This window comes from Jatropha curcas, chromosome 11 (assembly GCF_041381405.1).
Source record: "Jatropha curcas cultivar XTBG-Jc1 chromosome 11, XTBG_Jcur_1.0, whole genome shotgun sequence".
NCBI lineage: Eukaryota > Viridiplantae > Streptophyta > Magnoliopsida > Malpighiales > Euphorbiaceae > Jatropha > Jatropha curcas.
The window spans coordinates 23,996,065-24,068,153 of record NC_143161.1 but is presented as its reverse complement, the minus strand read 5'-3'; the positions used below and the strand labels follow the sequence as shown (position 1 = coordinate 24,068,153).

The 72,089-nt window shown below is 33.9% G+C and overlaps 3 protein-coding genes, 1 long non-coding RNA gene, 2 other non-coding genes and 1 pseudogene across 6 annotated transcripts in view; 2 read left to right on the top strand and 5 right to left on the bottom strand.

The window, feature by feature from the left end:
- LOC105641173 (26S proteasome non-ATPase regulatory subunit 13 homolog B) overlaps positions 1-1,369 on the bottom strand; it is a 6,215-nt gene extending 4,846 nt beyond the window's left edge. The window contains exons 1-2 of the mRNA XM_012225658.3: positions 1,100-1,369; positions 104-550 (exon numbers count right to left, since the gene is read on the bottom strand). Of these exons, the coding sequence (XP_012081048.1) occupies positions 104-550; positions 1,100-1,249 (597 nt within the window). The 5' untranslated portion in view covers positions 1,250-1,369. The remainder of the gene's footprint in view (positions 1-103; positions 551-1,099) is intronic.
- Positions 1,370-14,393: 13,024 nt separating this feature from the next.
- LOC105641172 (uncharacterized) lies at positions 14,394-22,704 on the top strand. Its single transcript, XM_012225657.4, has 10 exons — positions 14,394-14,706; positions 14,810-14,875; positions 15,542-15,722; positions 16,616-16,812; positions 16,966-17,016; positions 18,065-18,156; positions 18,486-18,547; positions 20,370-20,482; positions 22,138-22,242; positions 22,341-22,704. The coding sequence occupies exons 1-10, from the start codon at positions 14,473-14,475 to the stop codon at positions 22,476-22,478; spliced, it is 1,239 nt and encodes a 412-aa protein (XP_012081047.1). The 5' UTR covers positions 14,394-14,472; the 3' UTR covers positions 22,479-22,704.
- A 4,961-nt stretch (positions 22,705-27,665) lies between these two features.
- LOC119370934 (small nucleolar RNA R71) lies at positions 27,666-27,772 on the bottom strand. The gene has a single exon (XR_005178493.1). It is a non-coding gene; the product is annotated as a small nucleolar RNA R71 (small nucleolar RNA).
- A 21,014-nt stretch (positions 27,773-48,786) lies between these two features.
- Positions 48,787-48,893, bottom strand: LOC149492782 (small nucleolar RNA R71). The gene has a single exon (XR_016319047.1). It is a non-coding gene; the product is annotated as a small nucleolar RNA R71 (small nucleolar RNA).
- A 710-nt stretch (positions 48,894-49,603) lies between these two features.
- Positions 49,604-50,748, bottom strand: LOC149492781 (uncharacterized; annotated as a pseudogene).
- Positions 50,749-54,197: 3,449 nt separating this feature from the next.
- LOC105641188 (Homeodomain-like superfamily protein) lies at positions 54,198-69,620 on the top strand. The gene is made up of 6 exons (XM_089715949.1): positions 54,198-54,404; positions 54,489-54,565; positions 54,864-54,930; positions 55,060-55,135; positions 60,288-60,351; positions 69,255-69,620. Exons 1-6 carry the CDS (start codon positions 54,278-54,280, stop codon positions 69,618-69,620), a joined length of 777 nt encoding a protein of 258 aa, XP_089572075.1. The 5' UTR covers positions 54,198-54,277.
- On the bottom strand, positions 58,026-58,954 carry LOC149492780 (uncharacterized). Its single transcript, XR_016318751.1, has 2 exons — positions 58,652-58,954; positions 58,026-58,539 (listed from the first exon to the last, which is right to left on the bottom strand). It is a non-coding gene; the product is annotated as an uncharacterized LOC149492780 (long non-coding RNA).
- Positions 69,621-72,089: the final 2,469 nt, after the last annotated feature.

Genomic DNA, 72,089 nt, shown 5'->3' with positions numbered 1-72,089 from the left:
AGATTGAAAAAGTCAACAAGGAAAGAAAAAACTGGGGCAAAAGAAGCAGACAGAGAAATATAATAGAAATCTTAGTCTTTGTAATACAGACTCAAATAAGTACCAGTCTGAATGATTCTGAAAGGGATTCCACTGATGTGTATGCTAGATAAAGAAGAGCACTTTTATAGAACTCTGCGAATTCTTGGCGATACTTATGGTACTGAGATGAAACCCAATAATACATGGCATAAACAGATGGATCAATATCAGTCATACTGTCTAGTGTGCTCTTTCCATCTTCTAAAAGCTTTTTGCACTCTTTTTTATCCCCTTGTTCAAGCTTGAATATAGCTAATTGCATCTTAATGTAAAGAATTGGCTCTTCATTGCGTTGTTCTCTTGTTGCTTGAAGTTTTTCAATCACCCCATCAAGATAGCTAATGGCAGCTTCTTTCTCTTTATACTGCCGAGAAACTATAACCGCGAAATGTGCAAGCTTGAGAAGATTAATTTTGGTCTCAAAATCACAGATAAAATTGTGATATAACTGTATCAAAGCATCACCAGCCTGAAATATAAATACAAATATATAATAAAAGTGTTAAGGCTGGAAATTGCACATGATGGCCTCAGTAAATGGATAAAAAAGATCTGCATGTTCGTTCTTTAACTAATAAACATATCTCATTTATTCATTCTGCGGGTAAGCAAAGCACCAAAATTGCTACAAGCTGCACCTATTACAAAAAGTTAATAGAACTAAATGTTGAATATAAAATTTCTCGCATCAGAAAGCAAGAGCTAGAGAACCGTACAAATACCCAGAAACCGAAAATACATCTAAAAACCCTAATTTGCCAATTTCAACCCTAGCAACCTCATTTAAAAATCTTTATTGCACAACTAAAGACATCAATTATCTCACAAGAACTAAATTCTCGTTTAATTTCAAAGAAACCCTAAATTCCAAAACTCTTCTCGACTAAAATCCCAGAAAAGGAAGAAAGAAAATCATCTGCAATCCATATATCTTTAGAAAAGAAAAAAATCTAACGTTAATCAAATTAAACTCACAAAAAGAAAAAAAAGGAACATAATGTTGAGAGTGGAGCTGGACCTTGAAGACGGCCTGTGCAACGAACTCCTCGAGCTTGAGAGTGAGCTGGTGCCAGAGTTTCTTCTGGTACAGATCCGCAAGGGAATTGCACCACTCAGCTTGATCAGGATGAGCATTGCGTAGAGACTCCAGATACTGTAGAGCGGCCATGGCTGATTTCACGAAGGGGGTTTTCAGCAGCCTTGGTTTTCCTTTTGTATCTGAAGGAGTTTTCTACGGTAATTCTGCAAACTACTAACTAGTGAAGGAAAGCAACAGGTAGAGAAGCGGTTGTTACTATTATTATTGGGAAAAAGTATCAACGTGTCTTTTATTATGTTAAAAACTATTATGTCTCATATTTTTTAAAATATATTACTTTATCTTTATATTTTAATAATGCTCAAATATTCTATCCTTCTATCAATATTTTTAATTTTTTCCATTAAAAGTAAAAAGGCACAAATATCCTTATCTCCCTATTAAATTTGCGGTTTCTATTATATATATCACTTGAGCCATCACCAGCCTATCAAAAATCCAAATTCAGCAGCAAAGTTTTTTTAAACTTAAATTTTAAATATCAAGTGTATAATAACTAACTCATTTGGCAAGTGAAATGGCGATCATATTGAAGTGGCAATTGATAGACAATTGATAGAAACATAAACGGAAGATTCATATTATTACAAAACACAGTCCCTAGACCTGTCCATCTAGAATCTTCATTAATCTATAAAAGAATTGATTACACCTTATTCAAAAATAGGAAAAAAAAATGCTTAGAATTGATTACACTTTATTAAAAAAAGAAGTGACTTGTCCATCTAACTTAGGGGCCGAGCTCCCTTAGGGCTTAAGGAGCCATGTAGGCATGAACAATTCAATGAACTACTGGTTTCGGTTCATTGAATTGTCAGTTCGAGATGTTTAAAATTTTAAACCGGAATCGACCCTTAAACCTCCGGTTTCGATCGGATTCCGGTTTCGATCGGATTCCAGTTCCGGTACGGTTCCGATGAACCGACAGTTCAAATTACGGTTCCGATGCGGTTCCAGTATTACACAATTTTTAAAAAAATAATAAAATTTTGATTCCAAACTCATAAATAAATAATAATTTTAAAATTTTTAGATTTTATTAACTAAATAAATTATTATAAAATTTTAAAAGAAGAACTTCTATTACCTTAGAACTGTTATTACATTAAATTTATAAATTTTGCTGACTCACTAATATAAAAAAATTATATTTTTTTATTTTGGGCTTAAATTAAATTAAAATTGAAAATTTTTAATTTAATTGCCTACTTATCCTCTTGGAAATTAGAGGAAATCAAAGCCTACGTAGTTCTTTTTTTTTATTACAATGAAAAATAACCTCCCAATTATTACAATTAATTTTAGTCATCGGTGCCACTAGTCCTCGTTAATGAGCCGGAATCATCGTCATCGATTGAGTTCGCAATGAAGTAAATTTGTGAATGAAAAAATTGAGATTAGAAGGAATTTAGAATTGGATGTATGAAAATAAAAAATAAACAAAAGATAATTCAAATATTAAGAAAAATAAAGCAATAGAAAAAATAATGAACATGTAAATTTGGGAGAATTTTGATTGAGAATGAAAAGAGAGTTAGGATATAATTAGTTGTGAAAAAAAATCATCAACTCATCATATTTATACATATTTTTCATTTTTTAGTTTTTCAAATTGTCCCTTACAACAGAAAAATAACAATTATATTTTTGAATAATTTAGTAAATTATAATAAATAAATAATTGATTAAAAATGAATAAAATTTATTTACCAAAAATAAAAAAATTAAAAGTCATTTCAAGTTCTCAACTAGCCGTTTGTACCTTTTTTTTTGTAGACATAAAATTTTTTTTTTTTTACAAATCAACTATTCATGTACCATTTTTTGTACAAATTAAATCAAATCATATGTACTTTTTTTTCACTACTTTTTATAAATTATGTACCATTATGTACTTCTGTTCACCATAAATCAAATCAACTACAATCAAATCAAGTGATATAAATTTTTTTTATAAAAATTTTAAGCTACAAATAATTTTGTTTGTGCATCCGGTTCGAACCGGACCAGAATCGCCAATTAACCGTCGATTCCGGACTGGTTCAGATTCATTTTTTAACATTCACATGAACTTTAATCGGCCCTTGAACCGTCGGTTCCAGTTCAAAATTTTAAACAGTCGATTTCAGTCCAGTCCGATTTGTATACAGTACGGTTCGATTCCGATTCGATTTTGATTAGAACCGAACCGGTGGCCATGCCTATGGCCATGCCCCCTCCCAAAAAAATTTTTTTCAAAAAAATTTTTCTATGAAAATGATATTTTAAACCTTTAAAATATAGAAAAGTTACATTTGGCCCATTAAAAATTTAAAAAAAAAAAATTCATTTGGCTCCCTAAAATAATTGTCCTAGCTCCGCCCCCGATCTAACTCGCTTCTCTTTAACCTAACAACTTCAACTTTCTCGTCACCATTATAACTAACTTCAACTCATTTTTGCTCTTGCTACAACTGTCCAGTTGAGTCAAAAAAACGACTTCATTTGCGCAGCCATAGAACCCATATCTCGTCGGAAACTCAAATAAAATCCCATCGGCAGTTGCCAATTCTGCCACCATTATATCCAGAATCTCAAGGTCGTTCGGTGACAGAGAGAGAAGAGGAGAGAGAACAAACAAGAAGGTGAAAGAAGACATGAGTATTTCAGTCTTTTCTTTTAAATTTAACAGCAAAAAATAAAAAATATTGATAAAAGAATAAAATAGTTGGACGAAATCAATATACAGGGACAAAGTAGTTTTCCCTTATTATTATTATTATTATTAAAATAGTTAATTTTGGCATAATACGAGGACACGTTTATAATTTTTCATTCTTCTTCTTCTTCTTCTTCTTCTTCTTCTTCTTATTATTATTATTATTATTATTACATTATAAGTATGCTCAAGCATCATATTATGTCATTCACGCAAACTAATATTTTGATTACTTGATTAATTCCCAAACCGTTGATTCATATGAAAGACGTCGAAAACCCAGTTTTTAAACCCAATGATTCGAGGCTAATGCTTTTATCGTAAAAATAAAATGGAGCCAATCACGAGATTTTTACCTTATATTTTCCGAAAAACAAAAACAAATTAAAGTGCGACTCTAAGCACATCACACACCGTCAAAGTACTCTAAAGTGCCAATCTGATCAATTAAGTGCTAAATCAAGCCATAACAAACAAAAGAAACCATAAGGAATTCCCGATATTTTGTGAGAAACCAACCAATGGACCTGTTTGGTTAGACTTCGTCCTTCGGATCTTTCCTATGGTGCTTGGAAGGGGACTCACAAGTTTACACAAAATAAATATTAAACCATATCAATCTTGCATAAATCATCATTATACATCACATAAACAAGATTAAACATTTATTTTAACACTCAAAACACAAAAACATAAAAATATACTCAAGGAAGTTCGGTCAAGGCTAGAAAATAGCTTAAATCATAACAAACTAAATACATAATATCTTTAACACTTATATTCAAGAAATATAACATTAGAACATAATTTTAAGGCATTTATTTTAGAGGGACAACAACTATAGCTACTGACCTTATATTAAGATGAATATTTATAGCATAAAATTCATCATAATGCATGAATATGACATCTTAGGCATAAAAACATGGATTTGATGCACATATAACACCTAATACACATTAATATATATATATATATATATATATATTTAGAAGATTTAGAAGATTTAGAAGATTCTCCTCCTAAATCAAGGAAAAGGAATATTTTTTTAACATCTAACCATGAACATAAATTTTTAATGCATGAATATAATATTTGTGACATAAAATTGTATAAATGAAACACCCTGAATTTTTATTTTCAAAACTTTTAAATTTTTATTAAATCAAAAATCGCAAATTTTGGCCGCGTGGGTTGCAATTGTAACATAGTCCCAATTCGAGCCCAAATTTTCGAATTGGGCCTAAGCCCAAAACAGTTCATTCGGGAATTTTCGATTTGATGACAGTTAAAAATTTTCGAGAATAACGTGAAACACCAGGATTAATCTATTATATATATATATATATATGAATTAATTATTCTAAATTTAAAATCATTACTATTAATACTTGTATTATTAAGTAAGTGGAGGAAAGGTTGCAAAACATAATAAAAATAATTAAAATAAATCAAACCGGACCTGGAAATTTAATCGATTTATCGAAAACCACACGAATAATAGGAAAAACTCGAAAACCGAACAAATGAGACCAGATCACTAATCGGACCGAACCGGTTCGAATCGAACCGGAATGGCCCAGCCCACTTTCCTTCCTTCCTTTTCTTTTTCCTTTCTTTTCTCTCCTTCCTTTTCCCTCCTCCCTCGCGCGCGACAGCCTCTCATCTTCCCCCTCCTCTCCGTCTCGTTTCCGGCCACCGTTCAGCGAGAACGAGGTGGTGGTCGACTCACCTGGCACTGCGGATCATCTTTCCTGCCTCCTCTCGCACGAACGGAGCTCCAGCGGCGCGGATCGAGCTCGTTTGCTCCGACAGCGCTACTCTTCGATTTTTCGGCGAATCCCGTTGATTCCGTCAACGTCAGGTGCTAGAGATGGTCTCGATCGACTCCTCTCCTCCACGTGAACAATTCCCCTCCATTGGTACGTGATTTTGCTTGAGTTTTGATGAACCACCATGGATGGCGGCTTGAAGGTGGCTGTGGAGGTCGATCCGGCCAAACGAGCCACTGCCTCATCAAACCGATGGTAGATTTGGACTCCTCGCGAAAATTGGAGTCAGGTGGTGGTGACCTTGCAATTTTCTGGGCGGTTTAGCTTTTCCGGCCACCGTGCACGGCGGCCGGCCGGCGGCGGTCCGGTGACCGGCCGGCGACACTCCGGCGAGGCCCGGGAGACAGAATTCTCTTTTCTTCGCGTTGAGCATGGAATCGTCACCCGATTCTCAATTGGTACGTTCCAAGACTCAATTCTCAAATTTTTTTTGCATATAAAGCATCAATTGATTATTAAATTTAATTGTGTTATAAATGTCAACATTTAAATTTATGGGACATTTTAGTTAACTTCGAATAGGTATTTAATCGAAGGACTTTGATATATTAGGTTGGAAGCTTGAGAATTTAATTGGGAAATTCATAAGAGAATTGGAACTTAGGATTTATTTGTTAGAAATTGTGATTATATTAAGTTAAGTACATAATTTAAAAATCACTATTCAACCTAATTAATATATTTAATGTTGAACTTCTAGGACATAAGTCATTGTGGAATAATTGTCGTAAGTCGAAACGTGAAGGACAAATTGGAAGTAATTAGTCAGATAATTAGATGATCGAAATTAAATAAACAGTAGTTACAAATAGTTATTGTTAAAAGTGAGTTTTAACAACTTAACAATTTAATTATCATAAGTTATTAGTTTGGTTAGCTTATGATTTAACAAATAATCTTGTATGAGTATTGTTGGAACAGGTTGAATTTCGCTATATTTATAAACCTGTGGTTGAGATAGTGGGGTGTTAATGTTGATGTTTAAGGAGGAAGGGAAATTCAACTGTTTGATCGCCCGACGGATGGGCTGTGTGCATTGAATGATAAATATATATAATATTGTGATATTTGAGCAGGTAGATAGTCCAATTTTTAGGGGAGGTGCTGCCGAAATTTCGATAAAACTTAGACTAGTTTTAATTAACAATATAATTAATAAGTTTATTTAGATTAATTCTATAACTTAATTCATAATAAATAAAGTGCTCTAATTATTTTATTATCATCATTATTTATTTAATTATACAATTACTTATTTATTGTTATTATTATTGATTATTATTATTATTATTATTATTATTATTATTATTATTATTATTTGCTCTATCGTTGCCGTTTATTGTTAATTTTATTTATTTATTTGCTTGCATTTGAGTATGAATGTCTAATCATGCATTGCATTCCAATATGTAACTGATCATATGTCTGCATTGAATTGCAATGTTTGATTAGATGTGTTGTGATAATGCTATGCTTTGTTTGTGTGGAGTTGGGATGAGGTGGGTCACCATGGGTTTGTGAGACCGTTACCGTTATGTGGATCCTGATTACCGTTACCGTTATATATACCGTTACCGTTTCATGGATCCATTACAGTTAGCCGGGTAAATGGGAGATCGGCGCCCCCGTGTGCACCTACCGTTACCGTTACCGTTAACCACAGGTTGGCTTCTCGTCGTTGCGCACCGGACAGTCTAGATTTGATCGCTGCCCGCAGGGTGGCCTCCTGTTGTGAGCGCTTGATGATCTAGATTGGATGGAGACCACCGGGTTGCTTCCTGTTGGTATGAAAAAGAAAAGAGAGGATAGAAAAACAATGAGAGGGCTGGTCAAGTGAGGATTAGACCGGTCGGCCAGTATGGGGGATCGGCTCCCTGGTGCACACGTGAGAGGATGAGCCATGTGGGAGGACGGCTCATCGGGGGTTACGGTGACTCCACTGACCAATTTCCACGTGATGTGATTATGTGAAGATGTTAATAATTGTGAGTGCTGGTGATATGCCAATTGTGTGACTGGCTGTGTGAACATATAACTAGTCGGATGACTAGATTGATATATTTATACATTTGTGTGAATGCGTGTGTTGTGCAATAATTATTATTCTTTAACAAACTCACATCTCTTTTGTTTAAATCTTTCAGGAAGTAGCTCTTTCTAAATCCCAGCTATAACTCTACTCTTTCACTGTTAGAAAAGAGTTCTCTAATTTTAGTATCGATCTATTAAATAGATAAATGTCCGAAGACTTATCTGTATTCATTTGTTAGTGAACTCCGCAGTTATAGGATTTGTATATTTTTAGTCGTATATTATTATAGATGAAATCATTCTGTGAGCATATATTATAAATATTGTATTGTAAGCAGGGTAATTTGTAAATGTTTAAGATGTTTTAAATTTGGGCCGAGGTTTAATAGAATCTTGCGGTTTATTTTCCAATCAGTATGGGCTGAATGTTAAAAAAATTATATTGAGATAGTAAATTTTTAGTGTTTCAGGCTTACTACGGGCCTCGGGGGCCTTAAGCTTACCTGGGCCCTAGTGCCGGTCCGGCCCATGGATTCGGGTCGTGACAATAAATAGCATATAAAATTTATTTTTCAAATAATATTTAATTATTTCTTTTAAGTTTCCATGAAAATGAAAGAGTCAGTGTATTTGTTAACTTAGAACACCAGATAATTTGTAAATAATTCAATCTAAGTCTAATTACTAATTTAGTCGAATTCCATCTAAAAAATCTCTGAAAAATTTTACTGTCTTTTGGTCTACTCATTTAACATTTCAAGGAAAAAGGGAAACAATATTGTTGTACCTGCTAATAGGATAGCAGTAGAATTTATTAGAATTTCTTGTACTCGCTATTTGCATTTTTTTATATATTTTAATCATTCTTTGTAATATCTTCCAAGTCAATTTTCTTTACAATTAAAAACATTTGAATCCATTTGGTCAAGTATAGCTCATAAATATTTAATATTATAAAATTATATAAAATAAATCAACCATCATTTTTTTTTCAAAATAAATGAACTATCATTGATATTATAATGTTATGCTCAGATTTTTGTGTGTCTATTGATTCTTGGACAATATATTATTTCAATAAACATTAGGGGTATTATTAATTTGGTAGTATAAATCAATCATCATTAATATTATAATGCAATTTATTATATTTATATCTATCTATGTATTCCTGTGAGGCCCCTCCTGAGCGCCATAGGAAAGATCCGAAGGACGAAGTCGATCCAAATGGGTCCATTAGTCGTTTCGACACAGAAACTGGGAGGAACTCCTTGCGGTTCCTTTTGTTTTGTTGGTCAAATTAACAAGTTATAGCTCAGTTTAGCGCTTGGAGCGCTTTGACAGGTGTGTGTTGTGTTAAAGTCGTCACCTTAATTTGTTTTTGTTTTCTGGGAAAATATTAAGGAAAAAACCCTATGATGGATCCATTTTCAGTTTACCTTAAGGATAAAAGCACTAGCCTCGAATCATTAAGTTCGGGGATTAGGTTTTCAGCTTTTTTAGAATGAATCAACGGTTTGGATCATAATTAAGAAATCAAAAGCATTGTTTTGCATGAATGTCAGTTTATCGATGCATGAACATACTTAAAATGCATGACAATATCAGGAATATAGTGCATTAAAAGTAATAAAAGCAATAAAGGGAATAAAGGGTGTAATTTGGAGGCGAGCCTGACTCTAGCCTCATTCATTGAGGATTCTAGGTCGTGCGACACATTCCCTTACGTCCCACCCGGTCAGTTTGGTTAGTGGCCCGCTACCTAGACTGAAATCCGTAGGTATGCCTTCATACCTCGTTTGTATAAGGATCAGGGCGCACGAAGTTCGACCGTCGATTAGGGTGATAGGATTTTGAAGGTGTCACTCAGGTAGTGGGCTTACAGGATGCCGGACGGACCGGGCCTTTTGGCTTGAAAATTAGTTTTGTCGATTTTACCGAACGGACCGAGCTTTAAAGCATGCAAAGTGTCAGATGGACCAAGCTTGACAGTTTATAAGGTGTCGGATGGACCGGGTTTAATTGACAAAGTTTTGAGTTTGAGTGATTAAGATTTATTTTTAAAAATTAATTTTTAAAATGGGTATAAAGATAATTAGACCATTGAAATTTTAATTTTTTTTTAACATTTTTTAAATAAATATTTATGACTTTGAAAATTTTGAATTTAATATCATATATATCTCTCTATAAATTTGAGAGATGATCTTTCATATCAATATTATTGTTTGTGCATTGATTTTTAAGTTACATATTAATATTTATTTATGTCATTTTTAAGTCTTTTTATTTTTAGCAAAGAAAAAATCTTGAAAGAGTTGTAATAAAAGTAGTTGTATGTTAAATATAAATTTCGATATTTCAAAATTTTTAGTTGCCTTTAAATTTATTTTTAATTTAACGATTAGTAATAGTTTTTTTTTTCAACGAGTTTGACCTTGTATCACCCTTATTGAAATTGTAGTCCTTTTATTTTTTATTTTATAAAGTATATATTAATTAAAAGGGAGAAAATTAAGTTATAGCATTAATTTTAAAATGAGTAACAATACATGTTAATTTTCTTTTCAATTTAATGTTAGAGCAAGACATGTAACAAAAAAATATTCATAATATAAATAAAGTGCGATATAGATTAATCATTATATTTATTCTAATCTATATTATATGTAAATATAGAAATAGGGGAGGAATAATGTGATTTTTGATAATGACCTTAATGAAATTTAGAATATGCTACAATAAACTTAGTGATAACCAATTAGAAAATTATATTTTGTTAGTTGATTATATATTGATAAAATTTTATTTTTATCTTTTATCTTATTTATATTTATTTTTAATAAATATATATGATAAAGAGATTTTTTAAAATTTTTATATTTTGTTTTTTAAATATTTGATTCTATTTTAATTATATTTTAAAATATCGTTTTATTAATATTTTCTGTTTCATTATATTTGTATGATTTGATTGGTTATATTTTTTAAAATATAAATTTTCAAATAGAATATACATAATATTTTATTTAGGAGAGAGATAAAAAAGAAAAAAAAATATTATTTTTTATTAACATTTTTCTTTATGTTTACATGATTTGATTAGATATTTTATAAAACATAAATTTTCAAATAGAATATATATAATTAAACCTTTTAAAATTTTAAATTTTTACTTTTCAAAACTTATTTTAAATAAAATGAACATATATGTGTCTGGGATTAGCAAATAATTTAAATTTTAAATTTTTTTTAAAATATATATATATATATATATTATTAAATAAGTATGATATTATCTGTTAGTTTGCAAAATCCATCCTCTATTTGATTTGGCATTTGGATATTGGCAATATATCTTATCTTACAAACATTTCTCATACATGTAATTGAAATAACCCGAATTTTTATTTTTAAAGATTTTCCATTTAAATTTAATAAACGGACAGCCTGGAAATGTATTTAATTATTTAAATGCAAATTAATAATTTGTACAGTGATAAACCGAATCGAAAACCAATTGAAAATCGGCAAATCAAAAGAAAACCAAGATTTGGGCTGAATCAAACCAGAATCAAACCGAATCAGCCCATACCACTTCTAGAAGCCTCTCCCCTCTATATCCAGCGCAAACTTCACCCTCCCCTCACCATTTTCTGCACCACCTCCTCTCCTCTCTTCTTCTTCTTCTTCTTCTTCTTTCTTTCTTTCCTTTTTCTTTCTTTCTTTCCCTTTCTTCTTCCCTGCAACTGTGCGTCACTGCCAGCAACTCCAGCAGCTCCAGCAGCTCCAGCAACGTCAGTCGATCACCACCGCGTGCCAGTTGCAGTCGCACCACCTCCATCGCGCGCCAGCACGTCCCGCAGCTCCTCCGCGCACCACAGTCAGCCCTCTGCCAGGCCTGTCGCGCCTACAACAGCAGCACCAGCTTCAAGCCTCGCTGCCAGCCGCTCCTCCGCCAGATCGTGTGCCACCGCCGCCGATCGCCACTGTCTCCGCCACTGTCAGTTGGATCTGGCCACTGGCAGTTACTGCCCTTTGATCCGGCACACATAAAAACTCTCGATCTAGCGAAAATTTGACAAAAGATTATATTTTGGGGTAATAAAATTAATGCTAATAATTTTAGTTACTTGAATTAATTTTATTATTGTAGTTAATTAATTTAGTTAATTTAATTTCGTAATTGTGAGTAGTTAAATTAAGTTAATTTAATTTTCAGTATTGATTTATAATATAAATGTTGATTCACTTAAAATCCTTCGATTAATTTATTGAGGAATTTTGATGATAATATCATGAATGGAATGAAATGAATAATCGAGAATTAAAGGTTATGTTGATATTGATATTCGGATGGAGGATGAGAAAATCGAATTGATTGATTGCCCGATGGATGGGCTGTGTGGTTTGGAGTTATTAGATAAATTGTTGATATTTTAACAGGTGGATAGTCCGATTTTTAGGGGAGATGCTACCGAAATTTCGGTAGAAAATAAAATGAATTTCGGTAGCAAATAAAATTCATTATAGAAATTTAATTATTTATAGAGAGTAGAAAATAATAGAAAATAAAATAGAGTTCGGTAGAGAAATAAAATTTATTATAGAAAAGAAATTAATATCGAGATTAGATTACATAGAAAAATTAAGAGTTTAAAATAAAATTCTAAGAGTGGTAAAGAAATGCTTTATCTGATATAGTTACTTTTGTTTTGTGTCATTCTTAAATTTCTTAGATCGCCCGGGTCCATCTAGTGCTCCTCCAGGACAGAGTCAAAGCTAGAACTTCGCTCTCCATCACTGTGAGTAATAATAAATAATGCATATCAACACTGCATTTGCATAACATTTATTTATAAACATTATATTTTTATTTATATAATTACAATATATTATACGTATTTTATCATATATATTATGTTACGATCACTATAATTATACTTATATATAATTGTGCATTTGGATGAAATTGGTGTTTATGATGAATGAATTGTCTGATTATTTGTGCTGTGGCTATGCTGTGATTTGTTTGTGTGGAATTGGGATGAAGTGGGTCACCATGGGTTTGTGAGAATGGTAAATGTGATATGGATCCTGAATATGATATGAAATTTGGCCGGGTAAACGGGAGATCGGCGCCCCCGTGTGCACCTACCGCTATGATTTGTGTGTTATGGAAAACCACAGGTTGGCTTCTTTATTGGGTGCACCTGATAATCTAGATCTGATCGCAGCCCGCAGGGTGGCCTCCTGTTGTGAGCGCCTGATGATCTAGATTTGATGGAGACGACCGGGTTGCCTCCTGTTGATAAAAAAAAAAAAAGAAGAAAAAAAAAAAAAGAAGAAAAAGAAAAAGAAAAGAAAGAAAAGAGAGACTAGAAAAAATAATAATAATAATAATGAGAGGACTGGTTGTGTGAGGATTAAACCGGTCGGCCAGAATGGGGGATTGGCTCCCTGGTGCACACGTGAGAGGATGGGCCATGTGGGAGGATGGCTCATCGGGGGTTTCGGTGACTCCACTGACTAATTTCCACGTGATGTGATTATTTGAAGGTGATATTGTTTGTGGGTGCTGATGTAATGTCATATGATTGACTGTTGTGTGTTCATTCAGTATACTAGGTTGCATTTTGCTTGACTGTATGTGGTGTGTATTATTTATTATTATTCACTGAGTTGCAAAACTCACCCCCTTCTCTCCAAACCTCCCAGGTACTAGGAAGCAGCTGATTCGACTGAAGCTCTGCAATCTACTTCGCAGAGTTATAAATGTAAACTTTATATTTCTGTTATTTAATTTTGGATGTATAAAATTATTCGATTATCAGATTATTATTGAACTCCGCAGTTATAGGGTTGTGTATTAATGTTGGACTTATTGTTAGCACTACACTATAAATTAAATATTATGTAATTAGCTGCAAGTGAACCAGTAAGCCCATAATGTGATTATAATTTATTGTGAATAGGCCCTAGTTATACATTATGTGTTATTTGAGATTGGGCCAGATGTTTGTATATGGGTTTACTGTTTTGATGAAATTGGAAAAGATAGGTAGACATATTGGATAATTTAGACTTACTACGGGCCTCGGGGGCCTTAAGCTTACCTGAGCTCTAGTGCCGGTCCGGTCCATGGAAACGGGTCGTGACAATAATATACTTAGCAATTGATATGTACTACAAATAAAATATTAATTAATTGATTTGTTATATATATCGAGTATATCCATTTATATTATGAGTTTAGTGTTGTTTACTTTTGTATAACTAACAATTAACTAAGAATAACATATTTAAAAATATTTATGATATTTTAAATAATATTATAATTTTGTTTGTTAAAAATTATTGAAGAATTAACTAAGAATAACATATTTAAAAATATTTATGATATTTCAAATAATATTATAATTTTGTTTGTTAAAAATTATTGATATTTACCGTTATTTATTTTTCTTCCTAAACATTTAATTATTCATAATAATTTATAAAAAATAATAACATAATTAACTACAATAATTATTAAAATAATATTTAAATATTCACGCGAATTCAAGACCTGCCATCTGTCATTTGAGGTCCAGTCCTACTCTTTGTGTAAATAAGATAAACCAACTAATTTACACAATAAAAAATTAAATCAGTTAAAACGTATAAAACGAAGACCAATTGAAATGCTCTCTCTTGCCTAACCCTCAGGGTTTAGGTTCGCGGGCAGAGGCATGCACTCTTCTCCGACACTCAAAATGGCCACCCGGTTTCTAATCTCAAGAACATCGCCCAGCAATCTCCACCGACTTCTGCGGCAGAGTCTCCTAAAATCTTCGCCGGTTTCCCAGTTCCTCAGAAGCATTCATTCTGTCGATTCCCGTATTCAAGAAGGTGGTCCCGCTGCTCTGGCTCTGGAAAATCGCGTACCAGCCACAGTAATCACTGGTTTTCTAGGCTCTGGAAAGGTGACTCATTTTATTTATGACGACTCTACACAGCCATATTTTACAAGCGAAGTTATTTGATTGATTTTAATTTTTCGTGGATTTTTTTAATTAAAAATTGCAGACCACTCTTCTGAATCATATTCTGACTGCTCAACATGGGAAGCGGATTGCAGTGATAGAGAATGAGGTCTAACATCTTAATCTCTTATGAATATATATTCTGTCCTCTCTATATCTAACTTCACGTAACAATCTTTTTGGGTTTTTCTTTTTGTTAGGATTTTTCATACCCACTTTATATTTGTAGACAAAGTACAATATACTTTGTTAAAACTTGCGAATTCTTCACATTACCACTCTTCTGCACCATACACATATACGTATGCATGGTTGCTTAATTGGTTTGCACCTATAAACAAAAACGTATGGTTATCACTAATGAAAAATGTGTAATAATTAAATTTTTGCATATAGAAAAATGCGAAAAGCATTTACAGTACCATGATAACCATTTCCATTTTATAGAAAGTTAAAATTGTTCCATTCTGACATTGAAAGCTTCCAGGCTGTGAAACCATATGAGGTTTATCAGATTGACATTCTTTGTTCCATAGCCATGGTTGTTTGGATGTCAAAATGCAGTCTGATGCATGATTCAGAATCCAGCCAGTGAAAGAATATAAGGGTTGTCAGATTAAAAATCTTTGTTCCATTGTCATGGGTGTTTGCATGTTAAGTTCAGTGATTGTCCATGATTCAGAATCCAGATTGGAAATTGCTAAGAGTGTAGTGATTTCTGCAAACTAGTGGGATTGATTTTATTTATTGCTCATTTTAATTAGTGCATTTGCAGTTTGGTGAAGTTGATATTGATGGATCATTGGTTGCTAGCCATTCGTCTGCAAGTGAAGATATAATTATGGTCAACAATGGTTGCCTGTGCTGTACTGTGAGGGGAGATCTAGTTAAAATGCTTTTGGAGTTGGTTAAGAAGAAAAGAGAGAAATTTGATCACATCATTATTGAAACCACAGGTAACTACAATCATAGTACTTGTTTATATTTTAGTCTTGAACCATAGTTATATGATTAAACCCCTCATCCCACATTTCGCCCACCCAAATCTTGAAACAGTTCTGCTTGAACGTTTGATGTTTTATTAACCTCTCATAGTCCAAATCTCAGCGTTAGTTTTCAAAAACTATGGTATCCCATTTCTTCCGAGAAAGCAAAAATGGTATGTTTATATGATTAACTACTTTTACTTGATAAAGGATCTATTTTTTCTCTTCTATGCTTAAATATTTGGGTCAATTTCTTGGAGCCTCATATCAGTTATGGCCTTCTCATCCTTGTTCCTGGAAGAGTTTTATAATAATCTTTTTAATTCTCCTATCGAATGTATGTTTCTTATGTTGGAATTAGTAGACTTGTTGAAGTAAAATTTCAAAATCAACATGTAAAAAATGCATTCAATATGGTACTAAGAGTATCTCGAATGCAAATGTGGGTTGCTCTTATTCCATTGCCACATCAGAAAAATGGAAAGACTTTTTGAAAAATGCTGTCCAATGCTAATGTCTATTTAGGATATCAAGCTGATGTGTAAAAAAAATCAATAGACATTATCTATTACACCTTCTATTTCTAGAGGGTCTTTTAGACAACGTTAACATTTATTGCTCTTTGGTGATTGGTTGCATATTAATTGTGAGACCAGAAAAGAGAGAAAAAAGAGAATGGAAGAAGATTCAAAACTAATACATTGGAGAGAGTTTTTAAAATTCATTGTTCATAAATAGACATTCAACCACATCATCGTTCACACCTCCTATTTCACATGACACATCAGCCACAATCCACATTAGCATTGGAGATGCTCTAAATAGTTCTGCCAGTTCGCTGGTTAATGGAATCCTTTCTGCAGGACTAGCTAAGCCTGGCCCTGTCATAGAAACATTCTGTTCTGATGAACTACTTTCGCGTCATGTGAAATTGGATGGAGTTGTTACTATGGTGGACTCCAAACATGCCATGCAACATTTAAATGAAGTTAAGCCCAGATTTGTGGTGAATGAGGCAGTAGAGCAAATTGCTTATGCTGACCGTATTATACTGAACAAGGTACTTAATTTCTTCCTTAATAGTGTTGGCCTCTATTGTTAGTTTACCACTTTGGCTTACTGTTCCAGTTCCTGATACTCAGTTACATGCTTTCAACATGTTTAGACATTATTAATTCTCATATTTAGCTGTTTGTTTTATTGTTCTTGACAGATAGATTTGGTGTCTGAGAGTGAATTACAGAGATTGACAAAGAGAATCAAGGTAAGGGTTAACCTGCACACTTTCGTGAGTTTGGCTTAAATGAAGAAAAAATGGGAGTAAAATGTTGAAGAGCGATATGAGAGGATGGGTTTACTAGTGATTGTTCTTTTTTCTTAATTATTATTTTCTTAGTCTTAAAAACGATAAATATTTTATCTCAAATCTGTTTACTAGTTGCATCAAATTAACTTGGGGTATTCTTTTCATGCAATCTCTTGTGAGGTATGTTAGCTTATAAACAGTTGCATCATGTAAAAGGACAAAGTGATTTGGTAGATATGTTAAAAGTCACATTTTCCTCTTGTCAATTAAGACACGTTGACAACTTGGACTCATTTCATTTCTTGTTGTGGTAAGAAGCAGCTGCATAGTAGCCTGAAGTTATTTGATTTCCAAGTAGTTATTGAACTCTGACCAGCATGAGAAATAAATATGCCCCTTCTTGCTTACCAAACACAGTCTTAAGTTACTATTCACTTAATAGCTTACATATTTTATTAAAATTCCTTTTTCTTTTGAACTTACAATTATTAAATTATTGTTAATTTGTGTGATTTTGCTAATGGCCTTAGAAAATTCAGGGCAATGGCGGCTAATTTGGACTGAATTTAGTCTGATTTGGGTCAATGACACCACGTGGTTTCTGTTTATTGTGTTTGTGTGGTGCCAAGAGATGTACTGCTGTAGAGCTTAATCCTTAAGCTAATCTAAGCGGCGGTGGAATTAACCGAATCTGATGCTTCAAGCGTCATCTACTTTCTCTTCGAATTATTTTGATCTTATGTTTCCTTTCCTGAACATAAGCATCCATTTTACTTGTGTGGCCAAAAACTATTACATTTGAAGTCTAAAAGTTCCCTATTTTAGTGAGATGCTAATTGCATATCACATAACTTTAGCCTTGACAATTTAACATGAAGCTATGAACAGAAATGTAGTGGTTTGACTCCCTAATACTAGTCCTTTTCATTTCTATTCGGACATTTGGTCTAATTCTCACAAAGGTATCATTAAATTTCTGGTTCCTTTTTTGAATTCTTTTTTTCAGCATATTAATGGGATGGCACCACTTTTGCTGTCTAAATATGGATCTGTTGACGTGGATTTTGTCTTGGGAGTATGTGGATATGATCTTGAAAGGTTGCTATCTGCTCTGCTTCACCTAGTAATCCCATCATATCTTTCTCTTGCAATCAGTTTATTTTTTCAATCATAATTTCTCATATGGTATTGTATTTCTTTTTATTTCCTTATCATATTTGTGTAACTTCATATGGATTTAGGACTGTATAATAAATTTGTAAGGCATAAACATGTTACATGCTGATTAATACTAATTTCACGTTTCATATGGATTTATATTTTTGGACTGTATAGTAAGTTTGTAAAGCATAAACATAACCTGCTGTGTAATGCTAATTTCATTCTTTTTTATTTTTATTTTATTTTTTATTTTTTGATTTCTGCAGGATTGATTCTGAAGTTCATATAGAAAATTCTTGCGGTGCAATACATCAACACACTGCACGAGGTTGTCTTTTCTTTTCTTTTTTTTTTCTTCTTTTTCGCTTCCCTCTTTTTTCTATATTATTTGTCTTTCTTTCTCAGATTAGGAAACTATTCTCCCCTTGTTGGTAGGTTAATATTAAAAGCTTGTAATTTATTGGTGGCAAACAAGGTGCTGAGAGAATTTTGTGAATTCAAATAAAAATGTTAGCTTCTAGTAATTTGATCTTCCCTAACTTTTTGTTGCATCGATTAGATTCTTTTGGGCTAAAAATTATGCTCTTTCAAGTTTTTGTTGCCTGGATTATGCACAAATATGTGCACATGCTCTATGGCTTTTGACTATCCATGATGCTGATATCTGTTTTATAATATATCATCTGTGTCATGATAGGATTTTAGCCTACTGTTATATCATTTTCATTTTTCCACAAATCAACTGGAAATGGTACATGAAACATGAAACATGAGAAATGACTGTTTTTGCCATTCCTCACCTTTTTTTTTTTTCCAAAAACATAAGTGCTGCCCTATTTTTAGTTCTCAAGCAAGCTTGTGACTCACTCCGCACCTTGGATAGCATAATCTTCAGTATTATACTAATTCTGATTTTCAAAGAATCATTTATTTATGAGATAAAAAGTGACCGTCAGCTTTTTCATGTGAGTCTTGTTTATTTTGTGAAGTTAATATGTTGTAAATTTAATTTTTTTTTCAACTTATGTTTATCAAGTATTGTTTATTGTTGATTTGATGGTTTTACTGATGGCCTTAAAAAGTTGGTGGAATGGCAGCTAATTATCCTATCCAAACCAATTCCACAACATTGTTTCTGTTTTCTTTGTAGTTTCCAGTCCTGTTATTTAATATGTTATTAGGTCCTTGTTTGGTTCATGGAACAACATGAATTCGAATAGTTAGGTTTTTAGTTCAAACTTTAGTTACGTGGAAAAACTATTTAATAACCTAGTTTTGGTTGAAATTATAAATGTGTCATAATTTGTAAAATGAACTAAATATTTTCTAAATTTCTTAAACACAAATTGTATATATGAGTGAAGAAAAGCTATTCTGTTCCATGGAATAACTATTGAATGATCTATTTGATTTTATGAACGAAATAAATCTTGGATTCTTTAGAACCCAATGTTTGCAGGACTGGTATTTGAAATGGCCTTAGAGTTTGTTAAATATTATTGAGTTGTTGAGAGAAATGATATATTGAAAGCGTTAATTTCATGTGTTCGAATCATAAAAAAGCTTCAAGAAAAAGCAAACAATCTTGAAACTGCTTTCAAAAACATTTAAAATTGTGTTCTCTCATAAAAGAAGCTTTGACCTTAAAGCCAAACAACTTAGCTGTTCAAACTTCTAAGAGTCAAGTTTATAATATTGCTCCCATCCCCTTTATGATTCAAAGGAACAGAAATTTTGTATAGGGACATGAGATTTATGCCAATGACTCTTCTGATGGAGCCTTTGTTTCCATTACTAGATTAAGGAAAATTAATTGGTTTTATTCTTTGCTTTTTTACATGAGTTCATATCCTCATTTTGTTTGGAAGGCAACTGTTTTGAACTTCTTCCCTTGAATGATTGGAAGGAGCCTTGGCAATGAGTTCTCTTGTGCCGATTTGTCATCTAGTATAGCCTTTGATTTCTGCTGCTGCCATTATTTTTAGCAAAACATTAATTGTTTTTCTGTTTCATTTTTTAATACACTAATGCTTCATATCTTCCATTTGTATAGAATATGTTTTGTTTTTTCATCACATTTTAAGTTTCCCTTACATGGGCGCATATGAAACAGTTCCTATGTATTGATTCCTCATAGTTTAATGTTACAGAGTATCACGAAGGGCATCATCATCAGGAATGTAAATCTCATCATGACCATGTGCATGATTCTACTGTCACTAGTGTCAGTATTGTCTCCGAGGGAAATTTGGACCTTGATGAGGTAAAGTACCAAGGAACTAGATGGCTTTCTAAATGAATTGATATTATAGCATGCATAGGGAGAGAGATATAACACAAACACACACATACTCTTGAGAAGTACAAAAGATTTTTGAGGGACTGAAATGTTTTAAAGTTTAATTATTTTATGAACTAAACCTGTAAAGGATTAAAATTTTTTATTTTGAAACAGTAAGGACTGAAATATATATTAAGACAAAGCTTAAAAAGCATTTTGTGATTCACGCTTTTACTTTTTAGAAGTTCTTTTAGGCCAATGACAATAGTTTAAAGTGTATTTTCAATTTTTAGCAATCCTTTAAATTTATCAGAACTAGTTTGGCAAAGAAACAAAGTAGAATAGAAACAAGTTTGACAAGAAACAAAGTAGAATAGATACAAAGGATTTTTGTAACTGACTCCAATTAGTTTGGGATAAGGCTTAGCAGTAGTAGCTTGACAAAGGAAAATTTTCCATAGTTTATTATTTTAATTAAACATGTCTATGTCCCTAGAAAGTATTTTCTGCAATATATAGAATTTCACAAGCTCTTTCAACAGATCTCATAGTTCCCAGATACGTCTAGGTCCTTCAAAGATGATTTTAGTTGATGAAAGAAAAAAGATCTTAAACAGTTTCCTCGAAGATCAGGGGGGCTCTTAAACAGTTTGTCAGAGAAGGGGAGATAAAACAAACAGAAAAACAAGAAAAAAGTGCTCAGAACATGAAAACGAAGAACACAATTTTTCTTTTTCTTCATTTCTAACAAAATTTTCTCGCAAGAATTTTCCTTCTGTCTCTCTCTCTCTCTCTCTCCCTCTCTTTTTTTCCAGACTTTCTTATTACCACAGCTTCCCTCTCATAGGGAGAGGAAATATTTCCTAGTCAACAACTAAACTACCAAATACTCGAGCAGCTCACAAGCGGCTTGGCTCATTTACAGCGCTACTTACTGTAGACCATGCCTTCACATGTTTCATTACAGTTAAATCAAAAAATTATCAAAATAATTTGCTAGTGTGATAACAAAAGTGTCACAGCTTTATAGTGATGATGAGGGAGAGTTAGGTTCCATAGGCTGGGTTTTTCAACAAAAATTCATATTTCTTGACATTTGATTATCAGTTAGATGTAATTCATGTCTTTGAAGACATTGGGCCTTCACAAATAGGATTTCTGGGGACTCTGGCTCCATCTATTTTTAGTGTAAAGGATGTTTTCTGTTGTGTTTTTAGAGAGACAATTGGTGACATATATATAAGGAAATAAACCATCTGTTTTTAAAGAGAGATTGGAAACTTGGAAGTGCTGGATGGGGTAAGAAGTATGTGGTGATGCTGGAGTTGATGTGGAAAGCGACTTAAGTTATTAGGTGGGGATTGTTATTTTTCAGTTGTAATATTTATTGATAGAGGAGAGGTGGTTAGCTTGATTCCAATAACCTTCACCTGCTCTTGCTGCTTCATTGCTTGATCTGATTTACTTTTTTGCTTTTACTAACAATTGCCATCCTCCTCATCAGTTTGAATATTCTTTCCGACTAATAAATTGTATTGTAGTGTGCGCTTCTATGTAATTGATGGACTTGTTGAAAAGAAATTTTAGATAGTGACATCAATGATTCTTTACATTAACTAGGGTTGTCAATTGATCAGGTTGATGATTGGCTTGAAAGGTTGATTGAAGAAAAAGGTGAGGACCTGTACAGAATGAAAGGGGTATTATCGGTGACTGATTCTGATCGACGTTATATTTTTCAGGTACTATTTTTTTTTTTTTTTTTGTGTTATTGTTTGGATTCCAATAATACATTAGTGGTTCTCTAAATTGATTTCTTTCCTAATGTTGTTTCTATCAGGGTGTGCATTCTATATTAGATGGCTGCCATGGCAAGCCATGGGGACTCAATGAGAAGAGAATAAACAAGCTTGTCTTCATAGGAAAGAATTTGAATGAAAGTGCTCTTAGAAGAGGGTTCAAAGGTTGTCTAGCTTGAAACACAACTTGAGGTTTGAGCATATTTAGTAGGTTGTAATGTAATGGAGAATTGCTGGAAATATCAGAGCAGAGAAAGCACTTGATGCTTCTGAAAATGGAACCTCTCGTACTTCATTGATAGCTAATATAGTTTATACACAACCCATACTTTGTTTTAGGTTTAATAGATTTATGTACTGGAAATTTTGAAATTTTGCGAGTTATAATTGCATCTTATTTTTAAATTTCTTAGTATTTTTATTCTAATTTGCAATTTTGGAAGTGATAATATTTTGAAATAGATTTTGAGAAAATTTTTTACTTTATGTTGGACCCTGATTTATTTCTATTGTGTTCAATCAAGTTCAATTTGAATTTAGGGTCAATTGAAAACTATATTTTTATTTTCGGTAATTAAATTTAATTTTTATTTAACAAAATAAAAAATATTTTCACATTTTAAAATATAAGTTTTTTGAACAGAATGTTCTAGTAACAAATTCAAAATTTAAAATATTGAAATAAATAAAAAATTAGAAAAATAATTTTCTACTTTTATCTAATTTCTTGACATTAACTTTGAATTTTTATATCTCAGTGGTTTTTTAATATTTATATTTTGTATTGATTATTTTCATTAAGATTAAGCAGTAAAAAGGAGAGAGAGAGAGAGAGAGAGAGAGAGAGAGAGAGAGAGAGAGAGATAATAAATGTTATTCCATTCAAGTTTATGTGTCTTGGAATTTGTGTCATTTATAATATTATATATCTCTATTCGTATAAATAGCGATGCTAAATAGTTCAAGTTGAACCTAACTCAACTAGAATATCTATAGATGAAATATTCATAATATCTTTCATGATTTTTAATTTATAGAGAGCAATATTGAATTTAAATTTGAAATTTATACTATCTTCTACTTTGATGATGGGAATTTGATAATAGACTTAAACCTATAATAGACTTAAGTTGGGTTTGAGGACCGTCTATGAAGTTTGCAAGTTCTCCGATGGTTAATCAGGCGTACTCCAAACCACATGTATTGCATCGGTGCCATCACAGGACGCGTAGTGAGCGACAGATTGCTTAAGAAGCAAATTTCCCTTCTAGGTGTTAATCAATACTGTGTAGCCTCCCCTGTCCACAAAAATAAAAATTTCGAAATTTAAATACGTAGCATGCAGTTTGATTTGAATAAATTAATGGAATCGTACACTTTTATGGAATAGGAGATACATAGAAGGAGAAAGGTCTTCAGGGATCCAGCCCATAAAAGAGATAGTCTATTAAATCATGAAAACGACGACACATAGGGCGTAGAGGCCCAGCACAAGCTTCCCCTAGCAGTGACCAATAGCTGGCGAGCTCGGTGCAATAGAGGCGCCCAACGGCTACCTAAGGAACCTTCGCCGGCAGTTTTTTCCTCCACCAGAGAATATATGTCATCAACGATAAAAGGCTTGCATGTGTTGGGGAAAAATATTTTGGAGGTTAGGCATCCGAGTGATGGGATTGTATTTGATCAAACTATATTGAAGTACTTTATTTGGGGCTGAGGTTTTGTCAGATTCCCATAATTAAAGCAGGAGAGAAAATGTAAGTTTTAAATTCAAATTCAGTATCATCTAACCATGAACATTCTATATATAGAGATTCATGTTGTGCCAGGCACAACTCCAGCTAAATATCTTTATTGTTATACAAATTTGATGACTGCACTCCAAGAAAAATAAATATTCTAGAATATTCACAGTTCTATGTCATATTTTATTTTATGCTTATACTGAATTGCTAGATATTAAAGCTGATGATCCAAAATTGCATGTTTTGATTATTCATGGAACTCCTGATTTTTTTTAGTAACTAATAATTAAATTTTGAGGATTGAGAGCTTAATTAGAATTGAATAATCATAAGCGTTATTGCATTCTATAAGGACTTTTTTGGGAAGCTTTGTATGAGTTGCTTGTATCCATAACAAGTAATTTCTCAATCTGATTCTTTGCTCTTTTTTTTTTTTTTTTTCCTTCTAATTTTACTTAAACTTAATTTTACCTTTGTGTTTATTAGCCATTGGACACATTTCTCATATAAAAAAGGTAACTTTTTTTTTTGTTTTTTCATATGTTATTCTAATCATTATATTCCTTTTTAATTATGAACTAATTTTTAGTATCGTCAATTTTTTGGTAGTAGGACTTTATTCCTATATATTTGTCTCATTCACTATGATGTTTGTTATTCTTAGAACAGGGAGAACATATGAAACTTTTTTATTCTAAACTTCATTTATTATTTAATCCCTAATATAGGTTTTCATTCTTTCATTTTTTACATATATGTATCTTACTACCTTTTCCTTTTCCATCTAATATCACTAATTTTACAAAGTATTTTTCATTTAATATAAGTAATTTTACAAATTATGAATCCCTTGAAAATGAGTATGAGAAAGAAATGATTCACTAATTATTCACTAGAAATATTAGTATTGAAAAGTAAGTAATTTTTTGTGCGTATAAATTTCAGTATCGTGCATTATTTTGCCGTTTCTTTCAATTACTTAATTCTGGTAGTCAAGAGGTTTCAATGAATAATGTTAATGATCGATTCATTATTTCAGTGTATTTGAGGATTAGTTTTAGCAATGTTCAAATTGAATGTTCTAGAATTACAAATTGTTTGAAATATTATAATGCAATATTAAGATGTCTATTTGCCCAAAATACAAATTTTTGTTTTCTTGTGGCATATGTTGTTTATCAATTGATTTTTATTAGGATATTTTAATGCGATGTAATAGGTGTTATTTTTATAGTTTTTTCTAATATAATTTTTATTACGATTTGTATGATTTTTTCATTATTTTATTTAATTTTTATTTTGATTTATTTATATTTTTAAAAAAAGCTTTCTTGATTTTTACTAAGCTTGATTTGAAGAGTTTGTTTTTATAAGTTTTTAGCAGGAAATTAGCAAAGATTTGCATCAAAGAAGGTTGGCGCTGAAAATAGAAAATAAGAGCTAAACATGGCCGTGTGACGTATCTCCAAGATAGTTGAAATTTCAAGTGGCCAAATTTAATTATTTAGCAAGTGTAAGAATTGAAGCCTGGGCATGTCTTGTGCATGGAGCTGCAAGGGAAATAGTAGAACACCTACCTTGTTTGAGTTTCAGCCCTATTTTATCAAAGGAGACTCATAATTGGGAAGAAATACTAGATTAAATCAGTTTTCTAATCAAATCATATTTCTTCCTAATGAGGCCAGCTAGTTTCCTACTTAGACTCAACGACACCCTATGAAGTATATATAAAGATAGATCACTACAACAATTTTCTTATCTTGGATTTTAAATTTTTTGCTCTATTATATAGTTTTCTTTCTTTTAAGACTTCGAACATTCAAGTTTGTGTAAAAATTCAAGGAAGCCATCCACGCTATTCGTTTACTAGTTTTTATTTCTAGATTCTTAATCTTGTTTTATTTTTCAATGTTCATGTTGACTATGGAATTATTTACAAGTTTATTTGAGTTTAATATAATTAGGAGTGTAAAATGATCTGAGTAGTTTGAGATCGGCTTGAGCTCGGCTCGGTTTTCGGCTCATTCAAATCCATTCATATTGTACATGAGCCAAGATTGATTAGAAACATAAGCTTGAACTACAAACGAGCCGAGCATGAAAAAATAAAAGCTCGACTTGGATGTTCACGAGTTTTATTGATTTTTTAAAAATAAATTATTTAAATATTACAACTAGTTGATGCATGGAATACAAGTAGCATAGTTTTTTTTTACCTGCTGTGCCTTTACCAATTATCTATGCAAAAGGAGATGTACGGTTAAAGAGAAATTAGGAGAAAAAAAAGTAAAGCAAACTACAACTCAAATGGAATTCTGATACTATCACATCATGTCAACTCAAACTACAACTGCACAATCACGTCACATATAAAGCCATTATCAAGTCATTCTTTAGAAGCTTCTTTATGACCAAGTTAGATGAGCCGAGCTCAATAATACTTATTGTAATTTGAGCTGAGCTTGATCAAACTTCTTTAAAAATGGCTTGAGCTTAAGCCAATCTCAAACAATACAATGTATTGGTCGAGCCACGCCAAAATAGTAGCATATTTGGCTCGGCTCGGCTCATTTTCACTCCTAAATTAAATTATTATGTTGATGCAGAAGCTATATGGTTTGACTCATAGGGGTTTTCATAAATTAACATTCTTAGATTATGAATTCATAAATAACCATAAAACTTAATGATTTAATTCATGTTTGATTGCGCTATTGGAAAATAGATAATTAGACCGGGTTAAAATAGCTAATAATACATTGGGAGAACTTGTTAGTGATTTTAGGGTTGTTTCCCCTTGAACAATTAAAAATTGATTATCAAACTAATAGGATAAACTGGATAGAATTAAGTGAAGTCAAAATCCCTAATAGTCTTTAATCCTTGATTTGTTATCATCAAATTATCTTGCTTGATTTCTTTTTATTCTCTTTCATTTTTTTTAAATTTATTTCTTAAAATTATTCTCCTTATTTTGTTTAAATAATAATAGGATAACATAATTTTGGTTCTCGTTCACAATTTTCGTGGGACAATACTCTACTCACACTTTATTATTTGTTTGTGATTTCGTACACTTGCAAAGAAGATCTTGTAGAGTTGAACTTCTAGGTTTTGATCCAGAAATCGAAAGAACTTGCCATAGAAATAATGCTATGAGAAGAGGTAGACAACGAGAACACACTTGGAGAATCCACTATTGGAAGAATAACCAAATCCGCAAAATAAATTCAATCAAGTGGTTCAACCTGCTGTTCGCACCTTGTGAGATTGCACAACCCCTTCTCTTAGTGGGGCCACTTCCAGTATCACCACGCCTAGGGTGGAAGCTATCAATTTTGAGATCAAGCCGACAATTATTCATTTGCTCTCCACCTTGATTTAGTATAGGGTTTGCCTAGTGAAGATCCTAATGCACACATCACAAATTTCATGGAGATTTGTGATACATTCTAGCAAAACAGAGTTTCTGAAGATGCCATACAATTGAAACTATTTCCTTTCACTTTAAGGGATAAAGGGTGTTCTTAGTTGCAATTATGCCCTACTGGAAGTTTTACTACTTGGGAAGAACTAGCTTGAAAATTTTTGGCGAAATTCTTTCCATCCTCCAAGATCATAAAGCTTCGAAATGAGATAATGACCTTTGCTCACCATGTTCAAGAGAGTTTGTTTAAAGCTTGAGAGAGGTACAAAGATTTGTTGAGGAAGTGTCCACACCATAACCTACCCAAGTGGTTACATGTTCAAACTTTCTATAATGCATTGTCTCGTAACACGAAGATAACTTTGGATGTTGTTGTTGGAGGTTCTTTTGAAAGAAAGGGGATTGACGAGGCCTATGCTTTGTTAGAAGAGATGGCAAGCAATAACCATTACCAAAATGCCTCCGAAAGAAAGAAGCCTGCAGGAATTTATAAGATTGATGCCATCATCGCATTAAATGCTAAAGTAGACAATATGGTAAAGAAATTAGATTTATTGACCATTAACTCTGTTAATTCTATTTTGCAAACATGTGACAGGTGTAATGGACAATATGGAGTTGGGAAGTGTGTGATGGACAATCTTAAGGCTCAAACTTTGGAGCAAGCAAACTACTTGTTGAATCAAGGAAGGAAAATTACCCATAATTTAACTCTTATGATCACAGGTTACAGAATCATCCTAATCTTTCTTATGAGAATCTGAACAATGCCTTGAAATGCACCACCAGGTTTTCCTTAAGAGAAAAAGACGCACGATCATCTTCTCAATGCTCTTTCTAAATCTCACATAGAATTCATAAATGAAACTCAAGAAATTCATGGAGTCCAACAAGCTGCGATAAGGAATTTGGAGATCCAAATGGGGTAATTTGCAAATATGATGGCTTCTAGACCTCAAGGTACATTACCTAGTAACATTGAGAAGTATCCTAAAGAATGGGTACAAGCTATCACTTTGAGGAATGGGAAGCAATTAGAGGATCCACTTAGAAAGGAATTAGACAAGCAAGAAGTGGAAAAGAAGAAGACTCCCATCATTGATCTTGAAGAGAAAGAGGAAGATAAGCCTTATGTTCCACCTATCCCTTTTTCACAAAGGCTCAAGCAAACAAAAGATGATAAAAGCTTCCTCAAATTTCTTGATGTCTTCAAAAAGCTTTAAATAAACAGTCCTTTTGCTGAAGCTCTTACTTAAATGCCCAGCCATATGAAGTTCTTAAAGGAGATCCTTTCTAAGAAGAGGAAGATTGATGATCAAGGAACAACAATGTTAATGGAGGAGTGTAGTGCATTCACTCAAAACAAATTACCTCCAAAGTTAAAAGATCCAGGAAGTTTTTCTATCCCTTGCAATATTGGAAATCTTGATTTTGAAAAAGGTTTAGTTGATTTAGGTGCAAGCATCAATCTTATGTCATATGAAGTTTTCAAGATGCTAAGAATGGGTGAGCAGAAACCTACAAGGATGTCTCTACAGCTAGTAGATCGATCAATCAAATATTCAAGAGGTATTATAGAAGATGTGCTTGTCAAGGTAGGTAATTTTATTTTTCCAGTTGATTTTGTTATACTTGATATAGATGAAGATAGAGAAGGATCACTCATCCTTGGTCAACCTTTCCTTATAACCAAGAGAGCTTTGTTTGATGTCCATGAGGGTAAGTTAACCTTAAGGGTAGGTTAAGAGGAGGTTGTTGTTAATGTTCTTAAATCTTGTAAATATCCCGTGGATTCTAATGATTGTTTTAGAGTTGATATTATTGATGGTTGTGTAAAAGACAACTCGCATGTTAAAGATAAATTGGCCATAGATAAAGGTGACATAAACATTAACATACAATGCATCAAAAGTGAGGAAAAAAGTGAACTACCTAAGTAAGAATTGAAATAATTTCCTTCACATTTAAAATATGCATATTTAGGTGAGAATAATTCTTTACATGTTATTATTTCTTCTCACTTATCACTTGATCAAGAGGAAAGTTGTTGCAGGTTTTAGGAAAGTATAAGAAAGCTTTAGGGTGGACTATTTCAGATTTAAAAGGGATCAATCCAAGTGTGTGCAAGCACAATATTTTGACGGAAGATAACTACAAGCCTTTAATCAAGCATGAAAGGAGATTAAATCCAAACATGAAGGAGGTAGTAAAAGCTGAAATCATTAAGCTCTTTGATGCAGGTATCATCTACTCAATCTCGGATATTAGTTGGGTAAGCCCCGCGTAAGCCGTTCCAAAGAAGGGAGGTATGATAGTTATTTCTAATAAAAATAATGAGTTGATTCCGACTGGAACTGTCACAGGTTGCGTGTGTGTATTGATCATCGAAAATTAAACAAAGCAACACGCAGACATCACTTCCCTTTGCCTTTTATTGACCAAATGCTTGAGAGACTTGTAGGGTATCCTTATTGTTGTTTCATAGATGGTTATTCAAGGTATTTCTGAATACCTATAGCTCCCAAGAATCAAGAGAAGACTATTTGGACTTGCCCTTATGGTACTTTTTCTTATAGGAGAATGCCTTTCGGGTTGTGCAATGCACTTGCGACTTTCAAAGGTGTATGATGTCCATATCCTCTGACATGGTTGCAAAATTCATTGATGTATTTATGGATGATTTTTCAATTTTCAATTCTTCCTTTGACACTTGTCTCTATAACCTCTCTCTAGTGATGCAACGATGTGAAGATACTAACCTTGTTCTCAATCGGAAAAATGTCATTTTATGGTTAGTGAATGTATTGTATTAGGGAATAAAATCTCCAAAGAGGGATTTGAGGTTGATAAAGCCAAGTTAGATGTAATTGAGAAACTACTCCCTCCAAATTCAGTAAAGGGGGTAAGAAGTTTTTTTTCCCATGCCAGTTTTTATAGGAGATTTATCAAAGACTTCTAAAAAATCACAAAATCTCTTTGTAATTTATTGGTTAAAGATGCTCATTTTGATTTTAACGAAAAGTGTTTAGTTGCTTTTAACAGTTTGAAGAAGAAATTGATATCAACTCCTATCATTGCAACAACGGATTGGAGCCTACCTTTTGAACTCATGTGTGATGTTAGTGATCATGCAATAAGAGTTGTTCTTAGGAAGAAAGGAAAAGAAGTTGCACGTCATCTATTATGTGAGTCATACATTGAATGATGCACAATTAAATTATACCACCACTGAGAAGGAGCTTCTAGCTTTGTTTTTGCTTTTGATAAATTTAGAGCATATTTAATTGGAGCTGAAACAATAGTTTATATTGATCATTCAACAATTAAATATTTATTAGAAAAGAAAAATGCAAAGCCTAGACTAATTTGTCGGGTTCCTTTTTTACAGGAGTTTGATTTGGAGATTTATGATAAGAAAGGAGCTGAGAATCTTGTAGCTGATCACTTGTCGAGGTTTGAGTTAGGGGAAGAAAAGCTTGAAGCGATACAAATTAATGAAGACTTCCCCATGAACATCTTCTTCTTCTAACAAGTATATAGGCCCCATGGTATGTGGATATAGTCAACTATCAAGATTATTCCTCCTAACCTTTCTTATCAATAAAAGACAAAAAATTCTTTTATGATCTTAAATGTTACTATTGGAGGATCCATTCTTGTTCAAGTATTATAGTGACTAACTCTTTCGATGATGTGCACTGGAAGAAGAGATGGAAAGTGTTCTTTGTTTTTGTCATTCAATGGAATATGGAGGACATTTTGGAGCAAGCAAAACAGTGACACGAGTATTAGAAAGCAATTTATATTGGCCTAACTTATATAAAAAAGCTTTTAACTTTATTCATCTTTGTGATCATTGCCAAAGGTGAGGGACTATCTCCAAGAGACATGAGATGCCATCAGACAACATTCTTGAAGTGGAGATCTTTGATGTGTGGGGTTTGGATTTCATGGGATCATTCCCATCTTCTTTTTCTAACTAATACATCTTAGTGGTAGTAGATTACGTCTCTAAATGGGCAGAGGCTGTTGCTCTTCCCAATAATGATGCCAAAAGTGTGATAAACTTCATCTAGAAATACATTTTTACACGCATAGCACCCCTAGGGCAATAATCATGGATGGAGATAAGCATTTTTGCAATAAGTACTTAGACTCTCTTCTTTTAAAATATGGTGTTACTCATCGTGTAGGTACCCTATATTATCCACAAATAAGTGAACAAGTAGAAGCGATAAATCGGGAGATCAAGAAAATATTAGAGACTACAGTTGGTTAATCAAGAAAGGAATGGTCCAAGAAAATCGATGATGCACTTTGGGCCTATAGAACTGCATTCAAAACGCCAATTGGTATGTCTCTGTATCGCATGATCTATGGTAAGGCATGTCATTTACTTGTCGAGATGGAACATAAGGCATATTAGGCAATTAAGTTTCTTAATTTTAATGCCAAAGAGTTAGGTGAGAAGAGGTTACTTTAGTTGAACATGATGGATGAAATGAGACTATATGCTTATGAAAATGCCAGGATTTATAAAGATCATAATAAAAAGTGGCATGATGAGCATATTATTTTGAGGAATCTGAAGGTCGGGCAATAGGTATTCCTCTATAACTCTAGACTCCATCTTTTTCCTGGGAAATTACGTTCTCGGTGGTCTGGACCGTTTACAATTAAAGAAATTGTCCCACATGGAGTGATTGAAATAGTTAGTGGAGATTGGAGTTTCAAAGTTAATGCTCAAAGGTGAAAAGCTTACCACGATGGAGGTTTTGATCCAGTCAAGACTGCTATAAGTCTTGCCTAAAAAGGCACCACTAAGTTGAGCTTAATGACGTTAAACAAAAGCACTTGTGGGAGACAACACATGTTTTCTTTTACTTCCTTACGTTTTTGTTTATTTTAATTTTGTTAATCAATATATTTTTGTTTTTATTTTTCTCTTTATTCCTCTAATTTCAAACTAAATTATATGTACTGCAGGAGCTCAAAGGTGATAGTCAAGAGACTACACGGCCTGGCCGTGCAAACGCCACCACCGTGTCACCGAGGCGCAATTCAAAAGGCAAGTCAGGGAAGAACACAGGCTAGTCATGTCACATGCCACGTATGTGTTCATACAATGCTACAAGATGGACACCTTCGTGCAAGTCAGACGAGTACACGGGTTGGCTGTGTTCAGCACCATGACCGTGTCCTTAGTACGCTCCATCGTGTATAAGTAAAGAGATTTAGCAGAGTCCACGCCAGGCCATGGCAAATGCCATGACCGTGGCCAACACAGCCCCTTTGAAGCAATACTCAGGTGAGTACACAGGTTGGCCATGTCACACACCATGCCCATGTTGTCACAAGCATTCGATGAGAGCAACCGCAAGAGAGTCAGACGACTCCACAGCCTGACCGTGTTCAGCGCCATGGTCGTGGCAATCTGGAGTTGTACATGATTCAACTTTCGTAGATAACACCAGCTGGTCGTGTCACACGCCATGCCCGTGTACCATGAAGATTCCAACCGACCCACTTTTTAAGGTGAGTTTTCTTCTCTTTTAAACGCTAAAATAACTTCTCTAATATGTCTCTCTCGTTTAGTTCTCTCTCTCTCTTATAAGAACTTCATAGCCACCTACAACCATCTCTTTCTCTATTCTCCCTCTTTCCTTCCTTCTCTCCCCCAACCACGGCACCAAAAAGAAGAACAACCTCTTCCTCAAGGGCACATTCAAACGTGCAAGTTCTGTTTTCAGCATCAAGGGATAACAGAGCACCTCTTGGATATGCAAACAACCATAGAAAATCGATAAGGCACAAGGAGAGCCACCACTACACCTCCATCAGAGATTCCACCACCACCATTCCCACTCTCTATGCTGGAACAATTCTCCAGGTATAATACTCTTTCTTTGAAGCCTATGCTACCAAATAGATTCATTGCTGAACAAACTGAGTATGATAGGGCTTAAAGATGCTGTAATTGAGCCTTTAAAAAGAATAGGGTGGGAGATTTTCATTAATATGAAAGATAATGTGTATGCTTCTTTAACTCTAAAATTTTTAATCACTTATTTTCTCACATATACCCTACTGTAGACCTATTCCGGTCTCATATTAAATTCCAAATGAGTGAGAGGAAACATAAGCTTAATATAGATGAATTGAGTCATACTTTTGGGTTCCCTACTAAGGATGCCAGTCAGTTTGTGCCCTCTAACTTTAATGAATCTGCATCATGGGAGGCTCTCACGGGCTTGTATTGGTATAATTCTAAGAGTTCTAAGGCCACTAGTCTTTGAAACCGGGCTTACCGTTATATTCATTGATTTTTGGCCTGAACTATTTTTGGGAGAAAGGAGAATGATGGTGTTGTGGAGGTTAATGAATTATATTCTATTAAGAATAAAATTAGGCTTAATGTTGGCTATTGATTTGGTTTGAGATGGAAGAAGGTAGCAAAAGGACACACAGATAGTATAGTGATGGAGAGTTTTGTCACTAGAATTTGGGCGGTATCTTTGTGTGTTTAACCTGGAAAGAATCCCTATGGTGGTGCTTTGGTAGCCTCGCAAAGCGAGCAAATTTTTTAAGTTATAATCGCATGATTTGCATAATTGCATGTTTGTTTTTATACATTTTACGTTTTCTTGTGTTGTTTTTGGTTTAAAGTTGTTTTAGGAATGAATTTGAACAAAGGATTGGAAAAGGCTTGTTTTTAGGAAGAAAAGGATAAAAAATTTGACTAAGTATGGGAAAGAAGTTTTCTGCCAAGAAAATTCACGACAGCGAATGAAGTCGCGCTACATGGGTGATTCGCGAACGCAACCTATATATATGCATGGACGTGATCTGTATGGCAGAAGGTTTAGAAAGCATCAGGTAGAACTCGCAAGTGCGACATTATATTTCGCGAGTGCGAGGAACACAACAAAAACGGTAGAAGAGTACCAGGTCAAACTCGTGGGCGTGACATTATATCTCGCTAGCGCGATGAACACTCCAGAAGAGGCACAAAGATCATAAGAAGTGATCGCGGGTGTGACCTTTAAACTCGCGAAGACTTCAACTGCTACCTTTTTACCAGAAAGTTGTGTCCTTCCGTGAACATATCATAATTTCTCCCATCAGAAGTCAGTTGAAGCACCCTTTGGCCAGCCAATCACCTTCATAACTAACATCCTCTTCCTCTTCTATAAATTGCAATCCAAATTAAGAGGAAAATATAGAAAAAAAGAGAGGAAAAGATAGAAGAAGATGCAGTATTAGAATACAACAGAAAAGTAATAAAGTAGTACTTAGAAATAAGTTGATGAGAATCACTTATTACTGTTTGTGCAAAGAACATCAAGAAGTTCCTCGAGGTGTGACGCCCTCCGGAGGCTTGAGTTTGATTACTTATATCTTTCTATTGTATTATTAAAGACTTTTTGTATGTTGTTCTTCATTATTTTCTATGCAAAGCAACAATATTATTTGGTTCCATTGAATAAAAGTTTCTTTAAGTTATTTTTTTGTCTTTATTTAATCAAGTTTACTTAATTATATTCTCAAAAAGAAATAATTCAGTAAAGATCAAAAAGATAGAATTTAGTTAGTTGGGTTTGCATATAAATCTTTAACTTGGTTTGTCAAAGTTAAGTCTATCTTATTGAAATAATCAAAGAATAAGAGCTAGGATTAATATTTGATAAAGTAAGGCATTTATTGTATGTAGAGATACATATAATAAATAGAGTAATTCTGTACCGAGAGGTTGAATTATACTTTACCACATGTGCTTAGAGAATCGTTTATTGCATGTCACATGTTTTGCTATAGAAAAAAGAAAATCGATTGCATAATCAATTCTTCTAAGTATTATACTATATCTTTATCAATAGAATTAAGTAGTATATTTAATTAAAGTTTGAATAGGATCATAATTTAATCATTTCATGCTTTATTGCTGTAAACATAAGTGTTAAGGATAAGAAGTAAAGTGGACATATTCTGTTCCTCATGGGTTCGATCTTTTTATTTCTACGTTGCGATTCGTATACTTGTGGGTAATCAAGAGGGGCAACAAGTTTTTGGCGCCGTTGCCGGGCAACGGTGTTTTGTCATTTAACAAAAAATTCTTATGTATGATTTGTAACACCCGCGCCCGATCCCGAAAGACCCGACGGTGGATGCCACATTCGGTGCTGGAGGCACCGTCCTAACCTACATATAAATCATACAATCATATTATGAATTAGAAGTGACTTATTATTTATAAGTTTAGCAAGTAATAATTTTTTGTTTTGAAAATGATTTGGGAGAGTCCTACAGAAAAACTGCAAGAGTTTCTCCTAAAAATAGAAGTTGCCAAACATATGAATACAAAGCACTCCCAAATCCAAACTCCAAACCCCATCAAACTCCAATAACAACACAATAGCACTTCTATCATTTCATATCCTCAATAACATTATAATATTCAACAATTAAATACATGCATTTAAACATATCAACTTCTAATATTCTAACCATTAAATAAGTTCCAAGTTTATCTCCCAATATATACACCAAAATAATTTACGACAATATGCTTAAGTTATAAATTAAATAATATAGTCTCCAAAAAAATGTAATACTTATACATGCCATAATTCTTAGTTACATAAAATACTAATTAACTACCAAAATATCTCTTCAGCTCTGATGCTACTCTTCAGGTCTTTAAGCAGCAAGCACAATCTCCAACCTGCGCGTGATAAAATCAACGCGCTGAGTATAAAACTCAGTGGTGCTCATAAAACCTAACAAACCAATGTTGTGATGACAACATACTTAAAAATCATTTATATACATAAAATCCTTAAATTTAAATATGCAGTACATATGTACACCAACACATCGTGCTTTAGAAACTCATTGGATATCATAAATAAGTTATGGTAAACTAAGAGTTATTAACATAATGTGATCTCATTTATTTCACTTCCTTAAAAATATTTTATAAGGGCTCACATACACTTAGGAGAAAAGAAGCAGATAAGTTTTCATAGCTTATTCATAATGGCCTTAGGTTACCAATCTTATCATAACATATAGAGCGCGTCCATCCTAACATAAGACACTCACGTGCCTAGCATATGATCATAGCTTCTTATCATAATGGTGTGAATACTCAAATTTTGAGGCTTCTAATGTTGCTGGTGGCATGTGAAACTCTTTAAATGGAGGAAAGCACGCCTGCTACAGTGCCGTGCCAATTAATTTGACTTTGCTAAAAAGCCAGTTTTCCCGGCCGCGGCGGTGGCGGCCGCCCCTAAGGGCGGCAGTAGCCGCTATCGCCGGCGGCTGCAGTCGCCTGTGAATACTCATTTTTTTGAGGCTCAAAGAGCCTGTTTTCCGGGACTGCAAACAGTCCGGCCGGACCGAAGGTCATTTTGGAAGTTCGCCGGAAGTATGCCAATATGGTACTTGAAATGTCCGAAAAATTACGAGAATCACGGAACTAGTCTCGGAATATTTTTTGGAGGTCCGGAACTCCCGAAAAAGCCTCCGGAACGAAAAAAGAAAAAAGAGAGGGGAAAAGGCACACATGCCCGCCCGCGGGGGTGGGCAGGCCCGCCCAGGCCAGGCGGGCACGCCCGCCCAGAATGGGCGGGCGCCAGGCGGGCACGCCCGCCCAGAATGGGCGGGCACTAGGCGGGCATGCCCGCCCTCGAAGGCGGGCTGGGGCGCCCGGGGTCACGTTTTTTTCCTATAAAAAATAGCTCTGGGGCTCCGTTTTGAGACACTCAGTCTATGTTGACGGACGCTCCTTCTCCCTACGCTCTTTGCGATTCTTTACTGCTTTCTTGCATTTTTTAATTTTAGTTTTATTTTATTGTTGTGATACTTGGTCACTTAAAATTAAATTAAAATTAATTCCCTTAATGAGGAGCTTAACCTGGAGTTAAGAAGCGGTCGACGATTAAATCAGGTACGTAAGTTAAACTCTGCCTATTTAATTTTTGCACTTCATGCATGCTTCTTTTCTACTCCTAAATAACTCTACCACTGCATAAATGCATCCACATCATAATTAGGCAAATAAATTGCCTCAATTAAATAAATTTAGGCTAAATGCCCGGTTAATTAATAATCGTGGTATTAAAGCCTAAATCCGACAATATTGGCTTAAAGCCTAGTTAATCAATAACTATGGTATGATTGCCTTTATTTCAAACAGTTTCGGCTTAAGTCCAATTAATCAATAGTTGTGACTAAAAAGCTTTAACAAAACATGTTTTTCTTGGCAATAAATGGCCTACATTACAATTTAATTGATCACTTTTGGCAAACAAATTGCCTATAAGTGAGATTAATCCTTTTCTTAGCGACAAATCGCTTAAATCACAATTTTTGGCTAAAAGCCTTAAAATCAATCATTTTGGCGACAATCGCTTAAAATCAATCATTTTGGCAATCAAATTGCCTAAATCACTCTTTTTGGCTAAAAGCCTTAAAATCAATCATTTTGGCGACAATCGCCTAAAATCAATCATTTTGGCAATCAAATTGCCTAAATCACTCTTTTTGGCTAAAAGCCTTAAAATCAATCATTTTGGCGACAATCGCCTAAAATTAATCTAGTAACTAGGTTAATTAAAATTGGAGTCACTTAGGGTTTTTCCTAGTTTACCCTAAAATAATTAAACAAGGTGGTGACTCACACATCACGTGCATTTCTTCCTTAGTCACATGCATCATATGCATTTGATATTTTGGGGAGGGGTCCACAGTTTGGCGACTCTGCTGGGGACGATATTATAATCTTTTTGCATAAAAAGTGGACTACAATTGTTGAATAAACTAACCTGCCCTTCTTTAGGGCATTACTTTATTATGCTTTGTTTTACAGGGTACCTTGACATAAATCGAGTGTTCTTTCTTTAAGAATACTCGATGAGAGGAAATTTGAACTTAAGTGACAAATTTGATTAAGACATTTAAATTTGTTGATTTATTTGCACGATTGAGAATCTTTTTCTCCATTGCATAAAAAAATGAATTTCAAATGAATTTATTCTCTCTCTGTTCAAACTTCTGAGTCTGGATAGCAAGTAGCGCTGATCGGCAGGTCTCTTTGATTATGTCGACGGACAGCCAAAGCGTCCTCCCTGGTACCGCAAACCGTCCCTAATCCTTTTGGGGATGGCCCATGAGTATGCGTACCGTTGGACCCACGCAAAACTCCTTGTTTCACATGTGGTTAGGTATATCCATACTCAAGGTTCAAGGGTCCCTTATAAGCCTATTTTCTATTTGTGTCATAGCCTATAGAAACTATCCTTTAGGACTGTATGCACCCAATGATGCTGAATCATTCCATTAAAAATGAATTATGTTGTGATATTGTGCGCATTCACGCATTCATCCCATACTTCACAAAAAAAAAACATTCCATTTCAAAGCTGAAAAATCACATTTTGGCCCCTAAGGCCCAAAAATTTCCAATTTGGCCCCTAAGGCCCAAAAATTCTTAATTTGGCCCTAAAGGCCCCAAAATGCCCAATTTGGCCACAAAGGCCCAGAAGTTCACATTTTGGCCCCTAAGGCCCAAAAATTTCCAATTTGGCCACAGAGGCCCAAAAATTTTCAATTTGGCCCCAAAGGCCCAAAAATGCCCAATTTGGCCCCTAAAGGCCCAGAAGTTCACATTTTGGCCCCAGAGGCCCAAAAATTTTCAATTTGGCCACAGAGGCCCAAAAATTCTCAATTTGGCCCCTAAGGCCCAGAAGTTCACAATTTGGCCACTAAGGCCCAAAAGTTCACGTTCTTGGCCACAGAGGCCCAAAAATTCCCAATTTGGCCCCAAGGGCCCAAAAATTGCCAATTTGGCCTAAGGCCCAAAAATTCACATTTTGGCCCCTAAGGCTTAAAAAAAAAAATTCTTTGAGAACTTAGGGCCTTTCGAAAAGTCAAGGTGTCCAGCCTTAAAGCACTCTACCTTACATATCATATCCCATTGGGTCCTATCCTAGGTGTCCTAGCCTACCAACGCTACCCTACCTCACACTATCTCACATACCCTATGAAAAAACCTTATATAGGATAGTCTAATCATTTTGACTATGTCCTTTTACAGGTACCCCTCCAAAGATCACCTGTACCCGAAACTGAGCTCTCACCCACAAGTCCAACAACCCCGACTAGACCAATGGCATCGCTTGCTGATATCCAAACCCTCATTGAACAACTGGAGGCCAGAATGGAGGCCAGAATGAATGAGGCACTAGCTGCCCAGAGGACCGCCCTGATAGCTGAATTGGGCAATGGGAATGGAAATGGAAATGGAAATGGGGCTTCTGCCGGGGGAAGTGGACCTGCTACCTCCAATCAAGGACCTGGTGCTGAACTGACAAACCCTACCCTTAACCTGGATGACATGCCCTCTAGAACTGCTTCTGAGCTGGAAGCTCAGAAAATGAGAGAGAGACTAGAACTCTTGGAAAGATCTATTACTGCCCTCAAGACACACAAAGAAGTCGTGGACATGGACTCCTTGTCTTTGTTCCCCGAAGTAAGACTGCCGACAAAGTTCAAGATGCCCAACATGGACAAGTTTGATGGAACCACTTGTCCCAAAACGCACCTGAAAATGTATGTGGGTGCCCTCAACCCGTTTGGCCTGAACAGCGAGCTCCTTGCTCAGTTGTTTCAGTAATCTTTGACTGGTGCTGCATTAAGATGGTTTGTAAGCTTGGATCGTTCCAAAATGAAGAATTGGGAGGACATATGCAATGCTTTCAACACGCAGTACCATTATAATATCGAAGTGGATGTTAGCCGGAGGGAGCTAGAAACCACTAAACAAAAGAACAATGAGTCTTTCTCCTCGTTCCTTTCGAGGTGGAGAGCCAAAGCTGCTCAAATGATCAACCGACCTTCTGAACAGGAACAAGTTGACATAATAATCAAGAATTTACTGCCTGTCTACCAGTCACAGCTTCAAACACAGTACTTGCCTACGTTCCAGTCGCTCATTGCGACTGCAACTAAGGTGGAAGACTTAATCCAGTTGGGTCAACTCAAAGAAGACTCGTACAAGAAGCAGAACCATGCTGGACTTTGAAAAACCGTCTACAAGACCTGGTTGACAATGGGTCCATCATCCCCAAGAGCAAGCTGAACATCAACCAATCCCTTGCCTAACCATGGGATTAATGCAAAAAAAATTTGCTGAACAAGAATCGTTCGATCCTTTCGAACTTTTCTTAGAAATGAATGAAGTTCGTGTCTGAGAAGGTTGAGATCAAGCCTCCAAAAAGAACAAAGGAATTGTTCAAGACCAACAACAACCTGTCTGATCGATTTAAGCATCGAGAGGAATAAAGTCACTACAGTCAATCCAATCCTAGTCCATCACAGTCCGCCTAGAGTCTATCTTTTAGGGTCTAGCTTTTCTTTTCATTTTCATTTCCATTCAAGTTTTTTTTTCATTCAATTCAAATTTGTAAATCTAAGTGTCTTTTGTACACAAATTTTGTCTTATCAATAAAAAGGGATCAGTTTACGTTCCCATAATGTTTATACTCTTTCCCTATCCTTTCCTGTGAAAGCACAAAAAAAGATAGTAAAAATTGGCAAAGAAAAATGCATTCATCCTTTCATTTGCTCTGCATCAATCAAAGCTGGGGGCATCCTAAGAAGCACCATCAAAGGGGAAGTTTTGAAGGGTAATCATGGAAAGGATCCAGCAAAGGGTGCGCAAGACTTCAAACAGTACCTAGGCAAAGCCGATTGAAGGGGTTAAGGCCAGAATGGTTTCTCCGAAAACCCAGGAATGGAAGATGCTCCGACAGAGAGGTGTCTGAATTTTGAGCTTAAAAGCGACAAAATAAAGAAGTTATGTTTGGAATTGGGTTGGGTCTGCACGAAGTTGCCATGCTATCCATACACTACTCAAGTCATCTCAGAATCAAGTTGCCTCGAAATTCTTTATGGAGAGGCTGCTTCTAAACAAAGTAAAAGAAAAAAAATGGGTCAGAAGGAACTTCTGCATAAAAGAAAGAAATCAAGGACAAAGCTACAGGAAATCAAGCTCTCCGTTAAATTCAAGCCCATCAAGGGTAGATGACAAATCATTTCAGCCATAAGGACAAAGACCAAGCGGCTGCTCATATTTTAAAAAAAAAAAGAGCAAGTTAAAAGAAGCAGTCATTTCCACAAATTGGATGACAACAAACACCTTGAAAAATCAAGCGCCAAGCATGGCACAAGTACAAGTGTCCTTATAAACAAGGACCATTTCTCAAAACAAGGAAAAGGAAGAGTCTCCTCAAAATTCCTTATGGAGAGGAGAACCATTGAGAAAATAAGTTTCAAATTCAGAGGAAGATAAAGTTCAAGAAAAGGAATCAAATTAACCTCAAGAATTCAAACATGGCAAAGCCACAAACTCAAAGCATAAAAGCTTCTTCAACACTCAAGCCACTCAAGTTACCACCACAATCTGGGTATTCAAAACTCTTTGTGATGAATACAAGGCATATTTCAGTCAACCAGTGGTAAAACCACAACAACAACAAAGTCAGATTCGCCTAGGGTCATCACTATCATACGAGCTCGAGTCAATAAGTTGATTCAACATCATCAAAGTCGGGAATGAATCCCGTAAAGACATCCAGTCGGGAAGGAATCTCGCAAAGACATCAAGCCGGGAAGGAATCCTGCGAAGAAATCAAGTCAGAAATGAATTCTGTATTAATATCAAGTCGGGAAGGAATCCCGAAGAAATCAAATCGGAAATGAATTCCACAATCAGCATTAAGGCGAAATTGAATTTTGCCCCAACAGCAAGTCGGAAATAAATTTCGCACCAAAACGGAAAGGAATTCCGCGCTAACATCAAGTCGGAGATGAATTCCGCACCAGCCGAGCACGAAGTTCGCATCCCTGAAGGAACTACGAAAAGACCTGATTCTCCCCATCCCCCGAAGAGTTCTTGGAGATACGTAGGCAGCCGCAAAGGCACGGTCACAAACATAAGTCTGCATCATAAAAAGCATTTTCTCTTTGCCAATATATAAAAAAAAATAATAAAAATAATAAAAAAAGAGAAGAAAAGAAAAATAAAAGCTGGAGTTGAAAACCCGAAAGGGCGGCTTCAAGCAAGAATTGAGCCCGCTAGGCTGAAAACCCGAAAGGGCGGTCTAGGCAAAAGTTAGGGCAAAGAGCCTGCTAGAGTTGAAAACCCGAAAGGGCGGCTACTAGGCAAAAGTTAAGGCAAAAAGAAAAAAAGTGCTTTCAAAGGTCTTCTCGGGAGTATATAAATCATTTTTTCCAGGAATCACTGAGTTCCTTCGAGTCAAAATTCACTACAAGAAAAATGTGAGTCTCTAAATCGAGTCTCCAATGAGTCTCTAAAATCAAGTCTCCATCACCAGTGGTCATTCCACAACGAGTCACAAAAATCGAGTCATTCTCAAAAGTTCGTTTTGAAAGCGTCACTCTTTGAGTCATTCCTCGAAAAAAGAGAGAGAGGAAAATGTCAATTCAATACCCGGGGTTTCCAAAACAACCCTAAAAAATGTCAAGCATAATCGTTGAGAGGTAATTCTTTAATACCTCGTCTCCACTCGGACCATCGTTTCTTCGATCCTTTCAGACGAGCGATGTCATCCACATTGTCCGTTTCCTCGAGTCATATAAGTGACTTTGTTCTCTTTGATTCCTCAATCGATTGGACAAGTACAACACCAATGTTTTGAAGTATTCCATGGGCAGCACCATTCTGGGGGCAAGAAGTGATAAGAACCTTCACCATTCTCCCATCACAGAAGTAATCACGAAATTTTTAGTCTTTCATTAAGAAGAAATTCTATTTCAGCTAATAAGGGCATCAACTCTCTCAAGCAGGGGGCAAAATCCTCCAAGTCGGATTCAGAGGCAAGTGTTAAAAAAAAAACATACACAACCCAGGGTGGAACCCAACCATCGTCAATCTCTTTTACACAAACCCAGGGTAGAACCCAGTTAATGGTTAACCTTTTTTCTACATAAAACCTAGGGTGAAACCCTAACCAATAGCCAACCTTTCCTTTTCATCCAAAACCAAGCCATTTGATCATTTCGACTTTAGGTGGACCCTTGGTTCTCAAAGGAAAAAAAACAAAAATAAAACAAATCTCTTTTCAAGCCCTCATTAAGAGGCAAAACATCTTTTCAAGCCCTCATTAAGAGGCAAAACATCTTTTCAAGTCCTCTAAGAGGCAAAATCTCTTTTCAAGCCCTCATTAAGAGGCAAAACATCTTTTTAAGCCCTCATTAAGAGGCAAAATCTCTTTTCAAGCCCTCATTAAGAGGCAAAACATCTTTTTAAGCCCTCATTAAGAGGCAAAACATCTTTTCAAGTCCTCTAAGAGGCAAAACATCTTTTTAAGCCCTCATTAAGAGGCAAAATCTCTTTTCAAGCCCTCATTAAGAGGCAAAATCTCTTTTCAAGCCCTCATTAAGAGGCAAAACATCTTTTTAAGCCCTCATTAAGAGGCAAAATCTCTTTCCAAGTCCTCTAAGAGGCAAAATCTCTTTTCAAGCCCTCTTTAAGGGGAAAACCTCTTTTTCAAGTCCTCTAAGAGGCAAAATTTCTTTTTAAATCCTCAAAGAGGCAAAGACATCTTTAAGTAACAAACATAAATCCATGCATTTGATCATTTCATTTCATAGAAAAAAGCAACGGCAGGGTTTCCTCCTCTGCCCATCCTCAAAATTTGCTCCTTCAGACAGCCACTTGCTTTCATAAATCATTTTTATGATAGCCAGTGGGGGGCAACTGTGAATACTCAAATTTTAAGGCTTCTAATATTGCTGGTGGCATGTGAAACTCTTTAAATGGAGGAAAGCACGCCTGCTACAGTGCTGTGCCAATTAATTTGACTTTGCTAAAAAGCCAGTTTTTCCGGCCGCGGCGGTGGCGGCCGCTATCACCGGCGGCGGCAGCCGCCGGCGACAGCCGCCGGCGACAGCGGCTGCAATCGCCTGTGAATACTCATTTTTTTGAGGCTCAAAGAGCTTGTTTTCCGGGACTGCAAACAGTCCGGCCGGACCCAAGGCCATTTTGGAAGTTCCCCGGAAGTATGCCAATATGGTACTTGAAATGTCTGAAAAATTACGAGGATCACGGAACTGCTCTCGGAATATTTTTTGGAGGTCCGGAACTCCCGGAAAAGCCTCCGGAACGAAAAAAGAAAAAAGAGAGGGGAAAAGGCACACATGCCCGCCCGCGGGGGTGGGCAGGCCCGCCCAGGCCAGGTGGGCACGCCCGCCCAAGCCAGGCGGGCACACCTGCCCAAGCCTGGCGGGCGCGCCCGCCCAGCCCAGGCGCCCTCCTGGGCGGGCATGCCCGTCCTCAAAGGCGGGCTGGGGCGCCCTCCTGGGCGGGCATGCCCGCCCTCAAAGGCGGGCTGGGGCGCCCGGGGTCACGTTTTTTTCCTATAAAAAACAGCTCTGGGGCTCCGTTTTGAGACACTCAGTCTGTGTTGATGGACGCTCCTTCTCCCTACGCTCTTTGCGATTCTTTACTGCTTTCTTGCATTTTTTAATTTTAGTTTTATTTTATTGTTGTGATACTTGGTCACTTAAAATTAATTCCCTTAACGAGGAGCTTAACCTGGAGTTAAGAAGCGGTCGACGATTAAATCAGGTACGTAAGTTAAACTCTGCCTATTTAATTTTTGCACTTCATGCATGCTTCTTTTCTACTCCTAAATAACTCTACCACTGCATAAATGCATCCACATCATAATTAGGCAAATAAATTGCCTCAATTAAATAAATTTAGGCTAAATGCCCGGTTAATTAATAATCGTGGTATTAAAGCCTAAATCCGACAATATTGGCTTAAAGCCTAGTTAATCAATAACTATGGTATGATTGCCTTTATTTCAAACAGTTTCGGCTTAAGTCCAATTAATCAATAGTTGTGACTAAAAAGCTTTAACAAAACATGTTTTTCTTGGCAATAAATGGCCTACATTACAATTTAATTGATCACTTTTGGCAAACAAATTGCCTATAAGTGAGATTAATCCTTTTCTTAGCGACAAATCGCTTAAATCACAATTTTTGGCTAAAAGCCTTAAAATCAATCATTTTGGCGACAATCGCTTAAAATCAATCATTTTGGCAATCAAATTGCCTAAATCACTCTTTTTGGCTAAAAGCCTTAAAATCAATCATTTTGGCGACAATCGCCTAAAATCAATCATTTTGGCAATCAAATTGCCTAAATCACTCTTTTTGGCTAAAAGCCTTAAAATCAATCATTTTGGCGACAATCGCCTAAAATTAATCATTTTGGCAATCAAATTGCCTAAATCAATCTTTTTGGCTGAAAGCCTTAAATCAATCAATTTTTGGCAATAAAATTGCCCAATCAACATTTTGGCATCAAATGCCTAAAACAATCAATTTTCAGGCAAAATGCCTAAACAAAATGCACAAAGCATACACACACTCATGCATTAAGCATACCCATTCAAAGCCCTTCAAAGAAGGCCCATCGAACTACGTTGACTTTGATCTTCCATTCAAACGGAAGTACGTAGGCACGTTTGGGATTTAACCTCGAACGGCAAATCGAAATCACATAAACATTTTTCATTGGGTCAATTATTTCTTTCACCCTGCAAAGCATTCATTCATGGTTAGTTCATCAGCATGACATAGTCTCGGGATCCACCTCGGGTTCGCAGACCATGCCTTAACCATTTGGGATAATTAATCTAGTAACTAGGTTAATTAAAATTGGAGTCACTTAGGGTTTTTCCTAGTTTACCCTAAAATAATTAAACAAGGTGGCGACTCACACATCACGTGCATTTCTTCCTTAGTCACATGCATCATATGCATTTGATATTTTGGGGAGGGGTCCACAAATGGCATCAAATGCCGAGCATGCTCATCATAAATAATAAAATCAAATCATGCATCAAATCCACACCAAGTATATTAGAGCCCAAAAACATTTCTCATAAAATTCGTTTTCTTTAGTCTTCTCATACTAAAAACTTAATTTAAACTTAAGTAATTCATAAAAATTCTCATACTTAAACAAAATGACTTAATATAGAAAATTTCCAGCATAAAAGTAACATTGACCTTTGCTGTGTTTTTAAAACATAATTTGAGTTATGGGTCTCCAAATTAAATGAAATCAGAGTCTTTAGAAAGATAAGACAAAATTCTACAAATGTTATGAAGGGATCATAGCCCAGAGCAATATGGAAGATAACAAAACAAAGCTAGGAACATAGACTAACATACCAGACCTGATTTAGCAGAACCAAGTCCATTGTTTATTGAATTCCTACTAAACCAAACACTCAAATTAAACCAATCTAGAATGAGAGAAGTCTCAAGACACAGGGAAACAACTTTTATGAAGAACTCAGAACCTAATCTTGTCATTATAGTGGTCAAAATGGGCACTCAATTCAGTGATGCATGTGGCCCGACATAAACAGAGTCAGTTTGGGTGTTTCAGCCATAAGTTGAGTTATATATCTCCAAATTGGACACAAGAGGATGGGTTGGAAAGCTAAGAGGTAGACCTACAACTTTTATGAAGGATTCAGACACAAATGGAAATTATAAAGGATCGAAAAATGGTCCTTAATCTCACTCAAAAACACATTTTTCCCAAATTCAGCTTACTTTAACCATGAAAGGAACATGAACAACAAAGATACAAGAGAGAAATGTCTACCACAACATAAATACTCATCAAACATCACCCAAGAGCATGTTATTGCAACCAAAATTCAACAAATCAATCATTTCACACAAAATCCCAAAATATCCACATAATAGCATAAAGGCACAAAATAAAAAATTTGAGTAAGGTAAGTGTGTTTATGAACACTAACCTTCAAAACAAGCTTTAACAAGCTTTAATCAAAGCTTCTCAAGCTTTGGTCTTGCCCTTATCTTTGTTAGAAGGCTCTCCACCCTCTACATGTAAGAAACTCAAAATCAAACAAAGAAAACAAATAAAAGAAGTAATTGGAGCATGATTAAGCATGTATATACTAAAAGAAAACTGTAAACCCAAAAATAATTAACTTATCATAAAAACACTTACTTGACCAAAGTAGGAAAATCACCAAATTCCTTGAAATTAGTCACCAAATATTACTTCTCTAGCTTCACTCTCTAAGATTTATTACTTAAATCAAGTTGGATGGGTGAATTTGATGTGTTTTCTAAGTGTTTACTAAGTAAGAATTGAAGAAACGGAAGAAGAAGAAGAAGAAGAAGACGAAGAAGAAGAAGGAGGAAGAGGAGATGTGTAGGAAAAGAAGAAGAAAGGAAAATTTTGTTGCTCAATAATTGATGGTTGCCTTTAATAAAGCAACTAAGGGGTATTTTGGTCTTTTCTCCAAATTGGAGGGTGTTTTGGTCTTTTCTCCAAATATTCTCCAATTAAATTCCTTCAAAATATTATTTATCTCCACAAAACTCTCTAATTTATTCCATAAAAATAATTCCTCAATTTCCTCCATAAAAAAATAATTGCTCAAATTTCCTTACTTAATATAACACCATAATTCACTATTCACTAATTATCTAAATTCTCCAAAAATATTCCTTACTTACTTTCTACCCATAAAAACCATGCATACATGCTCCAAAAATGTTAAATAAAATATAAACCATAAATAGTAATTTTTTCGGACCAAAAATAATACCGACTTCCGGACCGGTGGTACTATTCATAGACCGGTAAACTACTATTGAAACACAGGAAAAACGGGGTGTTACATGATTTACATCATTTTTTATTAGGTATCAACTTACTTTTGATTCAAATTTTTGCAGGAGCACATATTGAATAACTTATATGCCAAGTACTAGATCTTCGACTAGTAAATTAGAAGATTATCAGTCTGAGATTGAACAGTTTTTTTTTTTTAAGACAGAAAAGGAAAAAGAAAAGAAGAAATTCAGGAATTATGGCTAAGCAAAATCTACCACAGTAAAGGTTGATGGATTACGTCACTCCAAGCCTAAATGGTTCATAGAAAGGAGTAGTACGTCCACCAGTAAATGCTAACCAATAGTGTTCAATTTTACGGATTACCAAATGAGGATCCAAACTCTCATATAGCCAGTTTTCTTGAGATATATGATACATTTAAAATGAATTCAGTGCCAGCGGATGCCATCAAGCTACGTCTTTTTCCATTCACTTTGAAGGATAAAGCAAAAGCTTGGTTGAATTCATTGCCACAAAATTCTATCACTACTTGGGAACAACTAGCCCAAATTTTCTTGTCTAAATACTTTCTATTAGCAAAGACTGCTAGGCTTATTAAAGAAATAACATCATTCACCCAACATGAAAATGAATCCCTATATGAGGCATGGGATCGTTATAAAGAACTTCAACGAGTTTGCCCACACCATGGCCTTCCCCAACATATATTGATTCAAACCTTTTACAATGAATTTAATCCTTCTACAAGAGGTACTATAGATGTTATGGCAGAAGGATCATTAATGAAGAAAACTACTAATGATGCCATTGAGTTGTTGGAGGAAATGGCTAACAACAACAGTATATGGCCAACCGAAAGGGCTCAAGTAAGTTGTTCCAATGTTAATTATGATCCTTCTCCTTCTTCAAAAAATTCAGTTAAGAAAGTACATGAGTTAGATCCATTAACTATGATGCAAACACAAATTTCTGCTTTAGCATATAAAATTGATAACTTGAATGTGAGTAAGTCAACATCTCTTACTTGTGAAAATTGTGGTCAAAATGGACATGTATCAAAAGAGTGTAATTATAATCATCCGATTATAGAGGAACAAGTGAACTATGTTCAAGGACAAGTTCGCGATCCATATTCGAATAATTATAATGCTGAATATCGTAATTATCCTAACACTTTTTGGAGAAACAATGATAATCAAGATAGAGGAAATTAAGTTAATCAATCTCAAGATAAAATAGGACAATTGACAAGTAAAATTGACAAGTTGTTGGATGGAATAAATCAGAAAATGAGCAGTCAAGATGATAATTTTAAATGGTTAGAGACTAAGTTTGACAAACTTTTCAAGAATCATTCTTCATCTATACATAACTTAGAGGTGCAAGTAGGGCAACTTGCCAATGCTATTTCAAAGTTGTTCCCTCATCAATCATATTAAGTAGAACTGCACAAGTTGCACTAAACATTTTTATCAAGCTACAAATAGATTTCAAATGTGAACCCCAATGAGTATCTCCAGGCCACTGTAAAGTACCAATTTGATTTAACCCTCTCCATGTATCTAACTCATCAATAGCAAGCACATTAGCTAACTCAAATGCTTGAGCTTTTGGTAACTCATCACGACATTTACATAAAGCACTGACAATATTAATAACTGTAGACAACTTGGTAAAAAATTGATAAATTATAATAACTTCTTTGGATGATGCAACTAGGGCCAGTTATAAACGGTGAGCAAAACAATGAACATAAATAGGCATAAGGACATTCAATCAAGATTAAAGCTTGTAATCCCTTCCATTCACCACGCATATTGCTTGCATTATCATAACCTTGCCCGCGAATATTTTAAACATCAAGATTATTATTAGAAAGAACATGAAATAACTCTTGCTTTAAAGTTAATGCTGTAGTGTCTGAAACATGAACTAGCCCAAAAAATCTTTCACAAACAAGACCATCTTTGTTAACAAACCTCAATATAATATCCATTTGTTCCTTTTGTGCCTCGTCTCTAGCTTCATCAATAATTATACAAAATTTTGCATGACCAATTTCTTCTCGAATTGCCTTCTTTATTTTAACTGCTATAACATGAAAGATTTCTTTTTGAATCTGTGGTGAGGTATAACTAGCATTTCGAGGAGCATTATCAAGTACAACTTCAGCAACTTTTTCATTATGACAGGCCACAAATTATTTGAGTATCTAGATTCATCATACCTCTAAAAGCACACCCTTGAAAAGTCAACCATTAAATTACTTCAATTGAGGATTTAAGTCTCAAACGATTATTAGCAATTTCTTGAGAAGTAAACTTTTCAAATGCTCTTGATATATGTTGAACTTGATTCATTAAATCATCGCATGATCTTTCAGCTATTTCATGAGGAGAGTTTGGAACTTTCCCCACATGTTTTGCAAAGGCACAATTCTTACTCCTTACTTTCTTCCATTTATGTAATCCAGTGATAGAAAATGTAGTTTGTCGCAGATGCCTAGATGGTTCATTAAAATATATAGCATGGCAAACAAAAAGCAGCATCTTTTGCTACAAAATATTCTAACCATGAAGGAAACAAATCAAACCATGAAGATTGAAAGCTATGAAGATGAGTTATTTCACTAGATTTTGGATAATTTGAGTGAACGGGTTGAAACGGACCAAAAGTAATATATGCTCGACGAACTTTATCTTGTTGATTAACTGGATAAGTAAAAATTTATGGTCATAATCTAGGATCATGTTCTAAAGAAGCAATATCAAATTCTTTAGTTTCAATTCTCAAAGATTTTGTAGGGAAATTCTCTCCAATTTGAGTATCAAAACCAGAGTTAGGCAATAAAACATTTTCTTCTACAGATGCACTTGATTTTAGAGACACACTTGTTTCTGAACTCTCACTATATTTTCTTTTAAAATATTTATCAATTGTATTTTTTTCCATCTACAATTCAATATATGGACATTGGTCATTATCTAACATATTGGACCCAAACAAACAACTAATTAAATAGTTTAACAAAAATAAAATAAAGGAATTAAAAAAACTAAAATAGTGCTTATTATTTATTGCAATTGAGGTCCTTAACTAACAATCACTGCTAGGATACAAGTTCAAGAGTTATGCACAGAACATTTAAGTTATGTTATTTATGTAAAGTTCATTTTCGTTTCATATAGGTACTTAACTAGCATCTTTCTTTCTTTTTCTTTCTTGCTTTAAACTTTTCAAATTTCTTCACCAAACCTACGTGTATGGTTGCGGTAGAAATTGCTCTTACACCTGTATATCAATGTCATTATATGTGCTATGATTGAAAATAGGTGAATAGTAAAATTTGATAGTTTTAAAAAAAAAACTTTGAATTAAGGACTCAATAAACATAAAAAATTAAACTTTAAATTTAGTTTAGTTATTTAGATTTCATAATTAAGCAATCTAAAATTAAATAGCAATTCAAAAATTAAAAAAATATAAAATTACAAAAATTAGAGTGAAGATTATACATGTTGAATGAGAGTAAAACTAGTTTTTCTATTTATCAAGTCTTGAGTTAAGCTCCACAAATTTTCAAACAAATTCAATTTTGCCGTGTAAATTGAAAACAAGAGGAGCAGAAATGTTAAATGACTTGTCTTTTTATAAGTTTATAATAGTTAAATTAAATAGGAAACATGTGGAGAAGACTAAATAGGAAACATGTAGAGAAATACTAATTGGTGAACCTAAAAGAGAAAAATTAAGAGTTCAATTAAATAGAAAATTTAAACTTTTCATGTTTATCACCTTCACTTATCCAAAAAAAAAAAAAAAAAAAAAAAAAAAAAAAAAAAAAAAAGAAAGAATAGGAAAAATTTTTATTTGCTGAGCCTAGGGTGGCCATGGCCCTTTCGGCCCCTACATTGCTCCGCCTTGGGTGATCGGACAAGAAGGTGGTATTGTAAAATTGTACATATATAACTACGATGAATTTTAGATATATGACAATAAAAATTGAACTGAAGTGTATGCATTATACACATTACTGTTTTATTAATTGATCGTTATGTTCACTAATCTCATAGAAAAATTATTTTAACATTATAAAAAACTAAAATATTCTAATCAATATTTAATATTAAAAATAAAAATGAGTATCAAGTAGCTTCTAGAGCAAAGTGTAATATAAATTAACTATTATATTTTTTTTTAATTTAAATAAGAATTTATGCTTTAGTAATTTTTTTTATCAACAATATATATTTATTGTATTAATTTATATTGAGGGAAAACTTATACTTTAATATTATATGCATAAAAAAATCAAACAAGTACTAAAAGCGAGTATATTCAATGTACGTTATAAAAAGACAAATTACTATAAAAAGGGAAGAAAAAGGAAACAAATTTAAATCATTTAAAATTTCAATTAATTAATTATATTGAGGTTTATTTATTTTTAATCCTCTGGGGTTAGATTTTAGACCTTAAAATTACTAAGATTTTGTTAAAATAGCCAAAGTTTTAATCATTATAAAATTAAAATATTTAGGAGTTATAACCTATCTATCTATATTTAATCTAATGTTCTATAAAGTTGAAGCAAAATCATAACATTTGTTTTGATGATAATAATTGTTAAAACCATAATTTTTTTTTTGTTTATAATTGGCATTTATTTATTTGTTTTGATGCAATCCGCATAATACCTATAATATCAATTTGACTTAACCCTTCTACAGGTTGGACGGCCGATGGATATTGGTTGTGTTGAACAATAAATTTTTAAGTAACTTTTAGCGTTTTGATCAATCAAAATGCTAAACGCTATAACATTTGAACTAGTTTTTAAAGATTAAGGTAGTATTTTTATAAAATGTTAACTCTTATAACGTTTAGTTTTTAGTGTTTTATGAAAAATTAATCAAATAGTTACAACTATTCAAATAGCTAAACAGCTATCAAAACAGTTAATTTTGCCTAACAGACCCATTAACTTTTCTCGAAATGATGAAAATTAACATTAAAAAACCTATCCATGCCCGACTCATGAATATATATCTACCTAGTGTGAGTTTGGGCTGAATCGGACTAAAAAGGAGGATAAAAAAAAGGACTTGTCTGAAGTCGAATCCGATCAAATAATTGGGCTCACCAAACTGATAATGAAGGAAATGGAAGTAAGGCAGGAAGGAAGGAATATATTATGAATAAGAAAATGAGGAAAGAGAAAAGGAATGAAGGATAGATTCATTGGACAGATTTTCACGGACTCAACAAAAACAAAAACATTTGTATATGACAGAAAATGGAATATTCTTAAATTAAAAGTCAGCTTGTAGTTGTAGCCTCTCCGTTTGCTGCGGAGAGTTGGAAACGTGTTCCGCTGTGTTCCTGTCTGGTTATTGCGCCCTTTTGCCCTCATCCCACATGCTTCTTTCATTAAATATTATTATTCGAACCCTTCTTTCTAATAGATGGATCATCCATCCATCCATCCATCCATTCATCAGGACAATCATAGTAATACTATCCTACGGTTGTCAAGATTAGAAATATAATATAATAATTATTCAATTTGCCCCTTTAAATTTTCACTAGATAATCATTGTGGCTCAATATTAACTTTTAAATTGATTTAAGACATTAGTTTTAAGTTTATGTTCAATTTACCCCTTGCTATTGCACAATAATAAAATATTAAATTTTCCATTTTTAAATAAATTTTAAGAAATAACAATAAAAATAGAGAAAACTTAATGTTTTATAATTTTTCTAAAAAATGGAGTAAATTGATCACAAAAAATAGTTTTGATCCAAATTAAACATTTAGCAAAAATATAGGGATCAAATAGAGAGCTTACCTTTTTGTATTTAAAGTCTAAAACTTTGTATTAGCATTTGGCAATCATGTTCCCTTTTAGATTCGGCGCCGAGGTTTCCTCCTAATGTTCATCCCCCTTTATTAATTTTAATATACAATTAAAATTAAAAATATATATAAAATTGCAGAAACTGCCACAGTGCTATTTATAAAGTTTTAGGTCCGTTTGATTGGTGATTAGAAGTTAAAAAGCTTGATTTTAAGAAATGGAGAGAATGTACGAAAACATTGGAGGAGTGGTAATGACGAGAGACCCAAAGCCGAGGCTTCGATGGACTTCTGATCTTCATCACCGATTTGTTGATGCTGTCACCAAGCTTGGCGGTCCTCACAGTAATTAACTCTCTCTTATAACTCCTTTTCCGTAATTTCATTCTAATCTATCATCAAATGCTAATTCTATTTGCTTTCCTGTAGAAGCAACTCCAAAATCAGTGCTGAGGTTGATGGGGTTGAAGGGTTTGACATTATACCATTTAAAGAGCCATTTACAGGTACTACTATTTATTTATTTTTTTAATTATTTTAAATTACTAATTATGTACCTATAAAGACTGTTTCAAGTTTTTAATTATGGTGCTATCATGGGAATAACTATAAATCCTGAAATGTTATTAATCTTACATCCATCCAACAGAGAGTATGAGACTATGAGGATATCGATGGAAAAGCAATATATATATATATATATATATATATATATATATATATTAACAAGAGAATAAAAATAAATTTGGAGAAAATAATATATTTTTAACACGAATTATTTATTTATTTGTTGGTGATGGTCAGAAATACAGACTTGGACAACAACAAGCTCGAAAACAAAATACTAAACAACATAGTCAGGAGAATACCGGTTAGATAGTAACTACTCTATTTATTATTTCTGAAAATAAACTATTGATTAATGTTTTATAATTAATTTTTTATTATTTATATTGGTTATACTGATAATCTTATTCATACACTTTGTTTAAAATATCAGGGATGTCTTATGTAAATTTCGGCAATAATTCTTCAGGATTAGCTACAGCTTCATCTCCAGTTAATGACCAACCAAGGTATGCATTAATTAAGTTCGCTAAATATATAATTTAACCCTGAAACTTTCATAAGATTTTATTTTTTAACTTTATAACTCCCTAAACTTTATTTTTTTACCCTGTGGTCCATGAATTTCATTTTTTTTATTTCTAACCTCATGAAACTGAATTTCCTAGGAGATTATTAAAAAATAAAATAAAATTCAGAGTGCCTAAAGTCATTTTTAGAGTTCAGGAGACCATAAAGTATTTTTTTTTTTTTATGAAAGTTCAATGATTAAATTATTTATTTGGCCTAAATAAATTAATTTGAAATTATTTCATTGCAAACAAATTAAATTAAAATGCAAGTTTTAGGTATGAATTTTTTAATTTAGTTTAATTATTTAATTCATTTTTAGTATGTAATTTTATTATACTATTTAAAAAATAGGCTAATTTTTATCTTTTATTAAATTTAGAATCTATTTGTAAATTTTATTAATTGTAGCATAAGCATAATTAATTTTATAAAGATCATTTGCATCCTTGCCTCTGTTAAATTTTGGATAACAGTCAATTTTCCCTTTGAACTTATTTATGATATGCATTTTACTAGGAATAACTTTTTGGATCAAATTACAAATTTCGGCTATTGATAAATTTATTTCAATAAGTGAGAAAAATAAAATAATATTTCTCACATTTTTAACTGATAAAAACTAATTAAGAAATTCAAACATTAAGGGAAAATAGGAGGTCCATTGCCATTTTCTTATAAGGGTTGTTCGACAAATTTAGTTCTTCTAGTAGCTGTTAACTGTTTTAATAGCTGTCAGCTATTTTACTAATGGTTAGCTGCTAAATATTAGCTGTTAGTGGTTAACGATTATATAGCAATTTAATATAAAATGATAAAAAAGGTATGAAAGCGAGGAACAAGGTAAAGACAAATGATGGGTATAGGTGTCATAAAAAAAATTATAAAACGCTAAAACTTAATGAAGATAAGGTTTCATAAAACATTGTGTCAAACTCTAAATGTAAGGGTAGATATTATATTACCGAACTCCATAATTAATTAAGATAATATTTCAATTCTATCAAAACACTAAACACCGTTTAAAACCCTGCTGCCAAATAGGCCTAAGTGTTCAATTATTAGTTTAATTAGCGTCTATGGCAAAGGGAAAACAAAAGAGAAAAAGGTGGTAAGTGCTTAAAGAGAGGCAAGAGAAGTAGACTTCTTGTGGCTTTGTAGAATGTAAAATAGGAACGACAAAAAGAGGCAGGGTGGAGTAGGCATGGCCACCGGTTCGGTTCTAACCGGAACCGAACCGTACTGTAGACGAACCGGAACCGGACTGAAACCGGCGGTTCATAATTTTGAACCGGAACCGGCAGTTCAAGGGCCGGTTAAGGTTCATGTGGATGTTAAAATATGAACCGGAACCGGCCCGGAACCGGCGGTGAACCGGCGGTTCCGGTCCGGTTCGAACCGGATACACAAAAAATTGTAGCTTAAAATTTTTATAAAAAAAATTTATATCAATTGATTTGATTGTAGTTGATTTGATTTATGGTGAAGAGAAGTAAAATGGTATATGAGTTATAAAAAATTGTGAAAAAAATACACATTTTTTGACTTAATTTATATAAAAAATGGTACATGAATAGTTGATTTATATAAAAAAAATACTTTCAAGTATACAAAAAAAGAGTGTAACGGATAGTTTTTGATATGATAGGTGTTTTTTATTTATTTTTTGGTAAATAAATTTTATTCATTTTAATCATTTATTTATTTATTTACTGTAATTTACTAAATTATATAAGGGACAATTTGGAAAACTAATAAATGAGACACATGTATAAATATGATGAGTTGATGATTTTTTTATTTCACAATCAATTATATCCTAACTCTTCTCTTATTCTAAATCAAAATTCTCTCAAATTTCCATAGTTCATTATTTTTTCTATTGCTTTATTTTCCCTAATGTTGGAATTATCTATTGTTTATTTTTTATTTTCTCACGTCCAATTCCAAATTCTTTCTCTAATCTCAAATTTTTCCATTCATAAATTTACTTCATTTTATTTTTTAAATATTTTTCTTAGTATTTGAAAATAATAATTGTCAACTCATTCCATTAATTTTATATTCCATTTATAGTTTTTTATATTAGTAAATTAGCAAAATTTGAAAATTTAATATAATAATAGTTCTAAGTTAGTTAATAGATGTTTTTCTTTTAAAATTTATAATAATTCATTTAGTTAATAAAATTTAAACATTTTAAAATTATTATTTATTCATGAATACGAAATCAAAAATTTTATTATTTTTTTAAAAATTTGCGTAATGCCGGAACCGAATCGGAACCGTAATTTGAACCGTCGGTTCACCGGAACCGTGCTGAACCGTGCCGGAACCGGACCGGAACTGGAGGTTCAAGGGTCGGTTCCGGTTCAAAATTTTAAACATCTCGAACCGGCGGTTCAGTGAACCGGAACCGGCGGTTCACTGAACCGGCCATGCCTAGGGTGGAGGCGGAGGAGACTAGAGGTGAAGAGGTAGTCAGGTAGATATAAATATTGGTGGTTGTTTTACTTTAGTGTTTAACGTTTGGTATTTGCTTTTTTTTTTTTTAGTTATGACATATACAGTGCCAGTAGCGGCGGCAGTGGCCGTTGGCTGGTAGTGGTGGTGATATTGAGTGGCATTTGATGAACCAGAAAGACTGTGTTAGACAATAATTTTTTAAATAACTTCTAGTCAAAATACTAAAGATTAAAAATAATGTTCGATAATATATTTTGAACTACAGGTTAGAGATTAAGGTACACTTGTATAAAAAATTAACTTATGTGATGTTTAACTTTCAATATCGGCTTGACTTATAAAAAAAACTTCAAGATATGCGTGTTGTTGCAAAAAAACATTCTAATCTGACTTTCGTCCCCTTAGATTAAAAACATTATAATATTATTACTCTAAAATCAAATTCACCTAGGTTTTGAATAAAAAACTATTAAAATAGATTCCACCAAACCAGCTTGGTTACCTTAACCCAAACCCCCTGAAAATGATAAAAACTCACCGTTTTGATTTCATCTTCCCCTTCTCTCTGAAATCCCTAATTCTCTCCTTGCTTCCTAATTTCATGTGAGCTCCGGGTTCTGCTTCATGTATTCTCACAGCCATTGACAACAAATATTACGCAGAGGATTACCATTCCATTCTCTTGTGCCTTTGGTGTGATAAAGCATCGACTCGGGCAAATATAAGAGAGTGTGGAATCTGGGACAGACGAGGAGTCTGGAGTTCCAACGCTGCAACTGCATCAGCGAGTGACAGTGAAGCAGGAGTCTGATAGACACATTTCACTTCAAGGAGTGCAGATCCCATAAGTGATATGGTGTCTGACTCGGTTGTAGCTCTAGTTTTGAACATCAATCGGGAGATGCCAAAGGTTGTAGTTGAGTCAGAGGCCGTAAACTGAAAGGAAAAAAAAAAGTGAAGAAAGCAGAGAAGGTTAGGAGATGTAAAACCTGGAGAGAATGGGAAGTTGATTGTAAGTGCTGATGGGAACGTGGCACAGCTGGACAAACAGAGCGGAGATGTTGAGAGTGAAAATGCAGGTCCCAAGGAAAGAGTAAAGACTGTGTTTAGGCGAATTCAAAGTGCAGTGAGGCCAATTCCACTCTCAGGATCATAACTTGTTCCCATTATTTTGAGTATAGGTTTTAACATGCGTCTGAACTGTGAGGATAATTACATGGACTTAGGAAGCAAGAAGGAGAGAATAAAATCATAACGTTGAGTTTTGATCACTTTCAGGGGGTTGGTTAAGTTAACTCAGCTGGTTTGGCGGGCTCATTTTTAATATTATTTTATTTAAAGTCCTAGCCAAATTTGATTTAGGGTGATAATATTAAAAGTTTTTAATTTGGGGTATGAAGGAGACGAATTTCAGGTTAGACTTTAGACTGTTTTTGCAACAACTTGCAAATCTCGAGAATTTTTTTTTAGGTTAAATTCTTAAACAACAATCAGTTAAATATTATTAAAATAGCTAATAATTATCAAAATAATTAAGTTTGCTGAACAGATTTAAAGTGAAGAAAAGTAGAGAAGAAAATGAAAGGTTAATTAAATATTTTAAAGCAACTTTATTTTTAAATTTGAGTTATTCTCTAATTTTGCTAGACAGTTCTTTAAAAATTTTTAAATAGATTTTGTCACACACGTCAATTGGAATAAATTGATCATGAGCTGAAATTTATGTTCTAATTAAATTGATCCAGAAGAATGAAAATACCATTTTGGATCAGATTATATAACTTAAACAAATTGAAAAGGAAAATTAAGCATAATTGGTTTAAATTTAAGCACATTTGAATTTATATTTTAAGTAAAAGATGGTAGGAAAAAAAAAAAAAATATATATATATATATATATGACATGTGTAATGCCTTAATTGTTTATCTTTATATTTATTTGAAAATAAATTGATGTATGATTGTTTATTAATTGAATTCAACCGTCCTAAATGTAATCGATTAATATAACGTTAGAAAATTAATAAAATATTAAGTAATAATTTATATAACTTTAATGATATAAATAACTTATATAGTTTATGAATTTTAATGATATGAGCAGCTATTATTTTATATTAAAAATTAAAACTTATTTTTATTAAATTAAATTATGTTAAGTATAATTGATTAATTAAAGTATTAGAAATTAATAACATGATAAGCTGATGATTTATACAACTTTTAATTATTTAAAATAAATTTTTATTCATGAATTTTAATGAAATACCGAGTTAAATATTTTTTACATTAGTTTTAAAATAAATCAAATTAATGAATTTTACCACCTTTCATTTTACTTCTTTTTTTATTTATCTCTATAATTTTTAACATTTTTAATCCATACTCCTGAACACATGTCTCTCTACTAATTTTTATTCTAATAATAAAAAATCACGGCTATATATTTTTTTTTTACCATTGATATATCTTTATAATATTTTTTTAATAGCATAAGATAAGAAATTTCATTCAAGAATCTACAAACTATATATATTTTTTCTTTCAATTTTATTTTATTTTACTTTTTTATAACCGTGCATTTACAGTATATGATGCTAATTGATTGTCACAATCTCAAAACAGAGAAGTTGCAGAGACATCAAAGTCACAGATTGAAGTACATGATAGATTAAGTCAGCAACTGGAGGTATAGTTCTCATACATAAACCAAATCTTTATGTCTTTGGAAAACCATATATATGATAGGACCGCGCGTACCATCCAACCCCAAATTAGTATGATATTGTCCGCTTTGGGCCAAGCCCTCACGGATTTATTTTTGGGCACCTCCCAAAAGGCCTCATACTAATGGGTTGGGTTTGAACCATTATATTTTAGTTCCACTTCTCCTCTTTATCTGATGTGGGACTTGGGAGGATATCCCATCAATATATATATACTTATTTAACTTAGGTCTGGAAATGCGTGGCCATTACTATTAGGGGTCTTCTTTAGTTGAGAGAAGGAAGACAATGATAACGAAAGGGTTAGCGATATTATTTAGATTTGAGAATCAAAAAAATTTAACATCGTTCTCTTTCCGTGCCATATTATTTTTTATCTATTTTCTATTAGTAGTGACTACTAACAGAAAATAAAGCTGAAAGGCTATATTGAACTGGCTTTTTACCAAAAACAGTTCCTCTTCCGTTCATTTTTTTTTTTCTCTCTTTCTGTTGCTAAAATGCTTTGTTTTCTAAATACACTAGTTAGGGGTAACTACTATGAAATTTTTTTTTTAAAAAAAAAAAAAAGAAAAGAAAGAAATAGAAGTATCATTAAAAGGTTGTTGAATACAAATATGAAATACATATATAAATAACAGGTTTTCATTTTTTTTGCATAAGAAGCCTAACAATAAATCACGGCAGGCCCAATGCATAAATTCATCCATGTATTTTACATAAAAAATTTTATGGTACCCTCAACTTTTACTTTGACCTGTTGAACACTTTAATTTATAAAATTGTATTAACTAAATACTTCAACTTGCAAAATTATTCTATTGAATACTCGAACACCTAAATTTGGTCAATTAAACACTTATTAAATAGTTGAAAAATATGAAAATTATTGTTTGAAACATTACTTGGACATAAATACCAAAAACACCAAAAAATGTTATTATTAGTGTAGAGAGAGATACAATATTAACAAAATTCGTAACTTCAAGGGTATAATAAGTCATTGGCAAAGTTCAGGATGCCACGAGATTTTTTTCGTAAAGTACAGAGGTATATTTATGCATTTGGTCATTGGCCTAATGTATAAATTTGCCCTTGAAGTTTATACCATTTGCGTTGTGGCATCCTCAAGTTTGCGATATATCATGGCCATACATTTTTATATTTCAATAATAGCTATGCACATCCCAGAAAATGTAAAAGTGGAGGATCATGATTTAAATCTTGCAAAGTTATTTTATTTTGACGAGGAGCATAATTATTATTGAAATGTGAAAATGTATTGCATGATAGGTCCTCCACAAGCTTGATAGTGTTGGTGGTGGTGTGCCCACTCAAGTGGGACCCACATATTTTTTTTAGTGGAGTGGCGGTGCCCAACCACGTGATGAAAAGAAATAAAAAATAAAAAAAAAGGGAAAGTCAGAAGGTTGGTTGCCAACCATTCAAAGTTTGGCAACCAACCATGAAATAAAGGAAAAGTCGTGTGTCACGACTCTCTCACTCTCTCATTCCCTCTCCTATAAATAGGAGGGGGTGCCTCTCAGTTTAGATGTACCAAACAACACAAAGCAGACGAAGAAGAGGTGAGAGAACAATAGAGAGTTTTTTGAGTTTTAAGAAGTGTTCTTAAAACTAAGGGTTTAGAATAGTGAAGATTATTGGGGGTGTTTTTGGGAAACACTTGTGAGTGCCATTATTTGTATTACTCTCTTTTGTAAACCTACTATTTTTAATAGTGGAAGAAATATTCGGCGTTGGTCCCGTGGACGTAGCCCTAAACAGTTGAGGGTGAACCACGTAAATTTATGTGTGTCCCATTTTAATTTTTCCGCTGTGTTATTATTCTCGTAATTTTATTGCCGGTAACCTAACAAGTGGTATCAGAGCCTGGTTCAGCCGGTCAGATAGCGGTACCAGATCCGTGGATATATTTTGAAAATAAATATACCACGAAGACGAGAAAATTACGACGAGTCCGTTGGTGCAGTCCGCTCGGAAAGACGTTGCAAAATCGACTTAGTGATGAATAGTAAAATAGTAATGGTGAATAGTTACTATTGACGTTACTGTTGCTGAGCCCGTCACTGTTAAGCCCAGCACTATTCACGTATAGTACTATCACGCATACAGGTACTATTCACGTATAGTACTATTTACGTATACAGTTACTATTTACATATACGGTTACTATTCACTCAAAAGTCATGGAAGCTAGAACGAGCAAAATGATCAGTCTAAATGGCGCAAATTACCATATATGGAGAAATAAAATGAGAGATCTCCTTATGGTAACTAAGATGCATCTACCCGTGTTTGGTTCAAGCAAACCGGAAGACAAGACTGATGAAGAATGGGCTTTCGAGCATGAACAAGTTTGTGGTTATATTTGACAATTTGTCGATGATAATGTGTACAACCACATCTGTAACGAGACTCACGCCAGAACATTATGGGACAAGCTTGAACAGCTATATGCCTCAAAATCCGGCGACAACCAATTATTTTATTTGATGAAGCTGATGAATTTCAAATACCAAGAAGGTACTTCTGTAGCAGATCATTTGAGTGAAATGCAGGCGACCATTCTCCAGCTGTCAAATATGGGTATAAAATTTGATGATAAAATCCTCGGCCTTATGGTGCTTGCCTCCTTACCAGAGTCGTGGGAGACTTTGAAGATATCAATAACAAACTCCACACCACATAGTGGAGTTAGCTGGGAATTTGTTAAAAATGCTGTTCTGAATGAAGAAATGAGACGCAAAGCACAGAATCCTTCTTCATCTCAGTCAGACATTCTTTTAGCGGATGCTAAAAGAAATAACCAGCCCAGAGGGAGGAGCCAATCTAGAGGTTCAAATGCAAGAGATAAGAGCAGAGGTAAATCAAACAGATTTTCCAATATTGTGTGCCATCACTGTGGGAAGAAGGGGCACATTAAAAGGTATTGCCGGAAGTTTAAAAGTGATCAGGAGAAGATCAAAGGCAAAGCAAAGAAAGAAGAGAGCAGTGATGATGAAGCTAATGTCATTGCTGAGTTCCAACTGTTCATTGAAGACACTATCAATCTTGCAACCCAGGAGACCAGTTGGGTAATTGATAGTGGGGCTACACTTCATGCAACATCCCGGAGAGAGAATTTTTCATCTTACACACCAGAAAATCTGGGTGTGGTCAAAATAGCAGACGGCAAACTGTTGAAAGTCGTCGGTAAGGGAGATATTTGCCTGGAGACAGAAAATGGTTCGAGATTAATTTTAAAAGATGTCGTGCATGTACCAGACATGCATTCTAATTTAATCTCGGTTGGCAGACTTGATGCTGAAAATTTCTGTAGCACCTTCAGAAATGGTCAGTGGAAACTCACAAAAGGTTCCATGGTGGTGGCCCATGGAAAGAAAGATCCAAAGCTGTACGTGATGCATGCAAAGCTCTCCCGAGATACTTTAAATGTAGCGGAGGATGACAGTACAGTTGAATTGTGGCATAAACGACTAGGCCACATGAGTGAGAAAGGAATGACAACTCTGGTTAAAAACAACATGCTATCTGGTTTGGATAAAGTCCATCTAGAGAAATGTTCTGATTGTATGGCAGGAAAGCAGAATAGAGTAGCCTTCAAGATTTCTCAGCCTTCCAGAATGAAGAATGTGTTAGATCTGGTACATTCAGATCTATGTGGACCATTGACGATGTCATATGGTGGAAATCGATACTTCGTAACATTTATCGATGACCATTCTAGGAAGACCTGGGTGTACACTTTGAAGTCTAAAGATCAAGTTTTAGATGTTTTTAAACAATTTCTAAACTTGGTTGAGCGACAGACAGGCAAGAAGCTGAAGTGCATCAGAACAGATAATGGTGGAGAATACACTGGGCCATTTGATGCTTTCTGCAAAGAGCATGGTATTCGACATCAAACAACACCTCCCAAGACGCCGCAATTGAATGGTTTGGTTGAGAGGATGAACAGAACTTTGATGGAGAGAGTCAGATGTTTACTCTCACATGCAAAGTTGTCTAAAAGATTTTGGGGTGAAGCTCTTCTCACAGCAGTTCATCTTATAAATCGTTCACCTTGTGTTCCTCTTCAGTATGATACTCCAGAAAGAGTATGGTCAGGAAAGGATGTTTCCTATGATCACTTGCGGGTGTTTGGTTGCAAAGCATTTGTGCATATTCCTAAGGATGAGAGGTCTAAGCTTGATGTCAAAACTCGACAATGTGTATTCATTGGCTATGGCCAAGATCAATTTGGCTATAGATTTTTTGATCCAATCCAGAAAAAGATGATAAGAAGTAGAGATGTTGTATTTGTTGAAAATCAGACTATTGAAGATGTTGAAAAGACTCAGAAGCAAGCTGCCGATAGATCTGAAGATGATTCAACAGATGTGCAAATAGTTCCTCCAATAGCAGAACAAAGACAAGTTGGAGATGAAGAGACTATTCCACAAGAACAAGAGCTAGAGTTAGAAAATCCAGAAGTTCCTTATCAGAATGAACCAGAAGAAGATTTTGATGGTGTTCATGTTCAACCACCAGCACCAGAAGGTTCTCAAACATTAAGAAGGTCTAGTAGAGTCAGACAACCATCTACTAGATATTCAGCAAATGAATATGTATTGATGACTGACGGGGGAGAACCTGAATGCTTTGAAGAAGCAATGGAAAGTGAATACAAAAGGAACTGGATTGAAGCCATGCAAGATGAAATGAAATCCTTGCATGAGAATAAAACATTTGAGCTGGTAAAGTTGCCCAAAGGCAAGAAAGCTTTGAAGAACAAGTGGGTGTTCAGGATCAAGCAAGAAGAACACAGCTCCCAACCACGATTCAAAGCTAGACTGGTTGTGAAAGGATTCAATCAAAGAAAAGGTATTGATTTTGATGAGATCTTTTCACCAGTTGTGAAAATGACATCCATTCGGACAGTGCTCGGAATGGCCGCCAGTTTTGATCTGGAAATCGAGCAAATGGATGTAAAGACTGCCTTCCTACATGGAGATTTGGAAGAAGAAATATACATGGAGCAGCCAGAGGGTTTCATAAAAAAGGGGAAAGAAGATTATGTTTGTAAACTGAAGAAAAGCCTGTACGGCTTAAAGCAGGCACCAAGACAGTGGTACAAGAAGTTTGAGTCTGTTATGGGGGAGCAAGGTTACAAAAAGACTACTTCAGATCACTGTGTCTTTGTAAAGAAATTCTCTGATGATGACTACATTATTCTTTTGCTCTATGTGGATGATATGTTGATTGTTGGTCAGAATTCTGTCAGAATTAATAGCTTGAAGAAACAGCTAAGTAAGTCTTTTGCTATGAAAGACTTGGGACCAGCAAAGCAAATTCTTGGCATGAAGATTACAAGGAATCGAAGAACCAAGAAATTATGGTTGTCACAGGAGAAGTATATTGAGAAAGTACTTCAAAGGTTTAAAATGGAGAATTCTAAAGCGGTTAGTTGTCCTCTTGCTAATCACTTTAAATTAAGCTCAAAACAGTGCCCTTCTACCGATGGAGAAAAGGAAGAGATGAAAAAGATCCCATATGCTTCAGCAGTTGGAAGCTTGATGTATGCCATGGTCTGTACACGGCCAGATATTGCTCACTCAGTCGGAGTAGTGAGTCGATTTCTTTCAAATCCGGGAAAGGAACATTGGGCTGTAGTGAAATGGATTTTCAGGTATCTTCGAGGTACGACTAAAGTATGTTTATGCTTTGGAGATGAGAAGCCAGTATTAGTCGGTTATACCGATGCAGATATGGCTGGGGATGTTGACTCGAGAAAGTCCACATCAGGGTATCTAATCACATTTGCAGGGGGAGCTGTGTCGTGGCAGTCAAGATTACAGAAGTGCGTTGCTCTATCAACAACTGAAGCAGAATTCATAGCACTAACAGAAGCATGCAAAGAGTTGCTGTGGATGAAGAAGTTCTTGAATGAACTCGGAATTTATCAAGAACGATATTTGATATTCTGCGATAGCCAGAGTGCGATTCATCTTGGGAAGAATTCCTCCTTTCATTAAAGATCAAAGCACATTGATGTTAGATATCATTGGATCAGGGATGTACTGGAGATGAAGCAGTTACAGCTTGAGAAGATCCATACAGATGAAAATGGGTCAGATATGTTAACGAAGACTCTTCCAAAAGACAAATTTGAATATTGTCGATTAGCTGCAGGGATGATGGAGAATATGGCTGACGTCCCCACTTGAGCGTGCAGGGGGAGATTTGTTGGTGGTGGTGTGCCCACTCAAGTGGGACCCACATATTTTTTTTAGTGGAGTGGCGGTGCCCAACCACGTGATGAAAAGAAAAAAAAAAAAAGGGAAAGTCAGAAGGTTGGTTGCCAACCATTCAAAGTTTGGCAACCAACCACGAAATAAAGGAAAAGTCGTGTGTCACGACTCTCTCACTCTCTCATTCCCTCTCCTATAAATAGGAGGGGGTGCCTCTCAGTTTAGATGTACCAAACAACACAAAGCAGACGAAGAAGAGGTGAGAGAATAATAGAGAGTTTTTTGAGTTTTAAGAAGGGTTCTTAAAACTAAGGGTTTAGAATAGTGAAGATTATTGGGGGTGTTTTTGGGAAACACTTGTGAGTGCCATTATTTGTATTACTCTCTTTTGTAAACCTACTATTTTTAATAGTGGAAGAAATATTCAGCGTTGGTCCCGTGGACGTAGCCCTAAACAGTTGAGGGTGAACCACGTAAATTTATGTGTGTCCTATTTTAATTTTTCCGCTGTGTTATTATTCTCGTAATTTTATTGCCGATAACCTAACAGATAGTGCCACAAAAAAATCACATTAATTTCAGGGGACAAATTTATACATTTGGGTAATAAACTACATATATAAAGCATAAAAAACTTTAGCTTGATTTGAGGAATTCAATCAAGTTGACATAGCAACAGACTTGTGCCATCAACCGTAAGCATGCTCCACTTGGTGCCTTAAAACAACTATTTTACAAAATTTTTCCATTTATTATGGAGGAAATCTACATATCGATTCGCATTACCATTCAAATAATGAATTAGTTTAGACAACACCACTGTGAAAGTGGTGACAAAAATCTCAAAAAATATTAACCAAAACTCATGATCTACCAAAACAGATAGATCTAAGACTATATACTTAAAAATCTATTAAAACAAATGTATTTTAGATATTTACTCATAATATATATCAAAAGAGCAAACACAAATTTAAGAATTATTCAAGGAAAACACAATATATGTATAGCATAGTTGTTTAAAGGCATAAGGCGCACTATGGCTCAAAGGGGTCCTGGAGCTTAGGCGCAATGGGCACGGTGAAGGCGTGCATGCCTGAGCGAGGTGAGGCACAAAAATAAAGAAAAAATTTTCCAAAATTGAACACAAAATTCATATTAATAGTATAAACATATAAAATCTTAAAATGAACTATTTAATACTTGGAATATCTAAATATAATTGAAAGTAATGTATAATAAGATGTTAAGAATTATAATCATAGCTTTAAATAAATCATAATTTCAGTAGTCCTAAACTAAAAGTTAGCTTAAATTTCAGCAACACAAATCAACAAAAAATTGGCAGCATAACAACTTATAATTGAAGCTATTTGGACTTGAAAGAGAAGAGAAGGGAGTAGAAGCCGATTGTTGAATCAAATTGAGAGAGAGAGAGAGATTAAAAGAATAATTGAGAGACATATCTTTCTTTTATGTTAATCAATTGCTCAATCGAAGCAGAAGACTTCTTTGTCAAGGCTTTAATTGATTTAAATCATCTAATTGAGGGCTTCCTTTAGTTGTTAATGAATTGGTGTAGAGGAGTTTGAGTAGAGTGGAGCTGCATTTTTGCTTCTGCAAATCTACCAATATTTTCTATTTCTTTTAGTTTTTTTTTATTAATAGAAGTCTGTATAAACACAACCAAATTGCATATATGAAAAAGGAAAACCCTAAAATTTATTGATGGTATAAAAAAAAATGTGCTCTTTTTTATGCTTTGCACCTATGCCCTAGGCAAGGGCTTTTTTCCATAGGCTTTTGCCTTAGTAAGGTCGTCCGCCTTTCTGCGCTTTGAGTCAGACGTGCTTTTCGTAATTATGATCGCTGGTGGCCACCCAAAAGAAAATGAAAAAGCGACATAAAGATTATGAAAAACAACTATGAAGTCTTAAGGTTTAACTTAAATACACTAATTAAGATCTCTATTTTAATATTAGTTATAAAGTCCCTAAGTTTTGATTCCATTACACTAATTTAGAAATTTCTCAATTTGTTAAGTTGTTATGCACCCCAAACTTAAGATATCATGTGCTGGTCATATTTTTTTATAGTAATGAGTTGTTTTAAGGGTTACCTCTTTCTCTCTCTTACATATCAAGCCTAATTTCCTGCAAAATATCTCTTTCTAACTTTCTCTTCTCTGCTTGCATCCATAAATACAAGGGCAAGACTAACCTAATCTTGGTGCATGGGTAATCAAAAATAATTTTTTTTATTGAAATAAGGGTATTTTGACCATTTATTTGAAATAAAAATAATAAAATATTAATAGTTTTTTAAAATTCTTCATTGATTCGCTTGGTATACAGATGGTTTTATACACTATGTGTAGGTAAGTCTTATCCTAAAGTAACTCCTAATTTTACTACTAAGTAATTTAGGACAACAATTGAATGAGGTTATGAAAGTATTAAACATATTTTAACTTCTAGTGCATTTATTGCAAGTAGGAAGGGATAGATATTTTCTTAATTACTTTCTTTAACAAATATTCATATTTTTAGTTGTTTGATAAAATCTTTTATTAGTATTGCTAAATTATTTTATTTGCTTCCTTTAATTTGGAATAGGTACAAAAGAAACTACGGATGAGAATTGAAGTGCAAGAAAAGTACTTGCAAGCCATATTAGACAAAGCCCAAAAGAGCCTTTCACTTGATATTAAGAGCAGTGACAATCCTGATTTGGCTCTATCCAATCTTATTCAGAATATCAATGCAGAAAACAAGAAAGAAGACAATGTTAATGACTTCACAAATTTTTATAGCAAGGCAACCTCTTCATCTTTGCATATTAAAAGGGAAGAAATTAAATATTCTAATCACAAGGCTGAAGGTCTTACATATTTAGACTTAAATACAATGGATAACTGTGATTTTGTTGCTGTAAATACATCTGAATTATTGAAACTCAACATGCTTTCATACAGTAGTTAAGAAAAAAAAAAGGTTAAATATATAAACATTTTTTGAACTTTAATGATTTTTATAATTCTGTTAGTATTAAAATTGAGTAAATTATCATATAATCCTCTAGTCATATCATCTATTTTCATAATTTAATTATGTAGTCTCTCAATTTATCCTTGTTATACTACTTAATCTTTCTGTTTATTTTTCCATTAGTTGCTACTGAAATATAATTATTATCGTTAACAAATACACTAGTTAGTGATAAAGTTATACTCAAATACACTAGTTAGAACCATCTATTTTTAAAATTTAACTATATAGTCTGTCCATTTTATTGCTGCTACTAGTTAATTATTTTGATTGATTGGTGAATTTAACAAGAGGATTAAATATATAGTGCAACGGGCATAAAATTGAGTTGTGTATAATTAAATTTTGAAATATAGGTCTTCCTTACTATATTTCAGTATAATAGAAATTTTGATAATTTTGAACACAAATTTTATTTAATGCAATATTACAAACCTAAATAATTCGGTGTGAATCTTAAAAATTTGAAACTTAATCATGTAAAAAACACTTTCAACATCGTTTAAGTGAGTCTTCCTTTTCCCTTCTTTATTTGGTTTTATGAAAAATGGAACCAAATTTTGTGAATTGAAGAATCCATAATAATAGTGAGGAGATGTCTTTGGTAGTCTTCACACGTGCAAAAATCAAATATAGAAATTGAATGTTGTAGTTTCACTTTTCTTTCTTCCAATTTCTATGATGAAATCCCAAGTCTTTGCTGAAAGGAAAGAAGAGGCCATGCAGTGCGGATCCATCTTACAAAAAAAAAAAAAAAAAAAAATATATATATATATATATATATATATATATATATATATAGAGGCAGAAACTATAAGATAATCAAAATAACATTTGAGCATACATAAATAACATATGTACTTTCCAAATAATCAGACGGTGATTTCGTCATGAGCCAAAAGTTATTTTTACTTTTATTTTAGAGAATGACTTTGTTAATGTATTTCATTTAGTCACTAGCTTTAAAGAAACTTGTCCCATAGTTGGTCGAGATTGAGGATTTGCACCTAAATATATAAATGCAAGTTACCTACTTAGGTGTAGGAATTTAATTATATGCTTAGATTTAAGTATTTAATTATATGCTTAAACACATACTTTAGGATTTAAGCTTAAATGCATGCCTTAGGCTTAGCACTTAAGCCTATGTTTTAGGCTTTAATACACATTTTATGCTTTATAATGTCATGCTTGAAAATCCTAATTCATTGCTATATATGCTTTCATAGTAAGACCTTTGGATTTTGAAATAGCATAAATATCACTTGAATATTAAAATACATGTGTTATGATTTGCATATTGCCTTGCATGTTAGGATTTTGCTTGTTACCTTGCATGTTGAGACTTGCATGTTGCTTCTACCTCTTTCTCCTCAAACTTTTGGCAGCTAAAGCCAAATGACATTTCTAAACTTTTAACTAAAGCCAAATGATGTTTTGATAGAGTAAGGAACAAAGACAAGTAATATTCAACAATGAAATTGAAATCAACTAAACAGAATTGGGAGAAAACTTGATTTTCTTATATTTAATTTTAGAATAATATTTTAAGTTGAATAACGAAAGGGAGAGGTTCTTAACTGATTATAGAAATTTCAATATAAAAGAGAAAAAATAAACAAAGAAAGAGTTCTTGATCCCAAGGAATCAAGCCAAGAAACCCAAGGATTCTCCAACAACAATCTCTGCTAAATAACAAACTTTTAGAAGAAGCCTTTCTCAAACATTGCTCTCCTATTATATTAGTTGGAGCCAAGGCTACCATAACTGTTTGGGACAAGTGGTTCCTTTTTAGTGGTTAGACTTGATTCTTTACATATCTCCAATGCAGTAATTCTCATATTGACTTGTGTCCCCTCCTTATGCCTTCCAGAATATACCTTGAGAGGCATTAGACTGGGCCTATCAATATCACCTGCTTGAGAAGCAGCCTTGTCCTCAAGGTTGAAGTGAGGGAACTAGCCCGCTATGTCTAGTTCATCAAGCCGACTAGGCTCTTCTATAGGTCGCCTTCCCAAATGGATTAAAACTTGCTTGGTAAATTTATTATCTTTGAGAACAAACCAAGTTAATTTGAAGCATGGATTTAGGTTCCACCACTAGTTCTTCTTTAGTTAACCAAATCAAGAGGAAGGTCAGTTAATGGCTTGTGATCTCGTATTACCTTCAATTGTGATATATGGAAAACTGGGTATATATGAGTAATAGGAGACAAGAGAAACTTATAAGTGACTTTGCCAATCCTCCCCAATTTCTTAAATGGAACATAATAGCATGCCACCAGTTTAGCATTAGGCCTAGAAGATATTGTTTTTTTGCCGATATGATGAAGTTTAAGGAATACCTTTTCCCCCACTTGGAATTGAATATCACGCGGTGTCGTTTAGCTTACTTTATCATCAA

What these genes read in the sequence shown, in the direction of transcription:
- LOC105641172 (XM_012225657.4), top strand. Translation starts at nt 14,473, where the DNA reads ATGCACTCTTCTCCGACACTCAAAATGGCCACCCGGTTTCTAATCTCA. An exon ending in GATTGACAAAGAGAATCAAG is followed by an intron (nt 17,017 to 18,064) that starts GTAAGGGTTAAC and finishes TCTTTTTTTCAG; the next exon opens with CATATTAATGGGATGGCACC. An exon ending in TGTGGATATGATCTTGAAAG is followed by an intron (nt 18,157 to 18,485) that starts GTTGCTATCTGC and finishes TGATTTCTGCAG; the next exon opens with GATTGATTCTGAAGTTCATA.
- LOC105641188 (XM_089715949.1), top strand. Translation starts at nt 54,278, where the DNA reads ATGGAGAGAATGTACGAAAACATTGGAGGAGTGGTAATGACGAGAGAC. An exon ending in CCAGTTAATGACCAACCAAG is followed by an intron (nt 55,136 to 60,287) that starts GTATGCATTAAT and finishes ATCTCAAAACAG; the next exon opens with AGAAGTTGCAGAGACATCAA. An exon ending in GATTAAGTCAGCAACTGGAG is followed by an intron (nt 60,352 to 69,254) that starts GTATAGTTCTCA and finishes AATTTGGAATAG; the next exon opens with GTACAAAAGAAACTACGGAT.